Source organism: Myxine glutinosa, chromosome 1 (genome assembly GCF_964187855.1).
Source record: "Myxine glutinosa chromosome 1, kmMyxGlut1.1, whole genome shotgun sequence".
Classification (NCBI taxonomy): domain Eukaryota; kingdom Metazoa; phylum Chordata; class Myxini; order Myxiniformes; family Myxinidae; genus Myxine; species Myxine glutinosa.
In genome coordinates this window covers 111,295,201-111,367,289 of record NC_136261.1, presented here as the reverse complement: position 1 = coordinate 111,367,289, position 72,089 = coordinate 111,295,201, and the positions used below count along the sequence as shown (strand labels likewise).

At 45.9% G+C, this 72,089-nt stretch overlaps 1 long non-coding RNA gene across 1 annotated transcript; it reads left to right on the top strand.

The window, feature by feature from the left end:
* The first annotated feature begins 20,445 nt into the window (after positions 1-20,445).
* Positions 20,446-64,222, top strand: LOC137423472 (uncharacterized). Its single transcript, XR_010983718.2, has 3 exons — positions 20,446-20,502; positions 61,129-61,272; positions 63,367-64,222. It is a non-coding gene; the product is annotated as an uncharacterized LOC137423472 (long non-coding RNA).
* The last annotated feature ends 7,867 nt before the right edge of the window (positions 64,223-72,089 follow it).

Below are 72,089 nucleotides of genomic sequence, written 5' to 3'. Positions count from 1 at the left end.
CAATATATCTCAAAGTTGTGGACGGATTCGGACAACATTTGGCAGAGAGGTGGCAGATGTGACAAGGACGAAATGATTAGATTTTGATGAAGATCTGAATATGGATTCGGATATGAGAATTATTTAAATTTTTAAAGTGATTCTTCACCATTGAGAGATCGGGCCAAAACCAACATATAGCAGGATATCTCAAAAGGTTATGGACGGATTTGGACGAAACTTGTTGGACAGGTCGTGTGTGTGACAAGGAAGAATCGATTCAATTTTGGTGAAGATCCGGATCCGGATAGTATAATTTATTTTAAAAGTGATTATTCACCATTGGGAGATAGGGCAAAAAAACTATATTTATCACGATATCTCAAAAGTTGTGGACGGATGATTTTGATTAAATGTGATTCTGTATTGTGACTTTCTGATCTAATCTAGGATACAAAACGTAAACTGTTCACCTGGCGGAGGTAAACTCTCTACTGAGTGCTGTTCTAGTTTATCTCTCTTTTACTCTCAATTTCTCTCTTTCTTTCTCGATGTGTCAACAGAGAAGTGAACTCTTGCAAATGGATTTTGTAAGGCTCACTTGGTTGTGCCAGGATGGGTTTGAGGGTCGAGGAATAAATAGAAGCCGAAACCAAAATCCTTTCCAGGTTCCTCTTGTTTCGAGGAACGAGAGATGTTTGAAAGAGAGAGAAACAAACAAATTGTTTGGAGATCTTTTTAAATCCCTTCCCAGACTCGTAGGCATCTATAACCTTCTTTCTGAAGGCCGCAGACAGCTCTTTTGATCTTGGCATGGTGACGCCGCACACTTCAACAACAAAGAGCAAACCAAACGAAATGTCTGAGATTTAAATAAGACAGGTTCCTCCAAGATCCTCTCCAACGATGTTCTAATCATTTTCACCTCAACTGGTGCACCTGATTCTAATTTTAGGTATTTGAAGTAGTGATAAATGTAGGGGTGTACTTACTTTTTCCACATGCGAAATTTGCATTTATGTTTATTTAAAATATACAATGGACTACAAAATGTAAATGTTTCATGATATTTGTTATATTATATCATCTTTAAATATCAATATTGTTGAAATGAAGATCAAATAGCTGTATCTAAACTCTCTGGTCATGCACAGTCAGTCATGGCTGTTGTCTACCGCCCTCCCAAACCACACCCATCATTCCTGTCTGACTTCTCCTACTTTCTGACCCAGCTATGTTCCCTCTCCCCCTCAATCGTCGTCGTCCTTGGTGATTTCAATATCCACATGGACTCCACTGACTTCACTGATTTACTCACCTGCTTTAACCTCACTCAACATGTCAACTTTCCTACCCATAACCGTGGTCACATTTTGGACCTTGTCTGCTCTACTGGATTGATTTTGCACCATCTCTCTGGCTCCGACCTCACCCTCTCTGACCACTTAGCCATCACTATGACCGTCAACATTCCCACCCCAGCACCAAGGCATTATCGCACGACCAACTTCCGTAAGCTAAACGCTCTTTCACCTACCTCATTGTCATCCACCCTCTCTGAAAAAATGTCCACTTCTCCCTTCGTTGACCTCCACACCCCTTCTGACCTCACTGACTACCACAACCGCACTCTCTCCTCCTGCCTTGACCAACTTGCGCCTATAAAAAATTTTATTGGTTTTTATTGGTGTTCATTTGTCGTCGTGTGCTTAATTGTTTCTTAACTTCTCAAATTTTTATATATTTTTAATATACATTGTTTTCAAATAAAGTAAGAGATTTGTGGTTAATTCATTTGTCCATCTCCATTGCGTGCGTGCGTGTGTGTGTGTGTGCATTCAGTTATGAGCAGTGTGTGATTTGGTGGTTGCGCTGGGAGTGTTTTGGGGTCACCAACAAAATCTGGTTTAGGGCCGGCCCTGATCTGAGGTCAAGGTCATAGGCTCAAGGTCACCACAGGGTCATAAATGGCTCCAAAAGGTAAAATTCGCCAAAATAACTGAATTATATCGTATAGTACCACTTTATATAGGTTTTATTGGGTGAGGAATTCAGTCGTGGCATCCTTTTCGACATTCGCGGTGAACCCCTAATTTTTCTGTTCATTTACCCCCCAAAGTTGACAAAAGTGCACAAAAATCGAGCGTCATGACTCATGACATATCATAATGCACTATATCCTGCCTCCAAAGGTACAGGCTTGGCGACAGCCTGCGGGCGACGGGGCGGGGTGCTGGCCGTAACGATGCGTCAGGTGTGTCATAAAGCCCTCCCTGGAGCGGGCAATACGTCCGGGCTTCTCCGTGGTGAAGGGGGGTCCCACGGAAGGTTACTTCCAAATGTGCCCTTGGCCCAAACAATCGGCCCTCCAACATGGCCGTCTCATTACTTCCGGCTGTTTCAAAAGAGAGGCTTCATCGGCTCTCCAGATTGTATTTTTCACTCCGTGGGCAGCTGCGACCGGGCATAAATTTGACGAACTGACTTGTTGCAAAGGTGGCATCCTTTGACGGTGCCACGATGAAAGTCACCGGGGATGGGGGGGTTCGGGTCCGGGTTCAGGCTGAAGGCTAGCCCAATAGGAGTGGTCGGCTTTTGCCCAATGATTATGGTTCAAAAATATCGTAAACGTATCGATTGCATACGTTTCATTTGACAATAATTGATTGTCCTTTCTACAGGGGATGAAGAGGTGAACAATCCAACCCATCCCGACTTTGTCCCGTCACCGTTTCTGCAGCCAGCTGACACAAGTGGACGTGCCGACCAATCTGCCGAGAAGATGCAACGCTGCGGGGGAGCATCCAGGCGGTCAAGTGCTTGTGGTGAGTGTTCTTTGTCACAATTTTAAGGAATGCAGACACGGCACTATGGCTCAGATTAGGCAGTGGCTCAGATTAGCTACAATAATTATGGTAAATTAAAGTGACCTGAAAAAATAACTCTTAGATGCCATTTCCTGGCACTTCGAGGCACACTCTGCAATACAATATTATTATTGGGTTTGTTGGCATGTAGGTATATTAATAGTGCTTTGAATGTCACGAAACAAATGTCAGTGATTGTGACCTTGGCAATGTGGGTGTCGGTGGATTATAGTCAGATTATAATATTGCTTGGGTTTCAGGCCAATACGCAGCTACGTTGTCCCGAGGGCCGAACGGCCGAGGTCAATATTCCGCCCTCGGGACAGCATAACGCGCATTGGCCAAAAACTCGAACAATATTTCCATTCTTATTATGATGGATGAAGGCAATGATAATGGCTCCAATAATCGCAGACAAGCCCAAACTGCGCCACTCCCTTGTGGGAGTAGGCCTACATGACATGTATGTGGTCGTGCACAGGCCACGCCCATGCGTGGCCAATATTTAGGGTGAATGTTGTTCGTATGGCGGCCATAGGCCATATTTTAAAACTTCGTTGCACCCACCCCCACCTTGTGTAAACCGACATCCCCAATAATTTCATTAAGTGCACCCATTTGGACCACATTAGGAGGGTTGTCAAGTTGTCGCGGTGTGCGGGGGTTTACGACAATGCGATTAATGTCTGCCGGTGTCAGGGTCCAAACGCGTTTTCTTGAATTCTTAAAATCACACATCACTCTGCCAATAATGGACATAGAGGGTCGTGTGAGGTGTCAACATGATCAGAGTACTTCCATACAATATGGAAGCTGCAACCCAGCTGTCGGTGACATCTGCGGTTACATCTGGGTCAAGAAATCTGTAAAAATGGTGAAATGTATATTTTGTCTTACATTTTGATACATCATAAATTGTCTTCATAACACAGAGAATAACGAAGGTATTGGTTTAATGTGTACTCTAAAAGTTTCCCAGTACACTGTGCAAAATAATGATACCACACAAATATATCTGATATTAATATTTCTGAGTTTAATACCGCAAAACCGAAGTGTACCCCCTTATTTTCTTCATGGTATATGCAATATGCATACAACATAAGTTTGGATACAGTCGATGTGATATTGGCAATTACTTCAGGTATAACATCGAGATAAATATCATGATTTTCGCGACTGCATTGCACATTTATCAAGACTAAAGAGACCTGAATTAAAGATGCCTTAGATTATTTTGGCCACCTGTGGAATAATACACACAAACACAAAAATACACCATAAATGTTTCATTTGGAGATACAAATGTGTTTCATAATACTAAATGTTTGTCCAACAAAATCAGAATTCACTTGAATGTCCATCTTGGTAACTATCCATTTTAATGTCTATCATGTTCACAATTCACTTAAATGTCCACCATACGGTAATTACAATGCATCTGAAAGTCCATCGGTTAGTCGAATCATCTGCTTCTGAATCAGATGTCTCATCACCAGCCAGAGAGTTTGCCGGCTTTGTGCATCTTGGTCCGCATTTACATGCACCAATGCATGGAGACGGACATGCTTTTACACGAGCATCTTGACGATGCACAACTTCTCTGGCATCCACAGCTTATTAACTCGCGGCAGGCATCTGGTACAGGTACGAGGCTCATTAGCTTTGGTACTAACTTCGCGCCATCGATGTGCCATCCACATTCCTCTGGTGGAGGAAGGTCAGGATATACCTGTCCTGCATGTGTCCAGATCAGGGCTCGATAGGTAGCTCGCATGATGTCAAATGTCAGGGCATCTTTTGTTGGCGGTCGGTAGTCATCTATCTATAATTCCAGTAATCTCTGTCTGTACGTTTGTACGTTTGTACGTTTGTCTGTGACCGCTGTTTCTCGACAACCACGGGTCCGATATACTTTTAACTTGCCAGGTATATTGCTGGGGACCCGAGGATGTGCCTTTTCAAGGTTTCATATTAATCGGACAATTACTTACCGAGCTATGTCCAAAAAACGATTCAACCAATCAGAGAGCAGCGAACGATCGCGTGTGCCGGCGTTGCGAATGGACCAAACCATTCCATGTAAATAGAGGGGGGGGGTTCTGTGGTCGTTGCGAATGGACGAAACCATTTCATGTAAATAGAGGGGGGGGATTGTCACTGTACTCGCAAGCCGTTCGCCGTTCGCTTTGGCGTTGCGAATGGACCAAACCATTTCATGTAAATAGAGGGGGGGGATATAATTTTAGATAGATATATAGTACGGGCATATATATAGTACGGGCATGCCCTAGTCTATCTATAATTCCAGTAATCTCTGTGTGTTTGTTTGTTTGTACGTTTGTACGTTTGTTTGTCTGTGACCGCTGTTTCTCGACAACCACGGGTCCGATATACTTGCAACTTGCCAGGTATATTGCTGGGGACCCGAGGATGTGCCTTTTCAAGGTTTGAAATTAATCGGACAAGTACTTACCGAGCTATGGCGATTTAGCCGTTCGCCGTTCGCTTTGGCGTTGCGAATGGACCAAACCATTGCATGTAAATAGAGGGGGGGGGGTTCTGTGGTCGTTGCGAATGGACCAAACCATTCATGTAAATAGAGGGGGGGGGGGTTCTGTGGTCGTTACTGCCACGTGGTTTCAAAGTTTTTTTTTGTTGTTGTTGTTTGCACGCATGTTTTTTTGCACCCACGTACGGGCACGCCCTAGGATGTTTACACACACACACCCCTACACAAATTTTTTTTTTTTTTTTTTTTTGGCAAGGAACGGGCACCCACGTACGGGCACGTCCAGCTTATATATAGTACGGGCATGCCCTAGTTTTCTGAATGTTGCCAAATGATATTTCAGGATAAATGATGCAACATTCCCTGAAATATTGTTGTCGTCCTTGTCTTCCTTTCAGGTTGGGCAAGAACAGTGCTGTGGTGAAGTAGCTTGAATGGAGGCCTGATCTCGATTACCTTCGGGGTGATTGATTCGTTTTGGCAGTGCCAGGACCGGTGATGTCCTGGCACCACCTTGCCTGGTGTTCATGCTCATCCACCGATGGAAATGGAAAAATGAAATCCACCTCATTCAGCGGTTTTATACATCATGAATACGTCGAACGTCGATGTTATGATTGTTGCTTGACGTGTGATTCTTGAACAGCGGTTGTTCAAAACATTTTCGTCTTCAAGAAGAATCGAGGAAAAAAGGCATTAACCGAACTGTTACCTTTTCGCTCCGTTACCTTCAAAGTTATAAATGCTTGGGCAATGGGCATTCCGCCCGCCCGCCCGTGTCCATTTTTCTTGTGCTCCCCCCATAGTGTTCCGTCTTCCCCAATATGGTCGCTCCATTGACGAAGGGTCATTTGTTACAACCTTGTGAAATAGTTTTAAAGCTGCAGTCATTGCAAACAAAATAATTGTACCTTTAACATTTCCCAATGAGAGAGAGCAAAGATTATATTATTCATGAAAAAAGAAATCATTTGTGCAGAGAATGATCAGTTTTTGTTCTTACTCGTATAATAACGTTCTCAGTGACGCAATGAATGTGACATGTGACATGTGACATGGATATGGATATCACCCCAGGTACTTTCTATATGTGGTGTTTGCATTTTGTGAAGAGCTTTACATGAATGATCGAATGATCAATAAATTAGAATTTATTCGAGAATACCTCCACATATAAAATGGCAAAAGGAAAAGTAGTGTTTCAGGTTATTGGATGAATGTGCAATTGAACGTGAAATAAATCAAAGAATGTAAAAATACTTTTGAGTTTTTTTTAAATTTAATGTTGTACTCAAAAGTGTGGATATATTGGCGAAGGAAGGGTGCTTGATTTATTTATATATACCAGCGTCCAGCGTGCGTGACTCGGCGCGCCCCGCGCGCTTCACCGCACGTCGTATCGGAGGGGTCGGCATCTTTGACCATTTCGGGGTGCTTTGGGTCTTCGGGATGTTTTGGGCCTTCGGGGTCTTTTGGGATTTTGGGGTATTGGTGGCCTGAAGGGTCTTGGCGGAATTAACGCAATTAAGAGGGTTAATGTAGAGTGTGGTCATTTTATTTGAAGAAGAAGAAGAAGACGTTTTTTTTTTGTTTTGTTTTTTTTGTATACAGAATCGAGGCTCGTGAAAGAGCTAACATTTATCAAACAAAGTATATAAAAAGGGGACCGGTACACAAGATGGGGAGAGAAGGGGAGGAAGCACACAAACACAACATTTGAGAGCAGGGACATCGGGAGATGTGTGGGAGGGAGAGGGCTTGGGGGGAGGCAGGATCGGTATAAAATGCAAGGACACCAAGGACTTTCAGCAAAGAAGTTGGTATTTCAAAAAAGTGGATTTGGGGTGAAATTAGCGGGGGTAGAAAAGATCAAGGTTTTGGATTGGGGAAGATAAGAGATGGTGGCGAACAGCTGTTTTAAAGACCTGGAGGGAGGAGTGCGATTGAAGAGAGTGAGGGAGTTTGTTCCAGAGGCGGGACAAAAGAAGAATGAAGAATGAAGGAGTGAAGGTGAGCGGAGAGTCTTGATTTTGGCAGTTTAACCACAAGAGGGTTGCAGGCAGATCTTGTGCGACCTGTTGGAATATTTGGGGGACAGAGCACAGACAGGGCTGGGGGGGGGGGCTAGGCCGGAGATGAGTCGGTAGAAGACGGAAAGACCACCAACCTGCCTGCGGTGAGTAAGTGAAAGGCCCTCGGAGATGGCGTCATCGCGGGAGATTCCAATGATTCTGAACGCTTTGGTTTCAACAGCGTGAAGACGAGCTAGGTGTGAGGCAGGAGCACCGGCCCAGAGGGGAGAGCAATACTCCATTGAGCTGCGGACGAAAGCCTCGTATGTGGCGAGGAGCTCAGGTGTGCCAAGGAAGGACTTCGCACGACGGAGGATGCCCAGTCGGCGACTGGCTTTGGAGTCCGGCTTGGAAACGTGCTTTTTTTTCCAGGAAAGATCATGGCATATAGTGAGACCCAACCCAAAAGCTTGAGTGACAGAACTTCTTGGAGAGGAATATTCAGAAAGTGGATGGGAGGGTTGTCCAGTCGGTCTTTTCGGAGAGACATCGTAAGAGTGTGAGATTTGTTTCGGATTGAAAGACACGTTCCACTTGTTTGTCCAGTTCTGCAGAGAGCGAGGAGGCTGCAGACTGCCGATCTGAGGGATGAGCAATGGAGCGGCACAACAGAGTGCAGTCGTCAGCAAAGAGTCAGAGAGATCATTGATGAAGACCAGAAAAAGCATAGGGCCCAGAACACTGCCTTGGGGAACTCCAGCCTGAACAGGAAGAGGAGGTGAGAGAAAGCCATTCAGGGCCACACGCTCACTATGACTAGAGAGGAAGTCCATGCGCCAGCCATGCGCGGATATTTCCATGGATACCAAAGGAGGAGAGTTTGGTGAGCGGGGCGGCGTGCCAGACTGTATCGAAGGCACGTCGTATGTCGAGGGAGACGCCTCTGATTTCCCGTTTGGCATTGAGGACCCCTCCCTCCCTCCATCCATTGCTGAGACAGCAGAAGCAGCATGTCCAGAGTGGAGTGACCTGGTCTGGAAGCAAATTGATGACCAGAGATCAAGCCATTGGAGAAGAGGAAACATTTCATATCCGAAGCAATGATGCATTCCAGGACTTTGCTGATAATAATTGGGAGAAGGCTGATTGGTCTGTAGTCGCTAGGATCTGTTTTTGTGCAAAGCGGTGATGTTGGCTGATTTCCAAGCAGATGGCAGTTGACCTTGAGCAAAAGAGAGGGTGAAGAGAACAGAGAGAGGGAGTGAAGGAGCGGAAGAACAGCATTTTCGGACCCGTGGGCTGATGCCGTCAGGTCCAGTTGCAGAATCGGAGTAGAGGGTTGACAGAAACTTTTCCACCTCGTCGGGCGGAAAGGACACGGAGCACCTGGGTACGACTGGGTACAGAGAGGGATGGGTGTGGCGCACAAGATTTAGAGGCAAACACAGAGTTGAGGCATTCAGCTTTTTCACGTGCGGAGGCAGCCGTGTAGCCGTGTAGCCGTTTGAGCTGAGGGAGGGGATGGAGGGGGAACAAACACCAGAAACAGATTTGACCAGATGCCACCAGGATTCGGAAGAGGGAGACAGACAAGACAGTTCGGTCTTGAGAACGGAGAGATATTGTTTCCTGGCTCTCCTGAGGGTGGACACACACTTGTTTCGGGCTTTGTGAAAGGAAATGACATTTCCTTCCATTGGATTTGCTTTCCAGGAGACGAAGGCAAGTTGTTTCTGGGCAACAGCCTCACCGCAACATTCCGTTCTGCACCATGGACGGGAGGAAGCGTACGACAACTGAAGACGACATGGCATAAATCTGTGCATGAGAGAGAGAGAGAGAAAGAGAGAGAGAGAGAGAGAGAGAGAGAGAGAGAGAGAGAGAGAGAGAGAGAGAGAGAGAGAGAGAGAGGGAGAGAGAGAGAGAGAGCAAGAGCAAGAGCAAGAGCAAGAGAGAGCAATTTACTTTGGAAGAATTCCCAGGATGATGTCAGTTGATGTCAGAGGTGGTAGAGATGGGAGACCAGTCCAGATGATTGATGGCTGCTTGAAGACCGTGCCAGTTGGCCTGAGTGAAATGCCAGACTCGTCGACGCTGAGCAGAGCTCCCTGAGAATGGTCAGAGAGATGTCCACTTTAACAAGCACATGATCAGAAGAGCCGATTGGAGCAGAAGAAGAGCAGCAGACATTTTCAGGTAAGTTAGTCATAACCAAGTCCAGAAGAGAAGATGCTCCGTTGACTGAGATCCGGGTGGGGAAATTGACAGATTGTGTCAGTCCCAGTGAGTCGCAGAAGTCCTTTGCTGAGGAGCCATGGCTGTTGAGAGAGGTACCCACACCCAGCCAACTGGCATGGTGACAATTTAAATCACCACATATGAGGAAGAGAGACTTGGGATGAGTGCATAGAAGTGGGTCCATATTATCAGACAGCGACATGTAGATGGAGTCATCACCGTTTGGTGGACGGTACAACACACATATGAACAAGAGGTGGGAGCGAAGGGGAAGCCGTAGCCACAGGTATTCCAGGGGGTGAGGTGGAGAGAGTGCAGTGCAGTGCAGTGCAGTGCAGTGCAGTGCAGGGCGACTGAGGAAGAGAGTTTTTGATAAAGACAGCAACCCCGCCTCCAGGACGAGGCTCAGGTCTATCATACCGGAGGAGGGAGTAACCTGGGAGAGATACCAAGGAATCAGAGACATCATGAAGGAGGAAAGTTTCTGTTAAGCAGATCACGTCTGCTTTGTCAGAAGCAACCTGTATGGAGAGATAGGTCAAGTTTGAACGAAGGCCCCAGATGTTTGAGGTCCATACTGTTCGTTAATGAAGAGGAAGGGGGACCATCGGATACAGAACAGGGGGGACGAGGGGTCGGGTAAGATGTGCAAGAGGTGCAAGAGGTATGGAGAGCCGTTGAAGGTGTGTCAGAGATTTCAGAATAGCTTGGAGAAAGGGAAGGATGGGGCGGACAGTCTAACTCTAACGACTGACTCTTTCTAGTGGTGGACTCGTGCACTTTGACATCGACGGTGACGAGAGCTACCTGTAGGTCCCGTGATGACATTCTGGGGTGCTCGGAAGCTTATTTCAGCATCTTGCGGTCTGCTCTCGGGCTGAACCTGCCGGGGCGGCATGGCCCGAACAAGTTGGCAGTTGTTTGGAATCTTCTCCACCTGTAGATGATCTTCCGGACAGTCGAATTATTCATTTCAAATTGTTTGGAGATCTTTTTAAATCCCTTCCCAGACTCGTAGGCATCTATAACCTTCTTTCTGAAGGCCGCAGACAGCTCTTTTGATCTTGGCATGGTGACGCCGCACACTTCAACAACAAAGAGCAAACCAAACGAAATGTCAGATTTAAATAAGACAGGTTCCTCCAAGATCCTCTCCAACGATGTTCTAATCATTTGCACCTCAGCTGGTGCACCTGATTCTAATTTTAGGTATTTGAAGTAGTGATAAATGTAGGGGTGTACTTACTTTTTCCACATGCGAAATTTGCATTTATGTTTATTTAAAATATACAATGGACTACAAAATGTAAATATTTCATGATATTTGTTATATTATATCATCTTTAAATATCAATATTGTTGAAATGAAGATCAAATAGCTGTATCTAAACTCTCTGGTCACGCACAGTCAGTCATGGCTGTTGTCTACCGCCCTCCCAAACCACACCCATCATTCCTGTCTGACTTCTCCTACTTTCTGACCCAGCTATGTTCCCTCTCCCCCTCAATCGTCGTCGTCCTTGGTGATTTCAATATCCACATGGACTCCACTGACTTCACTGATTTACTCACCTGCTTTAACCTCACTCAACATGTCAACTTTCCTACCCATAACCATGGTCACATTTTGGACCTTGTCTGCTCTACTGGATTGATTTTGCACCATCTCTCTGGCTCCGACCTCACCCTCTCTGACCACTTAGCCATCACTATGACCGTCAACGTTCCCACCCCAGCACCAAGGCATTATCGCACGATCAACTTCCGTAAGCTAAACGCTCTTTCACCTACCTCATTGTCATCCACCCTCTCTGAAAAAATGTCCACTTCTCCCTTCGTTGACCTCCACACCCCTTCTGACCTCACTGACTACTACAACCGCACTCTCTCTTGCCTTGACCAACTTGCGCCTATAAAAACCAAAACCGTTTATTTCACCCATTCTGCTCCCTGGTTTACCCCTGAACTCCGCCTGATGAAAACTCGTGCTCGCCAACTTGAAAGACTCCGCAATAAAACAGGTCTCACAGTTCACTCCCAAACCTACAAGGACCACCTACAACACTATAAAGATGCCCTCTCCCGCACCCGCTCCGCCTACTACTCTCAACTTATCCACTCTGGCTTCGGAAAGCCAAAAGCACTCTTCTCTACAATAAATAAACTCCTCAGCCCCCTGAACACCGCCACCCAGTCATTCACAGTAGACAACTGCATCTCCTTCCTTTCATTCTTCCAACGCAAAATTGAAATCATCTACAACAGCTTGACCACCGCCGGACCTGCCCCCCCTTATCCTGCCATCCCCTGTCTCAATTCTCCCCAGTCTCCCCTACTGACCTCTCTGAACTCCTCATAGGAATGAAAACTGCCACCTGCACTCTTGACCCCATCCCCTCCAGCTTCGTCAAGGCCTCCCTTTGTGCTCTCTCTCTCTCCACTTATCATTGCAACAATAAACTCCTCCCTGTCTACAGGCATCGTCCCACCGTCCCTCAAAATTGCTGCTGTTACCCCCATTCTGAAAAAACCTGGACTAAACCCTGACACCCTAAACAACTTCAGACCCATCTCCAACCTACCCTTTGTGTCGAAAGTTTTGGAACGCGCTGTAGCCACTGAACTCAAACATCACCTCTCTGCCAATGACCTGTCTGAAACTTTCCAATCCGGATTCCGCTCCAACCACAGAACTGGAAACTGCTATCCTCAAAATCACCAACGACCTTCTCCTCTCCTCTGACGCTGGCAACCTCAACATTCTCATCCTCCTCGACCTGAGCGCCACGCCGCCTTTGACACCATCGATCACACCATCCTCCTCACCCGACTTGAAACCACCTTTAACGTTACCGGCACTGCCCTGTCTTGGATTAAATCATACCTCTCTGACAGACGCCAGTTCATCTCCATCAATAACTGCAAATCCCCCACTGCTCCCCTCCCCCAAGGTGTCCCCCAAGGTTCAGTCCTTGGCCCCCTCCTCTTCATCCTTTACCTGTCCCTCCTCGGTCACTTAATCCGCCGTCATGGTCTCCAATTCCACTGCTACGCCGATGACATCCAGCTTTTCATCTCCACCAAGTCCATCTGCACTGCCACCCACTCTATCCTGACAAACTGCATCACTGAAATAAAATCCTGGCTTCAAATCAACTTCCTCAAACTTAACTATGATAAATCTGAAATAATCATCATTGGCCCAAAAACGCTCATAAAATCCACCCATAACTTTGCCCTCAACATCGACGGTATCCCAGTATCCACGTCCCCTCACATCCGGAATCTTGGCATCATCTTTGACCAATCCCTCTCCTTCGACAAATACACTAAACAGATCACAAAGACAGCCTTCTTTCACCTGAAAAACATCGCCCGTCTCCGTCCATCCCCCTCCTCCACGGCTGCAGAAACCCTCATCCACGCCTTCATCACCTCCCGTCTGGACTACTGCAATAGCCTCCTCTATGGTTCACCCTCAACAATCACCAATAAACTCCAATACATTCAGAACTCCGCTGCCCGTCTACTCACCCATTCCCGGACCCGTGACCACATCACCCCCCCCGATGGCTCCCCATCTCCCAGAAAATCCAGTACAAAATCCTCCTCTTGACCTACAAAGCCCTCCATGACCTGGCCCCATCCCCATCCTACCTGGCTGACCTCCTCTCCAGACACACTCCCACCCCCATCCGGACCAAATTCAGATCCTGGGGGGACAGGGCCTTCTCCATCGCTGCTCCCATCCTCTGGAACTCACTACCTCACACCATCAGAGACTCGTCCTCCTCCTCCTCACTCACCACATTCAAAACATCACTCAAGACCCACCTGTTCAACACTGCATTCAACATTTAACCCACAGCATTTAACCCCTGACTATCTGTTGTCCTTCTCCCTCCTTCTTGCTTTGAATATTTCACTATTGATTCTTGTCTTTTTTGCAATTGTTTTTATGTTTTGCACTCTGTCAAAGCGTCTTTGGGCTTCCTGAAAAGCGCTATATAAAATAAATGCATTATTATTATTATTATTATTATTATTATTATTATTATTATTATTAAAGGTGGGCGCGATTCGGAAAATTTTAAGTCCGCTTACCGCTTATCCGCTCCGCCAGCCCGTGTAGTCCGATTCGCTTATCCGCTTCAGCGGCCGAAAATCTTAGTCCGCTTACCGGTTATCCGCTTATCCGCTTCGATTCGATTTTTTAAAAGCGCTTCGACGTTTTTAAAGCGATTTTTGACGTTTCTAAAGGGAATTTAATGCTTTTTAAGCCTAAATAGCCATTTCTAACTACTACAAAGACAAACAAAGCTTTTAAGATAAAAAATATACATTTTTATTTAAATAAAATTTATTCAAAATTTATTGAAATAAAGTTTTCCACTCGACTCTACTCTACTCTACAGTTAATTTAAATATAATTTTAATATATGCAAGTTACATTAAAGAAAAATCAATTTGCCCGTCCTTTCTTTGACAAGAGAGTCTACTAGTCAACAGACTAGCAGTCTGTTGACTAGTCCTCGTCTTCCTCCTCCACCTCGTGGGCCTTCTTGAGGATTTGGAGGTTGCCCTTCATGAAGACGAGGGCCTCGACGTTCGGTGCAGCCAGGGCCGACCTCATAGGCCTGAGGATGTCCGACCCGTAGCTGAACACGCGCTCGACCGAGGCAGAGCTCGGGAGCGGCGTGTTATGCCTGAGAAATAGAGTTACCCAAGCATCACGGAACTCGAGCGGGAAGAGATTGGGTGAGAGCCCCGGGTTCCCCCTCAGCGGCTTCCTCGACCAGTTGTTGACCTCTTCCCTGATCTTCTCCTCGAGGTTCTCCGCCTCCTAACCCTCCTCCATGGCGAACAGGTAGTCCGTACTGCTCGAGCCGGGCTGGGGTCCCTGCTGGGGGGCAGGGTCCAGGTGCTCGTCAGGCAGGACGAGGGCGAGCAGGTCCCTGATGAGTTTGTCCCTCACCAGGTCGCAGATGGCGTCGTTGTTCTGCCTCCTGCAGATGGCCCTGACCGTGGCGAGCTTGTGCTGGGGGTGCAGCGCCATGGCCATCAAAAGGTCCATGTCCACGAAGAGGTGGCTGAACCTGAAGTAAAAGAAAAGTTATAAAACAAATGTCAAATAATTTCAGATTTGTATCTGAAAATACGCGTCTGCTGCCGCCGTCGAGGGCCGCCTTGAGGTCGTTGTGCTGGGCATCGTGGTACCTCTGGTAGTGCACCTTCAAGTTTGAACTTGATCCGGGCTGGGCTTTGAGTGTCTTTGAGCACTTGGTGCACGTGGCCTTGCTGTCCACGACCTTGAAGAAGGGGGCGATGTGCCTCCACTTCTGGCTGAGGCTGGAATTGTCTGTGTCCATTGTCACGTTGATCTCAGCCGACTCGATTGAGTCCAGCGACATCCTGCTCTCGCTGCGCGTGAGCTGAGGGGTCAGGGTGCAGGTCTCCTGACTGTCCTTCAGGTCCCCCATCATGTTGACCGCCGGGTTGTGGATGTCGCTGTGCTGGGACTGCTGGTTTGCGTCGCTCGTGTGCCTGTCCCTGGCACTGCCGCTGGGCTGGAGAGTCACAAATCTCTCCATCTTGACGTTATTGCCGCTCTAGCGTCCAATAAAATATTCAGTTTTCACTTATTATTCACTTAAATAAATATTCACAATTCTAGAGTAACGGCTCAGGCTAACAGCTGATTTGGCGAATCGCGATGCGCTTTAATTTTTCGGTAGTCCGCTTACGCTTATCCGCTTCGGCTTCCGGGGGTTGTTCCGATTCGCTTATCCGCTTCGAAAACGTTAGTCCGCTGCAGCGGATAAGCGGATAAGCGGACTTTCGAAGCGGACCGCCCACCTTTGATTATTATCTATATAATAATACCGTAAGGACTCGACTTTGTTATCCCTTTTACGCCGCAGCCAGTGACCCAATGCCCCGGCACTAATGGATTTACGATCTACGAACCGCGCTCTTTGTTTATCACCTACAGCCATACTCGAAAAATCTGAATTAGCCGACGTTGGGGCCCAAAAGCATCCGATTAACGGCCGATACGACGCCATCTTACGACTCCATCGTATTGGCGTCTGCTGGGTGAAGGCGCAACAAGCCGTCCGCTGATTGGACAGTCGAAGGCGACAGCAAGCCCTCCACTGAGTGGACAATCCTGAGCATGCATTCCGCCATTTGTGCCGGTGTCGTCGATCGCGCTGTACGCTAACCTCATCAGGTGGGTTTACCATAATGTCTTCCATATACTGTGATTACAACGAAGTGAAACTGATCAGCAGCCCATCAGTATCATATAAAGCAATAAATACCAAGGCTTCAGCTTCTGAAAGCTTAAAACAAAGTGTACTTCGCCGAGTGACGAAACGTAGGCGTAGGCCTCGGCCCTACCTATCCAGTTGTTGTTTCCGTTGTGTAAGGGGGGGAAAAAAACAAACATTTTGGCCTCAGACCTTTGAGAGTACGTCGTTCCGTGAACGTTTTGAACGGGCCTCGTATGCCATGCTTCGTCAACGTTGGGTTGTTTTTAAATGATTTGAAGGATTAACTTAAGCACCTTGAATAGAGCAGTTTATTGTTCCTCAAAGACCAGTGTGTAAGTTGACTCAATATGATGGTAACTTTGCAATTCCTGCGTTGTCTCTGAATCAGCTGGCTGAGTCGTATTGGCGTAGGGTAGGTCATGATCAGCCCCCCCCCCCCCCCCTTTCGTTTCACCAACTCCTGCATCTGCCACCGTTCATGATTATCAAAGTAGGCTTTACCCTGTTCACGATAAGGAAGAAATCAGAGTTGTATACGAAGAGATAAAAGGATGCCATTGACTTCGAGACGGTACGTGATAATTTCAAAAGTATATCGTAGCGTTGTCATTTAATTAGCTTGCAATAAATACGTTGTTCATATACGCACTCTTCATTCTCATCTTTCTTCCTAACTCTTACTCGGACAAGCAAATCCCCTATGCCATCCATAATGGTACACTCTATCCATACACCACATCCTCCCTTCCGTGGATGTTCCACGGGTTTCGGCTAGTTATTATTATTATTATTATTATTATTATTATTATTATTACGTTGAAATACGTTGAAAAAGTCAAAACTTCACATGGGGTGTAGGGGAAGGCGGGGCAAGTTGAGCCAGTTTTTGTTCTTGGAATGTTAGGACTGAACTTACTGATGATCTTGCACAAATGAGTATCTTGCCTTCTAATTTAATCCTTGGGAAACATTTTGTAGCTGGTTCTTACTTTCTATCCCCACACTGAAAGTCACTGTGACCTTTTGAAAAAACGGAGGCAAAATGGCTCAACTTGCCCGCCTGAGGGGTAAGTTGATCCAACCTCTGGGGTAAGTTGTACCGCATAGGGGTAAGTTGATCATTGCCCCCAAATAAAGATAACTAAAGTAGAAAAGCATTGTTTTGCCAGAAAAAAATATTTAATGTTGTAAAGTTCTACAACACTGAACGAAATGAATACCTTGTGTTCATGGTTATAGTAATCAGTTACGAACAAATTGAGTCACTCTCATAGAAAAACAAGATTGTCAACTGTGGTAAGAAAAGTCAACTCGATCCACCTGTCACAGTTTCAAGTCACAATAAAAGAAAAGTGTCCCAAATACACCCAGAAAGGCCAACAGTCAGACTGTGGCAATTAAGGCACAATATCTTGCTCATCAATGCCAGCTTCATCATTTGGATCTGCATCTGCCATGATCTTTCTTGGGAAAAGCACATTTCCAAGCTGGCCTCCAAAGCCAGTCGCCGACTGGGCATCCTCCATCGTGCGAAGTCCTTCCTTGGCACACCTGAGCTCCTCACCACATACAAGGCTTTCATCCGCAGCTCAATGGAATACTGTTCCCCCCTCTGGGCTGGTGCTCCTGCCTCACACCTTGCTCGGCTTCACGCTGTTGAGGCCAAAGCTTTCAGAATCATTGGAATCTCCTGCGATGTAGTCAACACCGAGGGCCTTTCACTCACTCACCGCAGGCAGGTTGGTGGTCTTTCTGTCTTCTACCGACTCCTCTCCGGCCTTGCTCCCCCAGCTCTCTCTGTGCTCTGTCCCCCCAATATTCCTTCAGGTCGCACAAGATCTGCCTGCAACCCTCTTATGGTTAAACTGCCAAAGTCTAGGCTCTCTGCTCACCTTCACTCTTTCATTCCCCTTTTCTCCCGCCTCTGGAACAAACTCCCCCACTCCCTTCAATCCCACTCCTCCCTCCAGGTCTTTAAAACAGCTGTTCACCACCATCTCTTATCTTCCCCCATCGAAAACCTTGATCTTTTCTACCCCCGGTAATTCACCCCAGAGTCCTTGCAGTGTTCATATGTTTTATTCCTCTCCCACCTCCCCCCAAGTCCTCCCGATGTCCCTGCTCTCAAATGTTGTGTTTGTGTCCTTCCCCCTCTTCCCCCTCTCTTTTGTCTGCCGCTCCCCTTGTTTTTTGTGTTTTGTGTGTCGGTTTGTCTTTTTGTGTGATTAATGTTAGCTCTTTCACGAGCCTCGATCTTGTATACAAAAAAAAAAAAAAAAAACTAAAAGTAAAACATGTCAGAAATCAAGTCAATTAAGCTGCCAAACTGACAAGTCACAATAATTGAACACAAGCTGTCCAGAACAACGGGCAGAACTGCCAACGCACTTAGGCTGTGGCAGCTTACGCACGATGTCTTGCAGTTCAAATCCTGCTTCATCCTTTGGGTTTGGAACAAACACTGGGTTGTCAGATCCAACTTTTCCAGCAACTTTCTGCAGGAAGACACCTTCAAACTGAAATTCCTCTCCATTCAATACATCAACCCGAGCAATGTAATGCACAAATCTTGATTTGCCAGCACATTTGACAACTACAAAGTCACCTTCAATGATATCCTATTCACTGTCCACATCTGATTCGTCATCATACTCAACTTCTGAATCACCATCTGTCTCACTGGAACTAGGGGTTTTTGATCTTGGGGGACATGTCTTTTTCCCATTAGCTTTGAACAAGCATCTCTTTGATTTCTTGGCTGATGGCTTCCGTTTGCGATTTTCAGATAGGGCTGCAAGCTCCTGGCATACTGGGGTGTGGAGATGGTACACCCAATGTGGTGCAGGCTCGCAATGTATCCAATGACCGGGGTACGGTAATAATATGGTATTCTGTAAGCGCTTTGAGCCTTTGGGGAAAAGCGCATTATAAATGCTAATTATTATTATCTCCACCAACATGAGTTGGCAAGTTGAGCCATGGCTCGATTTGCCCCGTAGGGTCTGGCTCAACTTACCCCAGTCTGAACTTTCTGAGATGTCTCCACATACACACATCTTCTATGCATCCATCGTATTAAAGTCTACGACAAGAATGGAGACACATACCTGGACTAACAATAATTGTCATCTGATATCCATATTATCTCCATGCTGCATATGGAAGAAACGTGAACTTACCTGTTTTACACCTTTTTACTTTTATGGCTGAAAATTGGATTTTTCCCTCTGCAACACTGGTTTCCGTTTCAATTTCAATTTAGAAAACAATATGGCACAACGTGGACTTATGCAATAGGGCATCTATACTATAGATGGCGCCACCACAAAGTCTGACTAATTCATAACTGGCTGGGAGGTGGTGCCTCACTTCAACTTACCCCGATGCTCAACTTGCCCCGCCTTCCCCTACTTACTCTTTCACGTGACTGTACAATGCATTTAGGATCGGAGGCAAGAAATAAATATACCGTACAGTGTTTTTCACCTTTTTATTGGACAAAAACCAATTTTGTATATATTTCAACAAGGAGGCTCACTTTCATTTCATCACATGCAGTGTTATTTGTAAAAGTTTATGCATGCCTGCCTGCATAATAAATCTTACGCTTCCATGTAATAAGAATAATAATAATTCGTAATATAATACCGAGTGTTTAGACAATACTCAATAGTCAATACAAATGTGTTCTACTTGTGACTCGGCGCACCTCTCATATATCTAACAGTAACATGTACGCAACTACAAGGATGTAATATTGTAATGACAATATACCATCAGAACAGACAACATGTTGTTGTTGTTCAAGGAATATTATTAATATTATTGTCCAGCAATTTATGTATTTACGATTTTAGTCCAACTCCAATAGCTGATAATTTATTGGCATAAATGTGTTGCTCGATATTAATATTAATATTGTAGCGACCCATTGGTCCCCCAAGCGAGACCAGCAGCAGAATCGCCTTGCTCCAGCCGGTGACGTAACCTTGCTCCAGCCGGTGACGTAACTAGATCAATCACATGGGGGTTAAATGCATGTTCCAAGTGAGCTCCAATCGGTGGAGGCGTCGTGGTGCACCGGGCTAAGGCGGGCCACGATGACGTATGAACGATGAGATTCGAGAGCTGCAAACTGCAAAGGTTCGAACCCCCGATCCTGGGCCCCCGCAGGTGTTGCGCCGCGGAAAATGAGCCTCAAGCTAAAGACGTCCGGACGGACGCCTCGGGCACCCGGGCCTCCACCCTTTTGAATCTAAACCAATTAATCAATAATTAATCACTGAAAAGCTAATTAATGCATTTGAAATCGTCCACCGTTCCTTGTCGTGACGTCACATTCAACCGACCGTAAAATGAAATGTTGTTGTTTTTTTGAAAGATATTTAAATAATCTCGTTGACCCTTAAGGACTTATATATATATAAAACCCTTCGGTTTATAATTATATATAAAATCGATGGACCATCCACAGGGTAAAGGAAAGAATAAAAGAAAAAAATATCACTTCCCGTTCCAGATCCAGGAAGTTGACCGCCAGAGGAAGAAGAAGAAGAACAACGACCCTCCGGCTCGTCACTCGTCACTCGTCACTCGTCGTCCTCGGGCACACTGCAACTGTAAGTTGTAGGTGCAGGTAGTTGCACAGTCTCTGTGGTACGCTGCTTGTAGGTGCAGGTAGTTGGACAGTCTCTGTGGTACGCTGCTTGTTGGTGTAGGTAGTTGCACAGTCTCTGTGGTGCGCTGCTTGTTGGTTTCGGCAGTTGCACAGTCTCTGTGGTACGCTGCTTGTAGGTGTAGGTAGTTGCACAGTCTCTGTGCTACGCTGCTTGTAGGTGTAGGTAGTTGCACAGTCTCTGTGGTACGCTGCTTGTTGTTGTATCTAGTTGGACAGTCTCTGTGGTTTGCTGCTTGTTGGTTTCGGCAGTTGCACAGTCTCTGTGGTATGCTGCTTGTAGGTGTAGGTAGTTGCACAGTCTGTCGTATGCTGCTTGTTGGTGTAGGTAGTTGGACATTCTTTGTGGTATGCTGCTTGTATGTGTAGGTAGTTGCACAGTCTCTGTGGAATGCTGCATGTAGGTGTAGGTAGTTGCACAGTCGCTGTGTTATGCTGATTGTAGGTGTAGGTCGTTGCACCGTCTCTGTGGTAATCTGCTTGTAGATGTAGGTCGTTGCACAGTCGCTGTGGTATGCTGTTTGTTGGTTTCGGTAGTTGCACAGTCTCTGTGGGATGCTGCTTGTCGGTGTAGGTCGTTGCACAGTCTCTGCGGTATGCTGCTTGTAGGTGGAGGTAGTTGTACAGTCTTTGTCGTATGCTGCTTGTAGGTGTAGGTAGTTGCACAGTCTCTGTGGGACGCTGCTTGTACTTGTAGGTGTAGGTAGTTGCACAGTCTCTGTGGTATGCTGCTTGTAGGTGTACATAGTTGCACAGTCGCTGTGGTATACTGCTTGTAGGTGTAGGTAGTTGCACAGTCTCTGTAGTATGCTGCTTGTAGGTGTAGGTAGTTGCACAGTCTCTGTGGGATGCTGCTTGTAGGTGCAGGTAGTTGCACAGTCTCTGTGGTATGCTGCTTGAAGGTGTAGGTAGTTGCACAGTCTCTGTGGTATGCTGCTTGTAGGTGTACATAGTTGCACAGTCGCTGTGGTATACTGCTTGTAGGTGTAGGTAGTTGCACAGTCTCTGTGGTATGCTGCTTGTAGGTGTAGGTAGTTGCACAGTCTCTGTTGGATGCTGCTTGTCGGTGAACATAGTTGCACAGTCGCTGTGGTGTGCTGCTTGTAGGTGTAGGTCATTGCACAGTCGCTGTGGTATGCTGCTTGTAGGTGAAGGTAGTTGCACAGTCCTGTGGTATGCTGCTTGTAGGTGTACATAGTTGCACAGTCGCTGTGGTATGCTGCTTGTAGGTGTAGGTAGTTGCACAGTCGCTGTGGTATGCTGCTTGTAGGTGTAGGTAGTTGCACAGTCTCTGTGGTATGCTGCTTGTAGGTGGAGGTAGTTGCACAGTCTCTGTGGTATACTGCTTGTAGGTGTAGGTAGTTGCATAGTCTCTGTGGGATGCTGCTTGTAGGTGCAGGTAGTTGCACAGTCTCTGTGGTACGCTGCTTGTAGGTGCAGGTAGTTGCACAGTCTCTGTGGTCCGCTGCTTGTAGGTGTAGGTAGTTGCACAGTCTCTGTGGTGCGCTGCTTGTTGGTTTCGGCAGTTGCACAGTCTCTGTGGTACGCTGCTTGGAGGTGCAGGTAGTTGCACAGTCTCTGTGGTACGCTGCTTGTAGGTGCAGGTAGTTGGACAGTCTCTGTGGTGCGCTGCTTGTAGGTGCAGGTATTTGCACAGTCTCTGTGGTACGCTGCTTGTAGGTGCAGGTAGTTGCACAGTCTCTGTGGTGCGCTGCTTGTTGGTTTTGGCAGTTGCACAGTCTCTGTGGTACGCTGCTTGTAGGTGCAGGTAGTTGGACAGTCTCTGTGGTACGCTGCTTGTTGGTTTCGGCAGTTGCACAGTCTCTGTGGTACGTTGCTTGTTGGTGTAGGTAGTTGCACAGTCTCTGTGGTGCGCTGCTTGTTGGTTTCGGCAGTTGCACAGTCGCTGTGGTATGCTGCTTGTAGGTGTAGGTAGTTGCACAGTCTCTGTGGTACGCTGCTTGTTGGTTTCGGCAGTTGCACAATCTCTGTGGTATGCTGCTTGTAGGTGCAGGTAGTTGCACAGTCGCTGTGGTATGCTGCTTGTAGGTGCAGGTAGTTGCACAGTCTCTGTGGTGTTCTGCTTGTTGGTTTCGGCAGTTGCACAGTCTCTGTGGTACACTGCTTGTAGGTGCAGGTAGTTGCACAGTCTCTGTGGTACGCTGCTTGTAGGTGCAGGTAGTTGCACAGTCTCTGTGGTGCGCTGCTTGTTGGTTTCGGCAGTTGCACAGTCTCTGTGGTACGCTGCTTGTTGTTGTATCTAGTTGGACAGTCTCTGTGGTATGCTGCTTGGAGGTGGAGGTAGTTGGACAGTCTCTGTGGTATGCTGCTTGTCGGTGTACATAGTTGCACAGTCACTGTGGTATGCTGCTTGTAGGTGTAGGTAGTTGCACAGTCTCTGTGGTATGCTGCTTGTAGGTGTAGGTAGTTGCACAGTCTCTGTGGGATGCTGCTTGTAGGTGTAGGTAGTTGCACAGTCGCTGTGGTATGCTGTGTCAGGGATTAAATATTCATATTGACAATATTGCTAGAATATATATCAATGTAATCTTGTTTAAAGTGGAATTATGTTTTACTTTACGAATGAGCAAAAGAGCATAGAACTAGCATTAACATGTGGTCAGGAGAGTTAATTTCAGACAAGAATGTGTAACGCTCTTGGACCGCCACCTGTCGATCATTAATAGCCTCTGTTCAGGGCACTGCGCACACGCTGCAAATTCTCCTTCAGCAGGTCAGAGTATTTGACCTCTTGAAACAGAAATAAGTATTTGCTGGCCGAGAGAGCCAAATAAGGTTTTGGATAAGGAACACCCTGCATGCTCTGCAACATCAAAGGAGTTTGGGGCTTTAAAACCAGGAGAAAGTTGCGAGCAAGGAGAGTGGACTAAGAGAGTGGACTAAGAGAGTGGACTAAGAGAGTGGACGAGAAGAGTGGACTGGGACAGTGAACTGAAGAGGAGTGAAAACTGAAGACCAGTTGAAACTGATCAACCAACTGGAGATTGTCAACAACTGAACGAGCTTCAGAAAGACCTACTGAACGAGCTTCAAAAGACCGACCAAACGAGCTTCAACAAACTCTGGAACAAAGACTCATTAAAGATCTCGGCTTAGTATACAACAAATTCTCAAAAGTGAATAAAACATTGATTTTGCTAAAACGAGTTTCTGAAGTTTCTGAAGTAGAACAGTAGTTAAAAATTATTATTCTACAAGTGGTGGCCCGTAGGGACTCAACTGCCCAGGTAAGCTTTTGTTTGTTATCTGTGTAGTCTGATGTTAATCTGTGAAAATAGTTCAGTGTTTGAGTTTTGTGTACGTTTGTTGATGTGTGGAAGGAAAAAACACGAGGCCTTTAACAGGTTTCAGAAATCATGCCAATTTTTTCTTCTTCCAAAATTTATGTATACGCATTTTTGAGGGATGGTGCCATGAACTGTCACAAATATCCACTAAAGCTTGGTGTCTTTAGAAAAGGTGCTGTGCTTTCATGAAGGATTTGTTTTAAAATTTCAGAAGTCATGACGATAAAAAAATTTTAAAAATTAATAATCAATTATTTTTTTGTTTTTTCTGTAATTTGAATTTTTTTTCGGTACATTTTACGAGTTTAATGAGACGATTGCAAAGAGCCACTAACGAACCCCGGGCGTTAGCCAACAGGTGCTGCATTCGTCTTGTCATGTACAACTGAAATATGGATTTTGTATATTTCTTGCTCATTTCATGAATGTCATGAATTCATGAAATAGAACGTCAATTTTGTAAATATCTTTAAAATGATTTCCAGCAATGGTCTGCATTCTAATCTCTGCTCGTTTTCGTGATTAAATGACTTATAAGTGTGTCGATTTTCCCGTTAAAATAATGGTTGAGATCCTGCTTGGGTTGTGACCACAGACGAGCAGATTGCAGAATGGACACTATTTGATTTATAATCATATTCGCGGTTTTTGTAAAAAGCGATTTTTCAAGCGATTTTTTAAAAGCGATTAAAGCGATGATAACAGCGTCTGTACAGTAAGCCAAATAATGGTAAAATCGGCTGGATTCGATTTTCAAACATGCATTTCCAGTGTGGTAACAAAAAGTGAGTTTAGTATTTAGCATTGTTTAGCATTTAGCCAATTTGTCTGCACGAGTCGACAGACAGTCCAAAAATAGGCATTCTTTTCCACACTGACCCTGCCACTGGAATGCGTGCAGGCAGGTTGCCCATGGTAACCGTTTGGTGTTGTGTCCTGGGTCCCGTAAGATGTGCACACACTGACCCTGCCACTGGAATGCGTGCAGGCAGGTTGCCCATGGTAACCGTTTGGTGTTGTGTCCACTTATCTATGGAATCAGAAGCGATTTTTTAAATGTAACCTCTTTACATCCTGATTAGAAAAAAATATATATATATTTTTAGGATTTTATGGCGGCGGCCATCTTGGACCACAGCTAAAAATCCTTCAATCAAGATGAAATTTAATGTGAGCCAATCCCATGTTACTGTGATCCGTAATCTCTAAAAAATAGAACCATCCAATGTACCTTTGATCATTTTATATTTCATCTGTCTTTTAAGATTTTAAAAAGGGAATTTATTGATATAAGATCCTATGACATTTGCCAAGGCAATTAAATGGAGGGAAACCAATGATGAAATATATTGTGATCTGTTTATACATGAATGAATTTACATGTACATGAATTTGTTGACCCCAACCCAATCTTAACCCTAACTTCATTCTACCATTATCCATCCCCTCCAAATCATGTTATATTACTGATTGTATGAGGCATGTAAAGGATTGTTGATCCCATATCCCATTGGATCCCATGTTGATTTAGCATATCACCTCATTATGTGGCTTTATGTGTTTTTGTGTGTATGGGTATGTGCCCTTTATCCTCACCTCTCTTCCTCCCCCCCCCCCCCCCCCCCCCTCAAACCATGGCCCCATAGTGTTAAAATACAATGAGTGCCATGGTACGACATCGTTAAAATAATACACAGATGAGTGTATGATTTGCACCAAGGTTGAGAGGGACAATAGTATCCATCATATAACTTTTCACAGCCTTGTAAGGGAGAATAAGTGCAGCCAATCATACACAGTTATTTTTAGAAAAATACAATGAGTGTCGTATTTCGCATAGTATTAATTCCTCATTCCTCCCTTGGCATTCTGCCACTTCTCCTCCTCCCTTCCCCACCCTTTTCCTCCCCCCTTTCCTTCTCCTTTCCTCCTCTTTTGCTTCTTCTTTTACCTGTTTTCACCTTTCATAGTTCTCATTGTTTTCTCATTTCTCTCATTGTTTCTCATTCTCATTGTTTTCTCTCATTGTTGATGAGCTTCATCATTGTCATCATGATTGTCATATGCTGATTATTATTGATGTTCATTCTCAAATTTTGTACAATTATGGTAAATTTATATTTACAATTTATAATTACAATGATTTACAATGGTCATGATTTTACAATCATGAAAATTGCTATGATTATCAGGCATGTCATCATTGGGTTTTGATGTAAATCGATTGCATGGACTTTATGGATAGCTTTATAGCCCTGCAGGATTAATGATGTATTACAAGTTACAAAGTTTATTGGAGTGTCGAAATTTCGGTATGATTGGATTCCCTTGATAAATATTATAAATTGATTGCCATTCATTGGTACACATTTCAGGAATATTACACCATTTTAATTGTCAAGAACTTTGAGTCTCTTTCAAAGTGCGACATGGTGGGTGACACATCACATGATGTGTGACATGTGACACGTGTGACATGTGGCACGTGACATGTGCGACATTGCCCAATGGACTGGCTCATATCTGTTGGATCAATTTTCGCTGATTGTCTCACAAATGAAGGGTTGAGTTGCCTTCAGTGGTTGGTCAGCTTTAATTTGTGATATAATGACCACACAGGATTGAACAAATATGTCAGATATGATCCAGAGGCAGAACGGTTATTTGTCAATTGACGGAAGGTATGGGTCGAAAGTGACGTCCATGATCAAATACCTCCGCCAGCGGACGGAACTGTTTTGCCTACATTGCGAACAGGCATAGATATAGAGTTATCAGACTGATAAATGTGAATTTTGCTATTTTGATATTTGATATTTTGATATTTTCAATGATAAATTCAATGATGATTTGATATTTGAATTTTGATATTATCATTTATGATATTTTATTATGTATTATTATTAGGATTTTATTGATTAATGTTGGTGAATTGATTGAGATTGCATATTTGAATTGATTCTGATTCTGATCCGATTGATCTGATTGATTTTGATCTGATTAATTTAATCTGATCTGATTTTAATTTAAATTTAATTTAATCAAGTCAATTGATGGATGAATAAAAAGTGCGGTCTCAAGAAAGAAGCTTTGAGACATTTGCGAACGCTACTTTGTATAAGGTGGAACAAACTTCTGAGATTTTTGCAGTACACACAGTTGTTAGTGGGTACAGGTGTAGTCCGAGGTGTAGTCTTGGTAGTTATCTGTTACATTGAGTAAATACTGAGTGTTATTCATATACAGGCAGAATGGGGAATGCAGCTTGTAAGAATACACAAGGACAACCAGATATTCCAAAAAAAGGTACTTGTGCATATTATATGTACGACCGATATGGTGAAGAGGCTATTAGTGAGGTTGAAAATTGGTATTTGTGGACAAAGAGACATGATAAGGAGTTTCCAAGAGATGGTACATTTGAGCGAAGTCGATTGGAGAGATTAGGACAAGAATTGAAAGCCAGGAAGCGACATAATTTAACAGTAGACTGGCTTGCATTCCATTATTGGGATATGGAATCCAGGAATAGGGCACAGCAAGGACGTATATTGGACCTAGAACTTAAAATAAAAACGATGCAGGATACATTGGAGGACATAAATGCACAACTGCCCTCGAACATAGGAATAAAAGTGACAGTTGTCCCATCTGATTCCCATTTGTCTCCCCAAAAAGGACGGTACAGAGAATTTTTTCGTGTTTCAGGAGAGAACCAGAGATTGCAGTGGCAACTCAGGGATCTGGAGATACAGCCTAGAAATACAAGTGAACAGGTGGACAAACCAGCCAATGACAGACATCGATGTTACAAGTGTGGAAATATGGGACACTGGAAACGACGTTGTCCATATTCAAATAGGAAGACTAGTTCATAGAAAAAACCAGGATCAAGGGTACCAGTGCTTACTGGTACCTCAGATAACGTTTAGGCTTTCATTGCTGCAGATCCCAAATGACGACAGGCCTCAACAGATCAAATGCCAACAGACCAACATGAATAATTGTTCCTGCTTCTTGTCTCAAAATTTTTTTCGGAGCAAGAATGAATTTTACTTTTGCTTATTAGCGAATTAATAATTAATTGATTAAATGCCAAAATTGGATTTTTTTGGAACATGAATTAAAAGATCCAGAATTAGAGTTCATTCTGGAAGCCTCATATTTGCCAATTATAGATGGCGTTTTAGGGAGTATTTTGGGTGAAACAATTTTTTACAACAAAACAATTACCAAAGTGTGGAACATTGCTTTGCAAAATTTTTTGGGAACCAAGTGACGAGCATCACATGCTCAGCAGGTGGGCATTTTGGACTATTTTTTTGCATGCTGATAGGTCAGTGGTTGACTGACATGTAAATAGATGTATTGTCAAATTGGGATAAATTATTGTGGGACCAAAAAAAGGGTAATTTCAATGTGACATTATAGGGGTTTTCTAAAACAAATAAACTTTTTGTCTATTTGTGTATTAGCGTTTCTAAAATTAAAGGATAAATTTTACGAAATTGAAATGCAATTGACACCCATCTTGATCTGTTAATGATGGTTCAAATGCAAACAAATATACATAATGCTTGGGTTTGTGTATGTTTGTGCGTCAATGTTTGTGTTTTTTTTGGTTTTGTGTGTCAATCTTACTAGAATATCCAGAAAATTCGTAAAATAAAATAGGAATATAATTTGATTATGAACATTATCTCTTTTGTCAAGGGCGATGAAATATACAGATTTGATGTGCTAGGTTATGAGCAGCCATTAATTAATGGTAAAATTGTGAGTAATTTTGGGATTCCATTTTTGATAGAATTTATATGAGAATAACAGCTATTTATGGATAGGAGCTTCATAAACAAAATGAGTACAAAATTAGCCAAATTTGGAAGTGGTCTTACATTGACTTTCCAGAGTACTCTGCTCATGGATTTTTACATATATAAACTTGACCTTTATCAGCATATAAATTGTGCTGTATGTATGGATGTGTCTTAGGCATAGACGATATGGGCAGATAGTAAAGACAATTTTGTTGAATTGAACTATTGTGAGTTTTACAACGAAATGCATTGTGAATCTTAAAACCAAGGGGCAGACGTGAACGCGCTGTTATGTTTTTTTACACTCAGATGTTTTTTGTTTGTTATGTTTTTTTTTACACTCAGAACACGATGTTACGTGTACCTGCAACATATTTTGTTAATCTGCCACACCTATATTGGCATACTGGTGTCAGTAGTCTTCACTAAGTTGCATAGAAAAATGGAGGAACAACTTTTAAGGGAGTATACAACCACGTATTTGGATATTTTCTACAAAAGTAGGGGTTTCAATAAGTGGTAGCTGTACACATGGGATTTATCCAATTAAGTTATGGAGTTTAAACAAAGTTACTGGTAAACAGAAGGGAAATGGATAGTAAATAAATTCTTCAATGCTGGGTAAATTTAATGAGATATTACAAAGACTTATAAGAGCTATTGTTCTTCCTTATAGCAGTGGGAAAAGAGTGAATTAGAACCAAATGAATCTATAAATGAATGTGATAGGGATAATATCCTCAATTTGTGTTACTTATTTGATTGTGGGTAAAGAAATTATTTTATCGTAATGGATTGATAACAGCAGCCTGCAATGTCCTGAGAGTGTGCATCCATGTAATTAGAAATCCCAGATTTGTTTTTACAAACAACATTTGGTGGAGATCTTATGTCGATGAGCACTTACTTGGTCGATAAAAATGGTACTGCATGTTGGCAGCCACTTTTGCGGCCATTTAGGCCAAACACATTGAGAGAAAAATTGTCGTTCAATACGTAATTTACACATGGCTATTTGTAAAAGGGAAGTTGTTGCGATGGGCAACATTTCTGAAGGTTTATTAAAATGTTATAATATGACATGTGTCAAGGCAAACTAGTGGATGGGAAAATTAGATCTGGTTATAGAATGAATGTGCTGACCCTTTGAAGTTAATTCTTTGAATTGATTGTTTTACTAGTATTTTGAGTTCAACTTGGAAATAGTATGGTAGAGCTTTGTTAAAACCTATGGTTGTGGTATTTTGGAACGAATTCACAGATCATAGAAAGTTGATAACAATAGAAATAAATATGGACCCCGGGAGATAGGGGCATCAGAATAAGGAAAATAATCAGATTTATGTTACATATTAAGGGATTTTTCTTTAGTCACATTTTAAGAAGTTTGTTAGTTTGGTATATAATGTTGAATGTCATTGACATAAATGAGGGCATAACAACTTGTTGTGCACTATGTCCGTTTTACACGATCGATGAACTCATATCACCACAAGTAACACTGTTAAAGAAAAAAAGCGGGGAGGACTATGCTAATAACACATTAGGCATAGTTTGCTTGTTTGCAAGAATTGTTGGGAATTAGATATTCCTGTTTGTGATTTAAATCGTATAATCATTATTAATGCATTTATTTTCTTTGAGTTGAGTTACAACACCTGCATGTGTTTAATTTTTTGAATTATATGAACCTGAAAGCAATTGTGGATGCTATTCTTAGTTTTAGTAGTGTAAAACACATGTCTGAGTTGAATATTATTCGTGTGAAGTTGTTCTAAAATATAGTGATTTCATGTTACAATGTACCCCATCTGATTCAATCTGTGTGGAGAGCAGATATAAATGTGGCTAAGTAAAGGAAAGACAAGACCACATCCCAAATGGAGTGATAACGACATCTGGGAAGAAGTTTGAAAAAGGAAAATTTGTGAAAATGAAGTTAATCTTGGCATACACCCTCTTTCTCAAAGAATGATGAAGAAATGCTCCTTTGGAGGATGGATGTTTACCTTCACCAAGGGAAAATTATGTGACCATTTGTCTGGGTCACACTGCAACATATGGAAAAAGGACGATCACTTACTTGTGTTCAAATACCTCGAACAGTCATCACATCAGCAATTGCAGGACGACGAGATTTTACCTGCAACGTTTACGGGATACGGTGACGTGTGTCATTACTTCACCAACTTCCGGGGAGCCAGCATGGAGCTGCAAGCGAACGACTGCCTTTTCCTTCACAACAGCTGTGCACGATTCTGCTGTGTGCTCCTGGTATGGACCATGGACAACTGAGTACCATGGTCCCAACATCATCATTGCGGATGCATCCGGCATCCCTGCTCCACATCTTGTTGACAAATCAACATCACATCAATACTTGCTCCATGCTCACAATTAGTGAGGAGGCAAGTCGACTACAACTGGATGGAGGCCTTGTTCAAATCTACTATGGCTCACAGCAAGAGTGGCAAGGATGCTGCATGGAGAGCAGGGTCAGTCTTTGACTCTGCCCAGCTATCACAACAGCAGAAAATCCTATGCAAATAGTGAAGGTGTGATGAAGACAACAGGAGAAAATGTTTTATGCTGAAATTCCAAACACAAGTGATCCGCCCCTTTTTTCAAACAAAGAAAGTCAATATTTGATTAAAGGCAAATATTTTGCCAAATGTTGCAGATGCTTTATTATTTTGATGAACTGAAATTATTGCGTTTTGGTGAAGGTGAAATGTTTTGTGATCTTTATGCAAATGAGTTGAATTGAATTATCAACATAGAAAGAGTCAATGAACAAGGAAATGCATTGTGATCAAAATTCTTCCAGAATGACGGTGTATGCCTTAGGAAATTGAATTACCAGATTAGTGGTATGAATATTTAATGTGGTAATGTTTAGATTAATGGTTAATATAAACATAAAAGAAAAACTGGGGATTGTCAGGGATTAAATATTCATATTGACAATATTGCTAGAATATATATCAATGTAATCTTGTTTAAAGTGGAATTATGTTTTACTTTACGAATGAGCAAAAGAGCATAGAACTAGCATTAACATGTGGTCAGGAGAGTTAATTTCAGACAAGAATGTGTAACGCTCTTGGACCGCCACCTGTCGATCATTAATAGCCTCTGTTCAGGGCACTGCGCACACGCTGCAAATTCTCCTTCAGCAGGTCAGAGTATTTGACCTCTTGAAACAGAAATAAGTATTTGCTGGCCGAGAGAGCCAAATAAGGTTTTGGATAAGGAACACCCTGCATGCTCTGCAACATCAAAGGAGTTTGGGGCTTTAAAACCAGGAGAAAGTTGCGAGCAAGGAGAGTGGACTAAGAGAGTGGACTAAGAGAGTGGACTAAGAGAGTGGACGAGAAGAGTGGACTGGGACAGTGAACTGAAGAGGAGTGAAAACTGAAGACCAGTTGAAACTGATCAACCAACTGGAGATTGTCAACAACTGAACGAGCTTCAGAAAGACCTACTGAACGAGCTTCAAAAGACCGACCAAACGAGCTTCAACAAACTCTGGAACAAAGACTCATTAAAGATCTCGGCTTAGTATACAACAAATTCTCAAAAGTGAATAAAACATTGATTTTGCTAAAACGAGTTTCTGAAGTTTCTGAAGTAGAACAGTAGTTAAAAATTATTATTCTACAGCTGCTTGTTGGTGTAGGTAGTTGCACAGTCGCTGTGGTATGCTGCTTGTATGTGTACGTAGTTGCAGTCGCTGTGGTATGCTGCTTGTATGTGTATGTAGTTGGACAGTCGCTGTGGCATGCTGCTTGTTGGTGTAGGTAGTTGCACATTCGCTGTGGTATGCTGCTTGTATGTGTAGGTAGTTGCACAGTCGCTGTGGTATGCTGCTTGTATGTGTAAGTAGTTGCACATTCGCAGTGGTATGCTGCTTGTATGTGTAGGTAGTTGCACTGTCGCTGTGGTATGCTGCTTGTTGGTGTAGGTAGTTGCACAGTCGCTGTGGTATGCTCCTTGTATGTGTAGGTTGTTGCACAGTCGCTGTGGTATGCTGCTTGTAGGTGTACGTAGTTGCACAGTCTCTGTGGGATGCTGCTTGTAGGTGTAGGTCGTGGCACAGTCTCTGTGGTATGCTGCTTGATGGTGTAGGTAGTTGCACAGTCTCTGTGGTATGCTGCTTGTAGGTGTACATAGTTGCACAGTCGCTGTGGTATACTGCTTGTAGGTGTAGGTAGTTGCACAGTCTCTGTGGTATGCTGCTTGTAGGTGTAGGTAGTTGCACAGTCTCTGTGGGATGCTGCTTGTCGGTGAACATAGTTGCACAGTCGCTGTGGTATGCTGCTTGTAGGTGTAGGTCGTTGCACAGTCTCTGTGGTATGCTGCTTGTAGGTGAAGGTAGTTGCACAGTCTCTGTGGTATTCTGCTTGGAGGTGTACATAGTTGCACAGTCGCTGTGGTATGCTGCTTGTAGGTGTAGGTAGTTGCACAGTCGCTGTGGTATGCTGCTTGTAGGTGTAGGTAGTTGCACTGTCGCTGTGGTATGCTGCTTGTAGGTGTACATAGTTGCACAGTCCCTGTGGTATGCTGCTTGTAGGTGTAGGTAGTTGCACAGTCTCTGTGGTATACTGCTTGTAGGTGTAGGTAGTTGCACAGTCTCTGTGGTATGCTGCTTGTAGGTGTAGGTAGTTGCAGTCTCTGTGGGGTGCTGCTTGTAGGTGTATGTAGTTGGACAGTCGCTGTGGTATGCTGCTTCTTGGTGTAGGTAGTTGCACATTCGCTTTGGTATGCTGCTTGTATGTGTAGGTAGTTGCTCAGTCGCTGTGGTATGCTGCTTGTATGTGTAGGTAGTTTCACAGTGTCTGTGGTACGCTGCTTGGAGGTGTGTGTAGTTGCACAGTCTCTGTGGGATGCTGCTTGTTGGTGTAGGTAGTTTCACAGTGTCTGTGGGATGCTGCTTGGAGGTGTGTGTAGTTGTACAGTCTCTGTGTTATGCTGCTTGTATGTGTAGGTAGTTGTACAGTCGCTGTGGTATGCTGCTTGTATGTGTAGGTAGTTTCACAGTGTCTGTGGTACGCTGCTTGGAGGTGTGTGTAGTTGCACAGTCTCTGTGGGATGCTGCTTGTTGGTGTAGGTAGTTGCACAGTCTCTGTGGGATGCTGCTTGTCGGTGTAGGTCATTGCACAGTCTCTGCGGTATGCTGCTTGTAGGTGGAGGTAGTTGGACAGTCTTTGTCGTATGCTGCTTGTAGGTGTAGGTAGTTGCACAGTCTCTGTGGGATGCTGCTTGTACTTGTAGGTGTAGGTAGTTGCACAGTCTCTGTGGGATGCTGCTTGTAGGTGTAGGTAGTTGTACAGTCTCTGTGGTATGCTGCTTGAAGGTGTAGGTAGTTGCACAGTCTCTGTGGTATGCTGCTTGTAGGTGTACATAGTTGCACAGTCGCTGTGGTATACTGCTTGTAGGTGTAGGTAGTTGCACAGTCTCTGTGGTATGCTGCTTGTAGGTGGAGGTAGTTGCACAGTCTCTGTGGTATACTGCTTGTAGGTGTAGGTAGTTGCATAGTCTCTGTGGGATGCTGCTTGTAGGTGCAGGTAGTTGCACAGTCTCTGTGGTACGCTGCTTGTAGGTGCAGGTAGTTGCACAGTCTCTGTGGTACGCTGCTTGTAGGTGTAGGTAGTTGCACAGTCTCTGTGGTGCGCTGCTTGTTGGTTTCGGCAGTTGCACAGTCTCTGTGGTACGCTGCTTGTAGGTGCAGGTAGTTGCACAGTCTCTGTGGTACGCTGCTTGTAGGTGCAGGTAGTTGGACAGTCTCTGTGGTGCGCTGCTTGTCGGTGCAGGTAGTTGCACAGTCTCTGTGGTACGCTGCTTGTAGGTGCAGGTAGTTGCACAGTCTCTGTGGTGCGCTGCTTGTTGGTTTCGGCAATTGCACAGTGTCTGTGGTACGCTGCTTGTAGGTGCATGTAGTTGGACAGTCTCTGTGGTACGCTGCTTGTTGGTTTCGGCAGTTGCACAGTCCCTGTGGTACGTTGCTTGTTGGTGTAGGTAGTTGCACAGTCTCTGTGGTGCGCTGCTTGTTGGTTTCGGCAGTTGCACAGTCACTGTCGTACGCTGCTTGTTGTTGTATCTAGTTGGACAGTCTCTGTGGTATGCTGCTTGGAGGTGGAGGTAGTTGGACAGTCTCTGTGGTATGCTGCTTGTCGGTGTACATAGTTGCACAGTCGCTGTGGTATGCTGCTTGTAGGTGTAGGTAGTTGCACAGTCGCTGTGGTATGCTGCTTGTAGGTGCAGGTAGTTGCACAGTCTCTGTGGTGCGCTGCTTGTAGGTGCAGGTAGTTGCACAGTCTCTGTGGTGCGCTGCTTGTTGGTTTCGGCAGTTGCATAGTCTCTGTGGTACGCTGCTTGTAGGTGCAGGTAGTTGGACAGTCTCTGTGGTACGCTGCTTGTTGGTTTTGGCAGTTGCACAGTCTCTGTGGTACGTTGCTTGTTGGTGTAGGTAGTTGCACAGTCTCTGTGGTGTGCTGCTTGTTGGTTTCGGCAGTTGCACAGTCTCTGTCGTACGCTGCTTGTTGTTGTATCTAGTTGGACAGTCTCTGTGGTATGCTGCTTGGAGGTGGAGGTAGTTGGACAGTCTCTGTGGTATGCTGCTTGTCAGTGTACATAGTTGCACAGTCGCTGTGGTATGCTGCTTGTAGGTGTAGGTAGTTGCACAGTCGCTGTGGTATGCTGCTTGTAGGTGCAGGTAGTTGCACAGTCTCTGTGGTGCGCTGCTTGTTGGTTTCGGCAGTTGCACAGTCTCTGTGGTACACTGCTTGTAGGTGCAGGTAGTTGCACAGTCTCTGTGGTACGCTGCTTGAAGGTGCAGGTAGTTGCACAGTCTCTGTGGTGCGCTGCTTGTTGGTTTCGGCAGTTGCACAGTCTCTGTGGTACGCTGCTTGTAGGTGCAGGTAGTTGGACAGTCTCTGTGGTACGCTGCTTGTTGGTTTCGGCAGTTGCACAGTCTCTGTCGTACGCTGCTTGTTGTTGTATCTAGTTGGACAGTCTCTGTGGTATGCTGCTTGGAGGTGGAGGTAGTTGGACAGTCTCTGTGGTATGCTGCTTGTCGGTGTACACAGTTGCACAGTCGCTGTGTTATGCTGATTGTAGGTGTAGGTAGTTGCACAGTCGCTGTGGTATGCTGCTTGTAGGTGCAGGTAGTTGCACAGTCTCTGTGGTGCGCTGCTTGTTGGTTTCGGCAGTTGCACAGTCTCTGTGGTACACTGCTTGTAGGTGCAGGTAGTTGCACAGTCGCTGTGGTACGCTGCTTGTAGGTGCAGGTAGTTGCACAGTCTCTGTGGTGCGCTGCTTGTTGGTTTCGGCAGTTGCACAGTCTCTGTGGTACGCTGCTTGTTGTTGTATCTAGTTGGACAGTCTCTGTGGTATGCTGCTTGGAGGTGGAGGTAGTTGGACAGTCTCTGTGGTATGCTGCTTGTCAGTGTACATAGTTGCACAGTCGCTGTGGTATGCTGCTTGTAGGTGTAGGTAGTTGCACAGTCTCTGTGGGATGCTGCTTGTAGGTGTAGGTAGTTGCACAGTCGCTGTGGTATGCTGCTTGTTGGTGTAGGTAGTTGCACAGTCGCTGTGGTATGCTGCTCGTATGTGTACGTAGTTGCACAGTCGCTGTGGTATGCTGCTTGTATGTGTATGTCGTTGGACAGTCGCTGTGGCATGCTGCTTGTTGGTGTAGGTAGTTGCACATTCGCTGTGGTATGCTGCTTGTATGTGTAGGTAGTTGCACAGTCGCTGTGGTATGCTGCTTGTATGTGTAGGTAGTTGCACATTCGCTGTGGTATGCTGCTTGTATGTGTAGGTAGTTGCAGTGTTGCTGTGGTATGCTGCTTGTTGGTGTAGGTAGTTGCACAGTCGCTGTGGTATGCTCCTTGTATGTGTAGGTTGTTGCACAGTCGCTGTGGTATGCTGCTTGTAGGTGTACGTAGTTGCACAGTCTCTGTGGGATGCTGCTTGTAGGTGTAGGTAGTTGCACAGTCTCTGTGGTATGCTGCTTGAAGGTGTAGGTAGTTGCACAGTCTCTGTGGTATGCTGCTTGTCGGTGAACATAGTTGCACAGTCGCTGTGGTATGCTGCTTGTAGGTGTAGGTCGTTGCACAGTCTCTGTGGTATGCTGCTTGTAGGTGAAGGTAGTTGCACAGTCTCTGTGGTATTCTGCTTGGAGGTGTACATAGTTGCACAGTCGCTGTGGTATGCTGCTTGTAGGTGTAGGTAGTTGCACAGTCGCTGTGGTATGCTGCTTGTAGGTGTAGGTAGTTGCACTGTCGCTGTGGTATGCTGCTTGTAGGTGTACATAGTTGCACAGTCCCTGTGGTATGCTGCTTGTAGGTGTAGGTAGTTGCACAGTCTCTGTGGTATACTGCTTGTAGGTGTAGGTAGTTGCACAGTCTCTGTGGTATGCTGCTTGTAGGTGTAGGTAGTTGCAGTCTCTGTGGGATGCTGCTTGTAGGTGTATGTAGTTGGACAGTCGCTGTGGTATGCTGCTTGTTGGTGTAGGTAGTTGCACATTCGCTTTGGTATGCTGCTTGTATGTGTAGGTAGTTGCTCAGTCGCTGTGGTATGCTGCTTGTATGTGTAGGTAGTTTCACAGTGTCTGTGGGATGCTGCTTGGAGGTGTGTGTAGTTGTACAGTCTCTGTGTTATGCTGCTTGGAGTGCAGGTAGTTGGACAGTTTTTGTGATTTGGTGTTTGGAGATGTAGGTAGTTGGACAGTTTTTGGTGTTTGGAGATGTAGGTAGTTGGACTGTCGCTGGTATTGTAAAGTCATATCTGGATTTTGATCAAGTTTTATTTCTCAGGTGATATGATTGTTGCCTGCCCTTGCCTTCTCTCAGCTACAACACCTTTTATTATCTCTGGGCATGCATGGTGAGGGCTTTGGTCAGTTTGCTGTTTGGAAATGTTCACCCAGATTCGAACATGGCAGCAGGTCGCATGTAAAACTAGACCGGCACTCGGTAGAGCGCATACCCCTGCCAGGCTGAACAGTTTACGTTTTGTATCCACTGACAGGTCGGATCTAGACCTGGACCTGAACTCAAAGCTAATCGGCTTGTTCTTGTCACTTACCAAACTCATCCACCAAGTTTTGTCATAAATCATCCACACCTTTTTGAAATATGATGCTGCATATCTTTTGGTCCAATCACTCAATGGTGAAGAATCACTTTAAATTTTCAAAAATTCTCTTATCCGGATTCGTATCTTCACCAAAATCGAATCGATTCGACTTCATCACACACTCAACCTGTCCACAATTTTTTGTCCGGATCTGGCCACAAACTTTTGAGATATCCTGTTCACAAACAGATACAGACCTCCATCCACCTTCGAAGGCAGAGGTAGAAAGTCCAAGCGAGGGTGTGCAACCAAGAAACACATTTTGCAATAAATGTTCGTTTCCCATTAATCGTACACTTTCTAAAATCAAATCTCACCCCTCTCCTCCAAATCTTCCCCATAACCCCTCCCCTCCTAATCCTCCCCATCACCCATCCCTTTCAATTCTCCCCCCTTGCCCCCTCCCTCCTAAACTACCCCCTCACCCCTCCCCTCCAAGACTCCTCCCTCACCCCTCCCCTCCAAATCTCCCCCATATCCCATCCCTTTCAAATCCCTCCCCTTGTCCCTTCCCTCCCAAACTCCCCCCTCGCCCCTCCCCTTCAAATCTCCCCACCCTCATTTCTTCTCAATTTCCGCCCTCTCACTCCCCCTCCTCAAAGCGTCCTCCCCGATTCTTCCCCCTTCCAACTCTCACCTCCATCTCCCCCAACCTTCTGCCTCGCTCTTCCCCCTCCTCAAATAACACCTCATTGTGCCTCACCCAATCACCATCAAACCTTTTGTCCGCCCCATCCTTCCCTTTCTCCGAGCTATTCTGAAATCTCTGACACACCTTCAACAGCTCTCCCTACCTCTTCCACCTCTTCCACATCTTACCCTGCCCCTCCTCCCCCCTGTTCTGTATCCGATGCTCCCCCTTCCTCTTCATTAACGGTATGGACCTCAAACATCCAGGGTCTTCGTTCAAACTTAACTGATCTCTCCATACAGGTTGCTTCTGTCAAACCAGACATGATCTGCTTAACAGAAACTTTCCTCCTTCATGATGTCTCTGATTCCTTAGTATCTCTCCCGGGTTACTCCCTCCTCCGGTATGATAGACCTGAGCCTCGTCCTGGAGGTGGGGTTGCTATCTTTATCAAAAACTCTCTTCCTCACTCGTCCTGCACTGTACTCTCTCCACCTCACCCCCAGGAATACCTCTGGCTACGGCTTCCCGTTTGCTCCCACCTCTTGTTCATATGTGTGTTGTACCGTCCACCAAACAGTGATGACTCCATCTACATCTCGCTGTCTGATAATATGGACCAACTTCTATCTACTCATCCCAACTCTCTCTTCCTCATATGCGGTGATTTCAACTGTCATCATGCCAGTTGGCTGGGTGTGGGTACCTCCCTCACCAGCCATGGCTCCTCAGCAAAGGACGTCTGCGACTCACTGGGACTGACACAATCTGTCAATTTCCCGACCCGGATCTCAGTCAACGGAGCATCTTCTCTTCTCGACTTGGTTATGACTAACTTCCCTGAAAATGTCTGCTGCTCTTCTTCTGCACCAATCGGATCATCTGATCATGTCCTTGTTAAAGTGGACATCTCTCTGACCATTCTCAGGGAGCCTGCTCAGCGTCGACGAGTCTGGCATTTCACTCAGGCCAACTGGCATGGTCTTCAAGCAGCCATCAATCATCTGGACTGGTCTCCCATCTCTACCACCTCTGACATCAACTCATCCTGGGAATTCTTCCAAAGTAAATTGCTCTCCCTCATGCACAGATTTATCCCATCTCGTCTTCAGTTGTCATACCCTTCCTCCCGTCCATGGTACACGGAATCTTGTGGTGAGGCTGTTTTCCAGAAACAACTTGCCTTCGTCTCCTGGAAAGCAAATCCAACGGAAGGAAAGCTCATTTCCTTTCACAAAGCCCGAAACAAGTGTGTGTCCACCCTCATGAGAGCCAGGAAACAATATCTCTCCGTTCTCAAGACCGAACTCTCTTATCTGTCTCCCTCTTCCAAAACCTGGTGGTGTCTGGTCAAATCCGTTTCTGGTGTTTGTTCCCCCTCCATCCCCTCCCTTACCTCAAACGGCTACACAGCTGACTCCGCACGTGAAAAAGCTGAATGCCTCAACTCTGTGTTTGCCTCTACATCTTGTGTCCCAAACCCATCCCTCTCTGTACCCACCATACCCAGTCGTACCCAGCTGCTCCTGGACTCCGTGTCCTTTCCTCCTGACAAGGTGGAAAAGTTTATGTCAACCCTCGACTCTGATTCTGCAACTGGACCCGACGGCATCAGCCCACGGGTCCTAAAATCCTGCTCTGCCGCTCTATCTCACCCTCTCTCTGTTCTCTTCACCCTCTCTTTTGCTCAAGGTCAACTGCCATCTGCTTGGAAATCGGCCAACATCACTGCTTTGCACAAAAAAGGTGCAAAAACAGATCCTAGCAACGACAGACCAATCAGCCTTCTCCCAATTATCAGCAAAGTCATGGAATCCATCATTGCTTCGGATATGAAATCTTTCCTCTTCTCCAATGGCTTGATCTCTGAGCATCAATTTGGTTTCAGACCAGGTCACTCTACTCTGGACATGCTGCTTCTGCTGTCTCAACAATGGATGGAGGTCCTCAATGCCAAACAGGAAATTAGAGCTGTCTCCCTCGACATATCACGTGCCTTCGATACGGTCTGACACCCCGCTCTGCTCACCAAACTCTCCTCCTTTGGTATCCATGGAAATCTCCACGCATGGCTGGCTGACTTCCTCTCTAGTCGTCGTCAACGTGTGGCCCTCAATGGGGTTCTCTCATCTCTTCTTCCTGTTCAGGCTGGAGTGCCCCAAGGCAGTGTTCTCGGCCCTGTGCTTTTTCTGGTCTTCATCAATGATCTCTCTGACTCTCTTGAAAATCCTCTCTATCTTTTTGCTGATGACTCCACTCTCTGCCGCTCCATACCTCTTCCCTCAGATCGGCAGTCTGCAGCCTCCTCACTCTCTGAAGACTTGGACAAAATCACAGACTGGTCAAACAAGTGGAACATGTCTTTCAATCCTGACAAATCCCACACTCTTACTATGTCTCTCCGAAAAGATCGACTGGACAACCCTCCCATCTACTTTCTCAACAATCCTCTCCAAGAAGTTCTGTCGCTCAAGCTTTTGGGTCTCACTATCTGCCATGATCTTTCTTGGGAAAACCACATTTCCAAGCTGGCCTCCAAAGCCAGTCGCCGACTGGGCATCCTCCGTCATGCGAAGTCCTTCCTCGGCACACCTGAGCTCCTCACCACATACAAGGCTTTCATCCACAGCTCAATGGAATACTGTTCTCCCCTATGGGCCGGTGCTCTTGCCTCACACCTAGCTCGGCTTCACGCTGTTGAAACCAAAGCTTTCAGAATTATTGGAATCTCCCGCGATGAAGCTATCTCTGAGGGCCTTTCACTCACTCACCGCAGGCAGGTAGGTGGTCTTTCTGTCTTCTACCGACTCCTCTCCGGCCTTGCACCCCCAGCTCTCTCTGTGCTCTGTCCTCCAAATATTCCTACAGGTCGCACAAGATCTGCCAGCAACCCTCTGATGGTTAAACTGCCGAAATCTCGGCTCTCTGCTCACCTTCACTCTTTCATTCCTCTTTTCTCCCGCCTCTGGAACAAACTCCCTCACTCCCTTCAATCCCACTCCTCCCTCCAGGTCTTTAAAACAGCTGTTCACCACCATCTCTTATCTTCCCCCATCCAAAACCTTGATCTTTTCTACCCCCGCTAATTCACCCCAGATCCACCTTGTTTGAAATTCCAACTTCTTTCCTGGAAGTCCTGGCCGTGTCAATATGTTTTATACCTCTCCCACCCCCCCCCCCCCTTCCCATGCCCTCCCCCAAAGCCCTCGCCCTCTCTCAGATCTCTCGATGTCTCCATGTCTCTCGGTCCCTGCTCTCAAATGTTGTGATTGTGTCCTTCCCCCTCTCTCCCCATCTTGTCTACCGCTCCCGATGTTATATGTTTTTGTGTCGGTTTGTCTTTCTGTGTGATTAATGTTCGCTCTTTCACGAGCCTCGATCTTGTATACAAACAAACCAAAAAAATAAAAAATAAAAAAAATACAGACCTCCATCCACCTTCGATGGCAGAGGTAGAAAGTCCAAGCGAGGGTGTGCAACCATTGATTGCGCTTTCTCGTTCTGTATGTTTTTGAACGGATAGAAATGTGTTTATCCAAAATGGTTGATGAAAAGTATACGATGGACCACACGACCCTGGATCACAGCTCAACGTTGGTGGGTGGGCATCGCAAAAATGCACCCTTCCCTTACCTGGCTCACCCGAGAAGGTTCAGTGAGGCTGCCTCTGCTCAACCCCTACCCCATCTCACAGGATGTAAGGAGGAGTATGACCCGGAGGGAACTCTGCAGACGTGTGAAGTCACATGAGATCACCAGCCAAGGGAAGGGAAGAGATGGCCCCCAGTGCCACGATCCACCACCATGAGAACAATACCCCTTGCCCTCAACATATCCACTGACCTTGGACGTTGTGCTCACCCCAACCACTGACGGGAACCTCAAGAACCCATAAAATTAATGCTGGACCAAAGAGTAAAACTTCAAGAAAGGAATCCAGCAATTTAGAGAACACGACCCTGCACGTGATCCACTCTCACCCTCATGGATCTTTCGGTGCTACAATCGCCGGTCGAGACCTACCAAATCGCCCAAACGTCCAAACTCTATTCAAACATGACGGTCGGATCCACTAAAGGAACCCGCTTCGCTTTCCGTCTTGTGCGCAAGTGGTCAGGAGTACGCTGGCCCATCAAATGCAGACTGAATTCACGAGAACGGCACTCAGTATAGAGCATACCTCTGCCAGGTGGATAGTTTAAGTTTTGTATCCCAGAGTAGACCAGAAAATCACAATACAGAATCACATTTAATCAAAATCATCCGTCCACAACTTTTGGAGATTTCCTGCTGTATCGTTTTTCCCATTAATCGTTTTTGTCGTTTTTGGCAAATCGTTTGTGAAACAAAATCGTTTTTGGCGCAATCTCCCATTGGTGACGAATCACTTTTAAAAATGCGACTCTTCAGCAAAATTGAATCGATTCTTCCTTGTCACACACACAACCTGTGCAATCTGTTTCGTCAAAATCCGTCCATAACTTTTTGAGATATCCTGCTATGTACCGTTTCTGACCCTATCTCTCAATGGTGAAGGATCACGTAAAACATTCTCGTAGCCGAATCCGGATCTTTACCAAAATCTAATCATTTCGTCTTTGTCACATACACTACCTCACTGCCAAATTTTGTCCGAATCCGTCCACAACTTTTTGAGATATCGTGTTCACAAACAAACAAACAGGGGTAAAAACATAACCCCCATCCACCTTTGGTGGCGGAGGTAACAAAGAAAGAAAATTATTCACGATTTGACCGAATCATTTACAAGTGCAATCATAGACGAAAGTACTTTCACCGAGGATGGAGCGGGTCAAGACCCAATGCATGTAAAATATTTCATTGATAAGTTACATTGATTTGTTTTGCAATATTTGTCAACACATGTATTTAACTTTCATTGAAATCAATGGGAAATTCCCATAACAGGTGTATAACCACAATTGACGTTATTTACTTAGTTATTGACAATAATTTGCACCCCATGTCCACTCTTGATCCAATATTCCCCAATAACATCTCACAAGAACTGAATTGATTATCTTCCTCGTACGTTCAATAACAAGCAGGGCTCCACAAGAATTAATTTGAGCGTCCTTAAATAGGACAAGTTGATCGATTTGTGGGATAAATGTTACAAACCTGTATTTGTTCAAAGAACAATAATCAAAATACATTTATCGGAGTAAAAATAGTTATTCTCTTACATCAACAGCAACTTGATCAGGATTCCTTTCTTTTCAATGTGGAATATTTTGGGGGTTTTCCCACATCTCAGAATGAGGCATTCCTGGAAATCTCCTCTGAGGTTTCTCAGAAAGGTGAGTGTCCAGGTGTACCATTTGGTAGATGGAGGGGTACGGGGTAATGTTATTGTCGTGTCTGCCCTGTCGTGAACACCGCAGGGCGACACAGATGACCAAACGAGCTTTAACTCCAAGGCGTTCAATCCTATGGCGCACCTTCATTATACGCACGGGGGAAGAGTGGGTGGTGGGGCTGGGGGGGAGGAGGGGGGGGAAGTCGGGGTCCACCGGCAGTCTTTGAACCTGCAACAATTAACTCAAACCGACACACAATTAAAATGTTCAAAATATACAGGTTTATTGAAAATAAATGCCAGCAACAAAAAAATTCACGTTAAACTAATATCCTAAATGGGACGTCCCCAGACAGACTCAAATACACGCAAAGGGAAATATAAAAGAACGAAAGTAAAAAATGTGTGTTTGTTTAGTGGGCACATAGCTCCGATCTGCTCTTAAACCGCGTTAGGAATCGTCCAAACCCCCGCGTCCTTGGCGGGAACAGCACGCTTTGTCGTGCAGCACGCGAGCAGGAACCAGGCCTCCGTGCACAGTTCGCCCCTCTAGCTGTCGAGTGCGCAGCGAGCAGGCCGCGCCCGTTCACTCGTCTCTGCTCCACACAGCACCGCCGCCTCTCCGGTTCACTCGGCATGGCCCTCAGCCATCACAAAGCCACGGCCAAGCGTGCCAGAGTCCACGAGCCACGACCGCCTTTACTCACGATCGTCAAAACCCAAAGTTACGGATATGAAATGCTGACTGCACAGCACCAATGCCCAACGCAAGAGAGCAAAAATGCCACCGTTCGCTATGATCTCCCGGGTGTAAGGGGCAGAAAATGTCGGAACAACGTCTTTTGTCTTCTAGAGGGACAGCAAAGAGGAAAAAATGTCGGGGAGAGCGTTATTTTAAACTCATTGCTCTGACTTCATCCGTGCCTACTCCACCAATCACTAATCCCATCTTAGCAGTCCTTGCGCCAATCAATCCCGGACCAATCACTGCTCTTCGGGGCGTCGCCTCCCGGACCTCCTGTGCCTGTGTGCTCACCAGGTCGGTGGTATCAGCGGTAGTTTTCAATGTCCTGCTTCCAGTTGGTTTTTATTTAGTGTTATAAATGCGTGATTGCCTGGCTATCTGTGTATGTTGCTGGTGTCATAAGAAACAGAGGAAAATAACAGAGGCCATTACATACAAGGGATTAATTACCCATAATCCTTCACCAATTAACATAACCCCACCCCTCGTGATGGGAACGAAAATACGCTTTTGCACGACATACGGTCTACCGGATCCCTACTTATGATACATGGGGCTTCTTCTTCTTCATGACAATCAGAGCACACTATCTATGCAAATCTACCTGGGCTAAGGTATTGCCTACTGCCCACCCTCCCCCCACAAACGTAACATTATTTTCAAAATAAAAACTTTTCAAGAATTTTACCAAAACAAAATTTTTTTAACACAATGTTGGGCTTCTGCCAATTTCGATGACCTTTTGACCTCTGTCGACAGAAATTAAATTTATTGCGAAGCTATTATTTTTCTACTTTGTGCTTATACAACTTATTTCACACGAAGATTGTTAATAAAGGAGTATAAGTTGTGGGTGGAATGGTGCCAAACTTCATTTCCTCTACTCCTGAAAAAGGAGACGTCTTAAGACTCGATCCCGGTATTTTTAAAATATCTATATATATATATATATATATAAAACATGTTTCATGATGACAGAGTATTGTGATGCAGTTTCTGATTCAGGAGACCTTAAATCACCAGAAACCATTTAAAAACATTTTATGTGCACAACTTCATGTTGTTGGACTTAAATTATCTAACTTAAATTATATTATCTTAAATAACTTAAATTATCTAAAATATATGCATCTGGCAACTGGACTATGAAATGTTTTTCCCAGAATGCTTTGCCTTCATTCCCTTTGGATTTCCTCTCATCAAAACACAGTTAAATAGTTTATTCAGGACCTGAACCCCATGTTCACCGAGGCAGGTCCATACTTCACTCATATCTCCTCAGGTCCTCCTGATTTGCTAATTTTTATCACTCTTAAATCGGCTGTCTTGTCTTGCAGTACTTTTTTGTATAAATCAAAGATTCCAGGAGCAGCGTTTGAAAAGGAGTAGGTCAGTGAGTGTTGGTACACAGTTGAAATCCCACATCCAATCTTCCTTGTCTGACATTTAAATCGTTGCGATCCATCTTTGCCATGAGGATGTGATGAGGAATATAAAGAGATTTATCTTCAGTTGGAAACTTCAGGTTAACTTTCCCCACCAAGTGAAGTTGGAATTTGTCCTATCAAGGCAAAATCTTCTTCATGGTCGTGTCAACAACATGCATTTTAAAGGCCATTTTCCCTGCTAGAGCGGGGGTTAGCCTTGCGGTCCCCATGACAATCTTCTCCATTTTGCCCTATTTTCTGCATCTCTCCTTGTTAACCCCATTGCCCGCATTTCTTCTTCCACCATCTTTAGCCAAGTCTTTCTCGGTCTTCCCCGTCCTCTGCTTCCTTCTACATTCATTTCCATCACTCTTCTCAACCAGTCACTTTCATCCTTCCTCAACACATGACCAAACCATCTCAACCTGTTCCTCTTCACAGCATCAATCACAGGCTCTATTCCCATCATCTTTCGCAATTCATCATTTGTCTTCCTCTCTCTCAACGATACTCCGCACATCCGTCGAACCATTCGCATTTCCACCCTTTCCAACCTTCATTGCTGCTCGACGTTCATTACCCATGTCTCGCTCCCATAAATCATAACACTTCTCACACATGCAGCATACACCTTTCCCTTCAGCTTCAACGACACTCCCCTCATCATCAGCACGCCACTCAGTTCCCGAAACTTCTTCTATGCACATCTCACTCGAGCAACCGTTGCCGAGTCTGATCCACCTTCTCCATTCAGCATGTCTCCGAGGTAGCAAAATGTTTTCACACCTTCCAGCTTCACGCCGTCTCCAAGATCCAACTCAACATTTCCTCCATCTGCAGCTCCCTCTGTGCACACCTTACATTTGAATGTAGCTGCCACACTGGTTAATGACCCTCTCAGACCACTACATTTTTGATGAACCCACTCAGCGCACATTGTACATTGAATGGAGTTCACTCCGACACCCTTCCTACACACAGCACAGGGCCACTGCCCAGTTCTTTCCACCTCACCACATGCTTTACCACTTGCCATCACCTTCGTCTTTCCGATATTCACCTTCAGACCTTTTGTCTCCATACATTCCTTCCACGTGTTCATCTTTTCCTTCAGTCCATCCATACTTTCCGCAATCAACACCAGATCATCTGCATACAACAACTCCCACGGTAAACCCTCCTTTACGTTCTGAGCCAGCACCTCCATCACAGCTACAAATAGTAGTGGACTTAGTACCGACCCCTGATGCACTCCCACCTTCACCTCAAACTCACCACTGTTCCTGTCCTTCGTCCTTACAGCTGTGCGCGCTCTTTTGTACATTGCCATCACTACTCTGATCAACCATTCCTCTACTCCTAACCTCCTCAATGCCCATGTCAATACTTTGCGTGGAACCCGATCGAATGCTTTCTCCAGATCAACAAACCCAAGAAACAACTTCTTCCTCTTCTCCATGTACTTCTCCTGCAACTGCCTCACAATGAAAAGCGCGTCTGTCGTTCCTCATCCTGGCATGAATCCAAACTGCATTTCGTCGATCTTCACTTTCTTCCTTATCCTCCTCTACAACACCCTTTCCAATACCTTCATTCCATGCTCCAATAACTTTTTCGCTCGGTACGAGCCACACTCCAGAGGGTCACCTTTCCCCTTGTATAGAGGGACGAGGGTACTCAGTTCCCAAACCACTGGAATGCGGCCTTCTTTCACCACCAGATTACAGATCTCTGTCATTCTCTTCACACCCCAACTTCCTGCTGCCTTCAACATATCTCCCACAACTCCCGTCGGCCCTCCCGCTTTTGTACCCTTCATTGCTTTTATCGCTTCCTCAACTTCCTTCTCAGTTATCTTCTCTGCCGGTCCTAAAACTGGGTTACTCTCTATGTTGCCATCCCATTCATTCTCTGTATTCAACAGTATGTCCATATATCTTTTCCATCTTCCTTTAATTCCATCTGGGTCGACAACGATTTGTCCCACTTCATCCTTCAAGCAACTCACCCCCATCACATCACACCTCTCTTTCGCTGTCTGCTTTGTAATCCTGAATACTGCTTTCTGACCCTCTTCCGAATCCAGGCGTTCTCCGAACATTTTCCTACATGCCTCCTGCGCCTTTGCTACCTCTTTCTTTGCAGCCTTCCTGGCTGCCTTATAACTTTCATGCTCTGCTGTTTCTGCTCCCGTACCCTTTGCCTTCTGCCACTCCTTGAACTTCTTCCTCTTCTCGTCAATCCTCTTTCCAACTTCATCATCCCACCACCATGTTTCCGAGTGCCTCGGTGGTCCTTTTGTCCATCCACATACCTCACCAACGGCTCCCAACAGACTAGCTTTCATTGACATCCAACCACTTTCAAGCTCAACCACATCATCCTCGACCCTACTCGGCCTCTCTTTTAATGCCTCCCTTACTGTCACCTCTTTCAACCTCCACACCTTCATTCTTGGTTGGAACTTCACCCGCCGAGCTCTCCTCACACCTTTCACCCTTACGTCGCAGACAACCAAGTGGTGCTGTGAAAGAGCCTCCTCCCCCGGGATCACCTTTGTGTCCCGGAGGTGCCCCCTATCTCGCCTACGCACCATCAGGTAGTCAACGGTTGTCGTCGACCCACCTGACGTGTATGTAACAAGCTTATTATCCTCTTTCTGGAACTGAGTATAACAAATCAACAAATCAGCTCCATCAGCAAACTCCAAAATCCTTTCACCTTCTCCATTTCTCACACCATATCCGTAACCCCCATGAACTCCGTCAAAACCATCCATACTCCTTCCCACATGTCCATTTAGGTCTCCTCCTACCACCACAACTTCCTCATCTTTCACGTTTTCCATCAGCTTCTCTATCGCACACCAGAACTTGTCCTTCTCTTCATCGCTTCGACCAACCTGCGGAGCATATCCCGAGATGACGTTCACCAAGAGCTTTCCAATCATCATTTTCACCATCATCAACCTATCACTCACTCTCGTCACACTCACCACATTGTCTACAAACTCCTCAGAAAACAGGACACCAACACCATTCACGCCCTCCAGGCACCCTTGCCACACAAACTTGTATTTCTGTCCCTGCCTACCCTTCACAATTCTCACGCCACTTCCCTTCCATCTCGTCTCTTGCACACAACATATGTCTACTCTTCTTCTGACCAATACTTCCACCACTTCTCCTGATCTCCCTGTCATTGTCCCTACATTCCATGTCCCAAACCTCAGAAACCGATCTCCACTTCGGGCTGTACCCTGCCCATATGTAGTTGTAATTGTCATGGTTCTCTTTTTTTGTTGGAGTACAATGCCCTCAATTAATTTAATAGCAATACATTTGTGTTTAATAGTTAATTTAACAGAATTTAATAGCCAAATTTAACAATATATTTAATAGAACAGAACGGACCATGTTGAGGGGACGGCTTCATCCCGCTGTAGACTAAATACGCCGGACAAGTCGTCAAAGCTTTCAGCAGTTGTGGTGCGTCACTTCTCTGCACCTGTAATCAAGCAGCAACAACTCGGACAGCATTAACTTGGCAATGAAACGAGATTCCAATAGTCGTTTTATTGCAATAATAAAAGGTCTGCATTCTTTACAGACATAGCGACTGTACACGTTGCTTGCCACAGCTGTCGTAGGGTCGAGCCGGGCAGGTGAGCCGAGCTGGCTGGTTGTCCTCACCTCAGAGTAGGGGAGATGTCTATGGAGTTAATCCTCAGCACTGTCTGAGGGGTTGTTATCACTGCATGGGCACAACACACACAATTAAATGGAAAACAGCAACTCATTCATAACTTCATCACTGAAAGCAGGTTAGTTTATCAGGTCGCAACTCGTGCCTTGTCACGTGCGTCCAACATTTAAAATGCATCTCTGCTATAAGTGCCGAGACCACTTCAAAATCAGACTATCATTCAGACATAAAACCAGTTGACAAATACTAAAACAGCCCTCGGTAGAGCGCATGCCCCCGGTATTGGGGCCAATATTGGGACCGCTATGGGTACCAGTACGGAACCCGGAACTAGTGTAGGAACCGGAGCAGCTCTCCTTCATACGCTCCCGACCGATATTGCTGAAGTGCGAGAGATGGAGCAGGGACCTCTCAGCCTTCTTGACGATTTCCATTCCGGTAAGCTGTAGGCCTTTGGCGAGGCCATAATGCCAGCTCTCCTGGCCCTTTCTTTGTTTTCCGACGTGTTGTGCATGTGCATGAACACACGCACAGTACACACGATTGAATAATTCATAATACCGTACTTGCATTTATCTTAATGTCTACTCCTTGTTTGATTCATGTGCTTATTACTTGTGCTAGATTTAAAAGTCAATCAAGCAATGGGTTTTTGAGAGAAAATTGAAAACCCTTTTGTTGAGAAACGAATGGTGAGCAGAGCTGATGTCTTTGGGATGGTATTCCGACATGCTTTCCACAACACCGGATCATCTCACATGTTTCAGTGAGTAATATGAATGTGATCCATTTTTATTACATAATAAAGTACAAATATATTGTTGCAGACGCGGTTTTAGATGTTATTTTACCGAGCGGTTGGTATAACCGCGTCCGAACAGTTACTCCCCGATTAGAACCCGATTCCACCCGACGTTGACCAGATCGCACCACAGATATTCAATCGGGAAACCTCTAAAGCGACCGAAAGAGAATGAAAAGAGAAGAAGACCAGATTTATTATACACACACAAGCAATGGATGGAAGAAGCAGTCACACAGCGAATCCTTAACTTACACTATTCATTTTACTTAACCCCAAGACAACGAGTAGGAGAGACGACGTTCACACTTACTCGGGGGATATTGCAGGCAGGTAGGGCTTGAGGTGGATTGCTGGAGAGGGAGGCAAGGTCGGAGGCAGCAGCTCTCAATTCCTCGCGGTTTTTGGCGGGAAAACCCTCCGTCGCATATCCGCTGCTGTAGACGTCACGCACTGGCTCGGCACACCTGCTCCTCTTCTTCTGGTGGAGCCGTCTCCCTCCTTTCAGCGCGTCTCTCCAAAGCTGGTTTCCTTTCCGAGTACATCTCCTCTTTGGCTTGGAGCGTTTCGCATCTCACCGCTCCTCCTGGTGTCGTCTCTTCGCTCATCTCCCAGGTCATCTCGTAAAGCAGTCCCTTACAGTCGCTTTTATAACTCGGGGCGGAATCAAGCCGCCGGCTGCGAGGGCACGCCTACCGGGTCGCTCACCGCGGTGCTGATTGGCCATGCGACCCTCTGGCTCACTCCTCCCCTCTATGACGAGGTGGAGACACGCCTTTCTTCTCCGAGATTAGCACATGGGCAATGGCGGCTTGCGGGATTGAACACAACGCGCACCCTTTTGAAAGGAACTTTGGAGAGCGGAGATGTTTGGGGAAATTGCAAGGGCCTACTCTTATTTTGTTTGATACAATGCAAAGTCAATCTAGTGGGAAACACATATTTAGCCTACATGGAATAAGGAAATACACTATTTAAAAAGATATATCGTGACCTGCGTGTAAGTTTCATGGAATTAACTAGGAGGACGGCTGCGACCATTATTTACATTACCAGGGTGTTTACCATACTTTTGTAACGTTCACATTGTAACGTTTTCACATTCGTTACACTTCCTCCAAAATTGTTACACTTCTCAAAAAACCGTTACACTTCTCAAAACCGTTACACTGCACCCTCCTTTCTTCAGGCCCGTGCTCGGGCCTACTAAACTTTAACTTAGTGTGACACGTAGGTGTAATTCCCTCTACAATTAACCTGACCCTGAGTGTGACAATCTTAAAACACAAATAAGTATGTCCCCCTATTGCATTGCACCCTGTCTAACAGACTCAAGCGCACAGCTAACCGCATTACGGAATTATTCTCAAACTATACATTTACGGTGGGGAGCATTATTTACAGTGACGTGATTTCTTATTTACAACGCAACCCAGGACCTGTGTTTTTTTTCTTTTTCTTAGGGAACAAGAAAAAGAAATTCCTGTTGGGAGGGAGGAGACAGCACGCATTGTATCGATGCACCAGTACCAATACCACCAAAGCACCCAAAAGCACCAAAAGCACCACAAGCACCACAAAGCACAACTCGGTGCGCAGTCACCATGGTTCTTAATAAACACAACAAAACAACTGGTGGTGGTCTTCACTTTCTCTGCTGGGCCGATGTTCTTCCCGACGTCTTCTGGCTTCATGCGGCCTATTTGGACATAATAAAAAGCACAACTTGTGTTCGTTTTTATTTAGGGCCTCAGGGGCCAACTAAGGGTGGTCCACCTGTTTGGCATAGGTGCCACCTTACCGAGGTCCGCAAGCAAGATTCCCTGGCCACTATGGCCGGTCTCCAACAGAGGTGCCCTGCCCCAGAACCTGGGGTCCATCAAGTGGTACTTGGCCGCAGAACAGTGGTCCATAAAGTGGTACATCAACGCAATGCATGCTGGTTCTGGGAATCTCGGGCGCACAATGGCCACCTCACGCACGCTCCCCTCGGCACCCAATGGCGCACAGGTCATGTGGGAGACAAAAGAAAGACAATTGAGCGAGGGGTAAGGTCACAAGGGTACACGTCAATAAGGCAATGCAAGGCGAAATGCGTACGGAGGGCGAAGTGAGAAAGCTCGTCCCTACCGTACGTCACCCCCCTGTCACCTACACTACCCTTGCCCTTACCCCATATTTACAAAATCTACCCATTTACAAATTCGTCACTACTGTCACGTCTTCCCCATATTTCCTCTATACCAAATTCGTCTCCACAATCCCTCGACTTCAAAATTTGCCATCACCAATTCATCATCAATCCTCATAAGGAGGGAGAGATGGAATTACGCACAATTTCACACCCACGTCATGATGCGTCTCACAATCCAAACATTTGCACAGTAAAAATAATTAAACATGGCATGGTGCGGAGTACCTGTCACCTCAGGTGAGTGGATGCAGATGGTGCGAGGAGATCCTTCATCCTAACTATCCTCTAAATGATTTTAACACACTTTACACTACCCGGGGTCTCTCCCTGCCAATCCATTGGCCAACTTACACTATGGGTTCTAAAAACCAATTCCCATTGACCAAACTGTGGTGCTTCTCAATTTGGGGTCTCACTCCCCCGATTCCTCTCCCGGTGCCTTCGCACAATTTCTGGGCCGCGACGTGTAGCTCTCCCAGCAGGTCTACCCACCTGCACACCTCCACCACTGCAGTTGCCACCCGAGCTTACCTAGCTCCTCACCCTAACCTAACTAACTGGGGAAGGCCCTCTCCTGGCTCTGTCACCCCTTGGTGCCCTCTGGCACTGGGCTACCCGGGTCCGTCCTCCGGATCCGCGGGCCCCATCCACAACTACCGGCTCCCAGAGCCCACCTGCGGCCTCACCTGGCCGACATCCTCACAGTGGTGGAGTGCCCAAACCAACTACACACACTAACAGGCTACACGCCCAGCCATTTCCACAACACTAATGCACCCATCCAAAGACCATTCTTTCACCCGCACCACAGATGCCAATATCCAACCACAATTTACCTGTACCCTCTACCTAACACTTACTCTACCCGCCCCGGGTATCCGTGATGGGGGTCCACTCTTCCCCCATTCACACCTTCGCACCATCCACTCCACTCCACAATTTCCACCATACTCACTCCACGACCATCCATTCCAATACTCCATACCATTTATTCCATACACCTGTCCTCCATTCACCTGTCGTTGCACACCTGTGCAATCATACCTGGTGCCACCTGCACCCTCCTCCTCTTCCTGGACCAGTTGGTCAACACAACACACATCACCATCACTCACTCATACACTGCTCCATTCACCTGTTCAGTTGCACACCTGTGCAATCACACCTGTTCGATCACACCTGTTCAATCCTCACACACACGGCATCATCTCAGCTAACTACTCCCCTCTGAAACTTGCGCTTCCCAGTCGTCCCTTTAAACTATTGCGCTCCCACGTCATTATCATCCACACTAAACTACCTGCGTCCCCACTACAGGTATCAGTCACTAACTAAACTTAACGTTACCTAATGTCATCTTCTAGGTCCCTACACACAATATAACCTAACCCACCCGGGCTAGTTTTCACTGCCATACACCCCATAAGCTAGTGCGCATTTGCCCCATCTGTCTGTGAGGGATGGTGGATTTGCCATCCCACCACATCGGGGGTCTCTCCACTATCAATTTTGCTCGTCCAAATTCCAACCAATTCAAAAATTTGCCATTTCCCGCTAATCACCGTACCCGTCATCAAATTTTGCTTTTTTTTTCTAATTTCGGGGCCAAAACACTATCCTCATCACCCGTCTACTTATTAGATCCTCTCGGTGCGCCAATTCACGTCTACAGCCCGGCTTCGTACAGCCGAGCAATGAACGCGGGTCGTTTTGTGCCAGCGGCTGGATACGTCCCGCATTCGTGGCAGGGACGGGGGCTTACCCGGGCCGAGATCCCACGCACCACCTCGGCGTGGAGCCATCCAATGTCCCGATCTCGACCTGCCGGCACGTCTCAATAGAAAGTGGTCGCCATGACGACCCTTCCTATCGGGCTGCCCGCTCCGCCTAGTGGAGCCCGGATGCGGCCGTTCCACGCGAGGCCCAGCGTGGATCGCGCACGGCGGTCCTTTCGAACCCGCCGTGGCTCGGATCCCCGCTGGTCCTCGCGGCACGCGAAGCTGCCCGACGCGCACCGAGGCCCCGATTCGGCTACAAGTCGTTCTAACCTCTAACCCGGTTACCGTCGATGCTTCACCTGCATGCTTACATGCATACGCTACCCCTTTCTTGCTCATACCTCCAGCTGTTCCCATGCTCCTCGTACCTTTCCTTACACACCTCGGTACACTCATTCCGCTCACCGACTTGGTCACACACCTGACCACCGAACACCTTGGCACACATTCGTTGCTCGCACACCTCACCAACACACCTCTTCGCGCCCCTTTCTCGGTCACCTCCTTTGTGACAATCACAGGTGTGCTATCACCCGCACACCCAACCACGTGCCTCACGACCAACTCAAGTGTGCATTCCCACACACGCTCTACCATTCCAGGTGTGCATCCTTCCATTCCAGGTGTACATCCTCGCTCACCTGTCATAACCAACTCACGCTCCGTGTCACTCTCACTACTCTCACCTCCACTCTCGGTCGCGCACTCACCCTTACTCTCGACAGCACACTCTTTCCTCATGCACCCGTCCGTTACACACCTTTCTCGCGCCCACTCTCCCGTTACACCCTCTGTAACACTCACCACAGGTGTACACTCTTCTTTACTTTTGACAGCGCACTCTTTCCCCATGCACCTGTCCGTCACACATCTTTCTCGCACACCCTCTTGCGCACACTTTTTCGTTACTTCCTCCGTAACACTCGCCACACCGCGCTTCCATGTGCTCCCTCGCACACGCGCTACGACCGACTCACTCTTGACAACACACTCACTCCTTGGCGTGCACTTTTTCCTCACACACCCCATGGTCGGACATTCTCGCACACCTCTTTTTTTGCACACCAGACCTGTCGCACACTTCACCAACGGCCTTTCACGAACACCCGGATCCAAACCAATCCCCAAGCCGACTGAAGCTTTCCTCACATCATGTACATTTCCACTCACCTCCGTACCTCGTCTCCGCACCTCCTTTGCCACCTGCAAACTCTTTATTTGGTTAGTGAGCATCACATTATGAGTTGAGCACCGACCTTGCACATATTCCATCACCTCCTCCTTTATCTCCCTCTTAGTTTCCCTCCGTCTCTTCTTAATTTCACTCACCTCTTCTTCCACTTCCTCTAATTTTTGTTTAACCTATTTTATTTCTCGGTGCGTCTCCTCAAGTTCATCCTCTAAGGCTACCGTGACCGTCTCTATGTGCATCCTCACCTGCCGGTCCTTTGTCTCCATTAACTCTGTCACCTCGTCCACCCTCATTGTCAGTTCCTCACGTACCATCTGACATTGCCTCTGTGTCGCTATTAATTCGTTTTTAATTTCTTTTTGTGTCGCCTTTAACCCTCCTAGTACCGCATTGTTCCTTTGAACCTGCTCCACTAACTCCGTCTGTCCCTCTGTCAGCTGTTCCACCTCCTCAGTCAGACCCTCTATTCCCCCCTGTAACCTAGCCGTATTATTCCTCACCTCTTTCTCCATACGCTTCTCACCTCGCTTTACCTCCTCGCGTAGCCCCGAGACCTCCTCACCCACACCTCGTCATATCTCCTCCTTCATCTCCTCCATCTCCTTTGTAGATGCCACCCTCATCTGTCCCAATTCATCCCTCTGAGCATCCAATTTGGTTTCTACCCCGATTCTTACCTCCTCTATCTGCTCTCCCATTTGTTTAATTTCTCGGGCGGATTGCTCCCCTATCTCCCGCAATTTGCCTTCCATCCTGTTTTCTAACCCCTCTAACCCCTTTTTCATCCCTTCCATTTGATTCTCTTGAGCGGCCATTCTGTTTTCTACCCCCGTTAACCCATTCTTTACCTCTTTTATCCCATTGTCTAACCCCTCACCGGTACCCCTCGCTTCGTCCCTCATTACCCCCATTTGGTTTCCCATTACCCCCATTTGGCCCTCCAATCGCTCCCCCTGAGCATCCATCCGGTTCCCCATTACCCCCATTTGCCCCATAATGGCCCCCATCATTCTGCTTTCCATTCGTTCCATAATGTCGTTTTCTTTCTGCATTTCCACCATGAATTGGACCATGAAGGCTTGCATTTGGGCCACCGTTGGTAGTACCAAGGGTGCGGCCGCAGCTGCCCCAACCTCGTGCGCAAGAGCGCCATTTTGTGCGCCTGATACCCCCGCAACCACATTGCCATTTTTCTCCTCCTCCCTTTCCTCCACATACATTTCCCCGAGGTCCTGGGTCGATTCCACCCTGTCTATCTCTCCCACCGACATCCGATCGCCTTGATTGTCCATGGCGCGATCTCAAAATTCGGGTTTTGCTTTAAAACAAAACAAATTTCGTCAGCTCGTAATTTTGACCAAAAATTTTTTTCTACACGTTTTAAAAATTTGGTTCGGGCCTCGAATCTCACTCCCCGACACCAATTGTTACAGATAACACAATTGATGTTCCAAAATTTGGGCCTAACAAATTTAGTCCCAGGTCCGAATCCAACTCCTGACAACCAATTGTTGCAGACGCAGTTTTAGATGTTATTTTACCGAGCGGTTGGTATAACCGCGTCCGAACAGTTACTCCCCGATTAGAACCCGATTCCACCCGACGTTGACCAGATCGCACCACAGATATTCAATCGGGAAACCTCTAAAGCGACCGAAAGAGAATGAAAAGAGAAGAAGACCAGATTTATTATACACACACAAGCAATGGATGGAAGAAGCAGTCACACAGCGAATCGTTAACTTACACTATTCATTTTACTTAACCCCAAGACAACGAGTAGGACAGACGACGTTCACACTTACTCGGGGGATATTGCAGGCAGGTAGGGCTTGAGGTGGATTGCTGGAGAGGGAGGCAAGGTCGGAGGCAGCAGCTCTCAATTCCTCGCGGTTTTTGGCGGGAAAACCCTCCGTCGCGTATCCGCTGCTGTAGACGTCACGCGCTGGCTCGGCACACCTGCTCCTCTTCTTCTGGTGGAGCCGTCTCCCTCCTTTCAGCGCGTCTCTCCAAAGCTGGTTTCCTTTCCGAGTACCTCTCCTCTTTGGCTTGGAGCGTTTCGCATCTCACCGCTCCTCCTGGTGTCGCCTCTTCGCTCATCTCCCAGGTCATCTCGTAAAGCAGTCCCTTACAGTCGCTTTTATAACTCGGGGCGGAATCAAGCCGCCGGCTGCGAGGGCACGCCTACCGGGTCGCTCACCGCGGTGCTGATTGGCCATGCGACCCTCTGGCTCACTCCTCCCCTCTATGACGAGGTGGAGACACGCCTTTCTTCTCCGAGATTAGCACATGGGCAATGGCGGCTTGCGGGATTGAACACAACTCGCACCCTTTTGAAAGGAACTTTGGAGAGCGGAGATGTTTGGGGAAATTGCAAGGGCCTACTCTTATTTTGTTTGATACAATGCAAAGTCAATCTAGTGGGAAACACATATTTAGCCAACATGGAATAAGGAAATACACTATTTAAAAAGATATATCGTGACCTGCGTGTAAGTTTCATGGAATTAACTAGGAGGACGGCTGCGACCATTATTTACATTACCAGGGTGTTTACCATACTTTTGTAACGTTCACATTGTAACGTTTTCACATTCGTTACACTTCCTCCAAAATTGTTACACTTCTCAAAAAACCGTTACACTTCTCAAAACCGTTACAATATTTTGTAATGTATATGCACGACTTTTTCAGCAAAAATTAATTATTTTTAGTTCACTGTAACTTGTGGTGAATTGTATTAGTTTATATTGTGTGCTTAATTACCTCCGCCACCAAAGATGGATGGAGGTTATGTTTTCACCCCTGTCTGTCCGTTTGTCTGTCCGTTTGTCTGTGAACAATATATCTCAAAGTTGTTGACGGATTCGGACAACATTTGGCAGAGAGGTGGCAGATGTGACAAGGACGAAATGATTAGATTTTGGTGAAGATCTGAATATGGATTCGGATAGGAGAATTATTTAAATTTTTTAAGTGATTCTTCACCATTGAGAGATCGGGCCAAAACCAACATATAGCAGGATATCTCAAAAGGTTATGGACGGATTTGGACGAAACTTGTTGGACAGGTCGTGTGTGTGACAAGGAAGAATCGATTCAATTTTGGTGAAGATCCGGATCCGGATAGTATAATTTATTTTAAAAGTGATTATTCACCATTGGGAGATAGGGCAAAAAAACTATATTTATCACGATATCTCAAAAAGTTGTGGACGGATGATTTTGATTAAATGTGATTCTGTATTGTGACTTTCTGATCTAATCTAGGATACAAAACGTAAACTGTTCACCTGGCGGAGGTAAACTCTCTACTGAGTGCTGTTCTAGTTTATCTCTCTTTTACTCTCAATTTCTCTCTTTCTTTCTCTATGTGTCAACAGAGAAGTGAACTCTTGCAAATGGATTTTGTAAGGCTCACTTGGTTGTGCCAGGATGGGTTTGAGGGTCGAGGAATAAATAGAAGCCGAAACCAAAATCCTTTCCAGGTTCCTCTTGTTTCGAGGAACGAGAGATGTTTGAAAGAGAGAGAAACAAACAAATTGTTTGGAGATCTTTTTAAATCCCTTCCCAGACTCGTAGGCATCTATAACCTTCTTTCTGAAGGCCGCAGACAGCTCTTTTGATCTTGGCATGGTGACGCCGCACACTTCAACAACAAAGAGCAAACCAAACGAAATGTCTGAGATTTAAATAAGACAGGTTCCTCCAAGATCCTCTCCAACGATGTTCTAATCATTTTCACCTCAGCTGGTGCACCTGATTCTAATTTTAGGTATTTGAAGTAGTGATAAATGTAGGGGTGTACTTACTTTTTCCACATGCGAAATTTGCATTTATGTTTATTTAAAATATACAATGGACTACAAAATGTAAATATTTCATGATATTTGTTATATTATATCATCTTTAAATATCAATATTGTTGAAATGAAGATCAAATAGCTGTATCTAAACTTTCTGGTCACGCACAGTCAGTCATGGCTGTTGTCTACCGCCCTCCCAAACCACACCCATCATTCCTGTCTGACTTCTCCTACTTTCTGACCCAGCTATGTTCCCTCTCCCCCTCAATCGTCGTCGTCCTTGGTGATTTCAATATCCACATGGACTCCACTGACTTCACTGATTTACTCACCTGCTTTAACCTCACTCAACATGTCAACTTTCCTACCCATAACCGTGGTCACATTTTGGACCTTGTCTGCTCTACTGGATTGATTTTGCACCATCTCTCTGGCTCCGACCTCACCCTCTGTGACCACTTAGCCATCACTATGACCGTCAACATTCCCACCCCAGCACCAAGGCATTATCGCACGATCAACTTCCGTAAGCTAAACGCTCTTTCACCTACCTCATTGTCATCCACCCTCTCTGAAAAAATGTCCACTTCTCCCTTCGTTGACCTCCACACCCCTTCTGACCTCACTGACTACTACAACCGCACTCTCTCCTCCTGCGTTGACCAACTTGCGCCTATAAAAAATTTTTTTTGTTTTTATTGGTGTTCATTTGTCGTCGTGTGCTTAATTGTTTCTTAACTTCTCAAATTTTTATATATTTTTAATATACATTGTTTTCAAATAAAGTAAGAGATTTGTTGTTAATTCATTTGTCCATCTCCATTGCGTGCGTGCGTGCGTGTGTGTGTGTGTGTGTGTGCATTCAGTTATGAGCAGTGTGTGATTTGGTGGTTGCGCTGGGAGTGTTTTGGGGTCACCAACAAAATCTGGTTTAGGGCCGGCCCTGATCTGAGGTCAAGGTCATAGGCTCAAGGTCACCACAGGGTCATAAATGGCTCCAAAAGGTAAAATTCGCCAAAATAACTGAATTATATCGTATAGTACCACTTTATATAGGTTTTATTGGGTGAGGAATTCAGTCGTGGCATCCTTTTCGACATTCGCGGTGAACCCCTAATTTTTCTGTTCATTTACCCCCCAAAGTTGACAAAAGTGCACAAAAATCGAGCGTCATGACTCATGACATATCATAATGCACTATATCCTGCCTCCAAAGGTACAGGCTTGGCGACAGCCTGCGGGCGACGGGGCGGGATGCTGGCCGTAACGATGCGTCAGGTGTGTCATAAAGCCCTCCCTGGAGCGGGCAATACGGCCGGGCTTCTCCGTGGTGAAGGGGGGTCCCACGGAAGGTTACTTCCAAATGTGCCCTTGGCCCAAACAATCGGCCCTCCAACATGGCCGTCTCATTACTTCCGGCTGTTTCAAAAGAGAGGCTTCATCGGCTCTCCAGATTGTATTTTTCACTCTGTGGGCAGCTGCGACCGGGCATAAATTTGACGAACTGACTTGTTGCAAAGGTGGCATCCTTTGACGGTGCCACGTTGAAAGTCACCGGGGATGGGGGGTTCGGGTCTGGGTTCAGGCTGAAGGCTAGCCCAATAGGAGTGGTCGGCGTTTGCCCAACGATTATGGTTCAAAAATATCGTAAACGTATCGATTGCATACGTTTGATTTGACAATAATTGATTGTCCTTTCTACAGGGGAAGAAGAGGTGAACAATCCAACCCATCCCGACTTTGTCCCGTCACCGTTTCTGCAGCCAGCTGACACAAGTGGACGTGCCGACCAATCTGCCGAGAAGATGCAACGCTGCGGGGGAGCATCCAGGCGGTCAAGTGCTTGTGGTGAGTGTTCTTTGTCACAATTTTAAGGAATGCAGACACGGCACTATGGCTCAGATTAGCTACAATAATTATGGTAAATTAAAGTGACCTGAAAAAATAACTCTTAGATGCCATTTCCTGGCACTTCGAGGCACACTCTGCAATACAATATTATTATTGGGTTTGTTGGCATGTAGGTATATTAATAGTGCTTTGAATGTCACGAAACAAATGTCAGTGATTGTGACCTTGGCAATGTGGGTGTCGGTGGATTATAGTCAGATTATAATATTGCTTGGGTTTCAGGCCAATACGCAGCTACGTTGTCCCGAGGGCCGAACGGCCAAGGTCAATAATCCGCCCTCGGGACAGCATAACGCGCATTGGCCAAAAACTCGAACAATATTTCCATTCTTATTATGATGGATGAAGGCAATGGTAATGGCTCCAATAATCGCAGACAAGCCTAAACTGCGCCACTCCCTTGTGGGAGTAGGCCTACATGACATGTATGTGGTCGTGCACAGGCCACGCCCACGCGTGGCCAATATTTAGGGTGAATGTTGTTCGTATGGCGGCCATAGGCCATATTTTAAAACTTCGTTGCACCCACCCCCACCTTGTGTAAACCGACATCCCCAATAATTTCATTAAGTGCACCCATTTGGACCACATTAGGAGGGTTGTCAAGTTGTCGCGGTGTGCGGGGGTTTACGACAATGCGATTAATGTCTGCCGGTGTCAGGGTCCAAACGCGTTTTCTTGAATTCTTAAAATCACACACCACTCTGCCAATAATGGACATAGAGGGAAAGGTGTATGCTGCATGTGTGAGAAGTGTTACGATTTATGGGAGCGAGACATGGGTAATGAACGTAGAGCAGCAACGAAGGTTGGAAAGGGTGGAAATGCGAATGGTTCGACGGATGTGTGGAGTATCGTTGAGAGAGAGGAAGAAAAATGATGAATTGTGAGGTCGTGTGAGGTGTCAAAATGATCAGAGTACTTCCATACAATATGGAAGCTGCAACCCAGCTGTCGGTGACATCTGCGGTTACCTCTGGGTCAAGAAATCTGTAAAAATGGTGAAATGTATATTTTGTCTTACATTTTGATACATCATAAATTGTCTTCATAACACAGAGAATAACGAAGGTATTGGTTTAATGTGTACTCTAAAAGTTTCCCAGTCCACTGTGAAAAATAATGATACCACACAAATATATCTGATATTAATATTTCTGAGTTTAATACCGCAAAACCGAAGTGTACCCCCTTATTTTCTTCATGGTATATGCAATATGCATACAACATAAGTTTGGATACAGTCGATGTGATATTGGCAATTACTTCAGGTATAACATCGAGATAAATATCATGATTTTCGCGACTGCATTGCACATTATCAAGACTAAAGAGACCTGAATTAAAGATGCCTTAGATTATTTTGGCCACCTGTGGAATAATACACACAAACACAAAAATACACCATAAATGTTTCATTTGGAGATACAAATGTGTTTCATAATACTAAATGTTTGTCCAACAAAATCAGAATTCACTTGAATGTCCATCTTGGTAACTATCCATTTTAATGTCTATCATGTTCACAATTCACTTAAATGTCCACCATACGGTAATTACAATGCATCTGAAAGTCCATCGGTTAGTCGAATCATCTGCTTCTGAATCAGATGTCTCATCACCAGCCAGAGAGTTTGCCGGCTTTGTGCATCTTGGTCCGCATTTACATGCACCAATGCATGGAGACGGACATGCTTTTACACGAGCATCTTGACGATGCACAACTTCTCTGGCATCCACAGCTTATTAACTCGCGGCAGGCATCTGGTACAGGTACGAGGCTCATTAGCTTTGGTACTAACTTCGCGCCATCGATGTGCCATCCACATTCGTCTGGTGGAGGAAGGTCAGGATATGCCTGTCCTGCATGTGTCCAGATCAGGGCTCGATAGGTAGCTCGCATGATGTCAAATGTCAGGGCATCTTTTGTTGGCGGTCGGTAGTCATTTTCTGAATGTTGCCAAATGATATTTCAGGATAAATGATGCAACATTCCCTGAAATATTGTTGTCGTCCTTGTCTTCCTTTCAGGTTGGGCAAGAACAGTGCTGTGGTGAAGTAGCTTGAATGGAGGCCTGATCTCGATTACCTTCGGGGTGATTGATTCGTTTTGGCAGTGCCAGGACCGGTGATGTCCTGGCACCACCTTGCCTGGTGTTCATGCTCATCCACCGATGGAAATGGAAAAATGAAATCCACCTCATTCAGCGGTTTTATACATCATGAATACGTCGAACGTCGATGTTATGATTGTTGCTTGACTTGTGATTCTTGAACAGCGGTTGTTCAAAACATTTTCGTCTTCAAGAAGAATCGAGGAAAAAAGGCATTAACCGAACTGTTACCTTTTCGCTCCGTTACCTTCAAAGTTATAAATGCTTGGGCAATGGGCATTCCGCCCGCCCGCCCGTGTCCATTTTTCTTGTGCTCCCCCCATAGTGTTCCGTCTTCCCCAATATGGTCGCTCCATTGACGAAGGGTCATTTGTTACAGCCTTGTGAAATAGTTTTAAAGCTGCAGTCATTGCAAACAAAATAATTGTACCTTTAACATTTCCCAATGAGAGAGAGCAAAGATTATTCATGAAAAAAGAAATCATTTGTGCAGAGAATGATCAGTTTTTGTTTTTACTCGTATAATAACGTTCTCAGTGACGCAATGAATGTGACATGTGACATGTGACATGGATATGGATATCACCCCAGGTATTTTCTATATGTGGTGTTTGCATTTTGTGAAGAGCTTTACATGAATGATCGAATGATCAATAAATTAGAATTTATTCGAGAATGCCTCCACATATAAAATGGCAAAAGGAAAAGTAGTGTTTCAGGTTATTGGATGAATGTGCAATTGAACGTGAAATAAATCAAAAAATGTAAAAATACTTTTGAGTTTTTTTAAAATTTAATGTTGTACTCAAAAGTGTGGATATATTGGCGAAGGAAGGGTGCTTGATTTATTTATATATACTAGCGTCCAGCGTGCGTGACTCGGCGCGCCCCGCGCGCTTCACCGCACGTCGTATCGGAGGGGTCGGCATCTTTGACCATTTCGGGGTGCTTTGGGTCTTCGGGATGTTTTGGGCCTTCGGGGTCTTTTGGGGTATTGGTGGCCTGAAGGGTCTTGGCGGAATTAACGCAATTAAGAGGGTTAATGTAGAGTGTGGTCATTTTATTTGAAGAAGAAGAAGAAGACTTTTTTTTGTTTGTTTTGTTTTTTTATATACAGAATCGAGGCTCGTGAAAGAGCTAACATTTATCAAACAAAGTATATAAAAAGGGGACCGGTACACAAGATGGGGAGAGAAGGGGAGGAAGCACACAAACACAACATTTGAGAGCAGGGACATCGGGAGATGTGTGGGAGGGAGAGGGCTTGGGGGGAGGCAGGATCGGTATAAAATGCAAGGACACCAAGGACTTTCAGCAAAGAAGTTGGTATTTCAAAAAAGTGGATTTGGGGTGAAATTAGCGGGGGTAGAAAAGATCAAGGTTTTGGATTGGGGAAGATAAGAGATGGTGGCGAACAGCTGTTTTAAAGACCTGGAGGGAGGAGTGCGATTGAAGAGAGTGAGGGAGTTTGTTCCAGAGGCGGGACAAAAGAAGAATGAAGGAGTGAAGGTGAGCGGAGAGTCTTGATTTTGGCAGTTTAACCACAAGAGGGTTGCAGGCAGATCTTGTGCGACCTGTAGGAATATTTGGGGGACAGAGCACAGACAGGGCTGGGGGGTGAGGGGGCGGGCTACGCCAGAGATGAGTCGGTAGAAGACGGAAAGACCACCAACCTGCCTGCGGTGAGTAAGTGAAAGGCCCTCGGAGATGGCGTCATCGCGGGAGATTCCAATGATTCTGAACGCTTTGGTTTCAACAGCGTGAAGATGAGCTAGGTGTGAGGCAGGAGCACCGGCCCAGAGGGGAGAGCAATACTCCATTGAGCTGCGGACGAAAGCCTCGTATGTGGCGAGGAGCTCAGGTGTGCCAAGGAAGGACTTCGCACGACGGAGGATGCCCAGTCGGCGACTGGCTTTGGAGGCCGGCTTGGAAATGTGCTTTTTTTCCAGGAAAGATCATGGCACATAGTGAGACCCAACCCAAAAGCTTGAGTGACAGAACTTCTTGGAGAGGAATATTCAGAAAGTGGATGGGAGGGTTGTCCAGTCGGTCTTTTCGGAGAGACATCGTAAGAGTGTGAGATTTGTTTCGGATTGAAAGACACGTTCCACTTGTTTGCCCAGTCTGTGATTTTGTCCAGGTCTGCAGAGAGCGAGGAGGCTGCAGACTGCCGATCTGAGGGATGAGCAATGGAGCGGCACAACAGAGTGCAGTCGTCAGCAAAGAGTCAGAGAGATCATTGATGAAGACCAGAAAAAGCACAGGGCCCAGAACACTGCCTTGGGGAACTCCAGCCTGAACAGGAAGAGGAGGTGAGAGAAAGCCATTCAGGGCCACACGCTCACTACGACTAGAGAGGAAGTCCATGCGCCAGCCATGCGCGGATATTTCTATGGATACCAAAGGAGGAGAGTTTGGTGAGCGGAGCGGCGTGCCAGACCGTATCGAAGGCACGTCGTATGTCGAGGGAGACGCCTCTGATTTCCCGTTTGGCATTGAGGACCCCTCCCTCCCTCCATCCATTGTTGAGACAGCAGAAGCAGCATGTCCAGAGTGGAGTGACCTGGTCTGGAAGCAAATTGATGACCAGAGATCAAGCCATTGGAGAAGAGGAAACATTTCATATCCGAAGCAATGATGCATTCCAGGACTTTGCTGATAATAATTGGGAGAAGGCTGATTGGTCTGTAGTCGCTAGGATCTGTTTTTGTGCAAAGCGGTGATGTTGGCTGATTTCCAAGCAGATGGCAGTTGACCTTGAGCAAAAGAGAGGGTGAAGAGAACAGAGAGAGGGAGTGAAGGAGCGGAAGAACAGCATTTTCGGACCCGTGGGCTGATGCCGTCAGGTCCAGTTGCAGAATCGGAGTCGAGGGTTGACAGAAACTTTTCCACCTCGTCGGGCGGAAAGGACACGGAGCACCTGGGTACGACTGGGTACAGAGAGGGATGGGTGTGGCGCACAAGATTTAGAGGCAAACACAGAGTTGAGGCATTCAGCTTTTTCACGTGCGGAGGCAGCCGTGTAGCCGTTTGAGCTGAGGGGGGGGATGGAGGGGGAACAAACACCAGAAACAGATTTGACCAGACGCCACCAGGATTCGGAAGAGGGAGACAGACAAGACAGTTCGGTATTGAGAACGGAGAGATATTGTTTCCTGGCTCTCCTGAGGGTGGACACACACTTGTTTCGGGCTTTGTGAAAGGAAATGACATTTCCTTCCGTTGGATTTGCTTTCCAGGAGACGAAGGCAAGTTGTTTCTGGGCAACAGCCTCACCGCAACATTCCGTGCTGCACCATGGACGGGAGGAAGCGTACGACAACTGAAGACGACATGGCATAAATCTGTGCATGAGAGAGAGAGAGCAATTTACTTTGGAAGAATTCCCAGGATGATGTCAGTTGCTGTCAGAGGTGGTAGAGATGGGAGACCAGTCCAGATGATTGATGGCTGCTTGAAGACCGTGCCAGTTGGCCTGAGTGAAATGCCAGACTCGTCGACGCTGAGCAGAGCTCCCTGAGAATGGTCAGAGAGATGTCCACTTTAACAAGCACATGATCAGAAGAGCCGATTGGAGCAGAAGAAGAGCAGCAGACATTTTCAGGTAAGTTAGTCATAACCAAGTCCAGAAGAGAAGATGCTCCGTTGACTGAGATCCGGGTGGGGAAATTGACAGATTGTGTCAGTCCCAGTGAGTCGCAGAAGTCCTTTGCTGAGGAGCCATGGCTGGTGAGAGAGGTACCCACACCCAGCCAACTGGCATGGTGACAATTTAAATCACCACATATGAGGAAGAGAGACTTGGGATGAGTGCATAGAAGTGGGTCCATATTATCAGACAGCGACATGTAGATGGAGTCATCACCGTTTGGTGGACGGTACAACACACATATGAACAAGAGGTGGGAGCGAAGGGGAAGCCGTAGCCACAGGTATTCCAGGGGGTGAGGTGGAGAGAGTGCAGTGCAGTGCATTGCAGTGCAGGGCGACTGAGGAAGAGAGTTTTTGATAAAGACAGCAACCCCGCCTCCAGGACGAGGCTCAGGTCTATCATACCGGAGGAGGGAGTAACCTGGGAGAGATACCAAGGAATCAGAGACATCATGAAGGAGGAAAGTTTCTGTTAAGCAGATCACGTCTGCTTTGTCAGAAGCAACCTGTATGGAGAGATCGGTCAAGTTTGAACGAAGGCCCCAGATGTTTGAGGTCCATACCGTTCGTTAATGAAGAGGAAGGGGGACCATCGGATACAGAACAGGGGGGACGAGGGGTCGGGTAAGATGTGCAAGAGGTAGGGAGAGCCGTTGAAGGTGTGTCAGAGATTTCAGAATAGCTTGGAGAAAGGGAAGGATGGGGCGGACAGTCTAACTCTAACGACTGACTCTTTCTAGTGGTGGACTCGTGCACTTTGACATCGACGGTGACGAGAGCTACCTGTAGGTCCCGTGATGACATTCTGGGGTGCTCGGAAGCTTATTTCAGCATCTTGCGGTCTGCTCTCGGGCTGAACTTGCCGGGGCGGCATGGCCCGAACAAGTTGGCAGTTGTTTGGAATCTTCTCCACCTGTAGATGATCTTCCGGACAGTCGAATGATTCGTTTCAAATTGTTTGGAGATCTTTTTAAATCCCTTCCCAGACTCGTAGGCATCTATAACCTTCTTTCTGAAGGCCGCAGACAGCTCTTTTGATCTTGGCATGGTGACGCCGCACACTTCAACAACAAAGAGCAAACCAAACGAAATGTCAGATTTAAATAAGACAGGTTCCTCCAAGATCCTCTCCAACGATGTTCTAATCATTTGCACCTCAGCTGGTGCACCTGATTCTAATTTTAGGTATTTGAAGTGGTAATAAATGTAGGGGTGTACTTACTTTTTCCACATGCGAAATTTGCATTTATGTTTATTTAAAATATACAATGGACTACAAAATGTAAATATTTCATGATATTTGTTTTATTATATCATCTTTAAATATCAATATTGTTGAAATGAAGATCAAATAGCTGTATCTAAACTCTCTGGTCACGCACAGTCAGTCATGGCTGTTGTCTACCGCCCTCCCAAACCACACCCATCATTCCTGTCTGACTTCTCCTACTTTCTGACCCAGCTATGTTCCCTCTCCCCCTCAATCGTCGTCGTCCTTGGTGATTTCAATATCCACATGGACTCCACTGACTTCACTGATTTACTCACCTGCTTTAACCTCACTCAACATGTCAACTTTCCTACCCATAACCGTGGTCACATTTCGGACCTTGTCTGCTCTACTGGATTGATTTTGCACCATCTCTCTGGCTCCGACCTCACCCTCTCTGACCACTTAGCCATCACTATGACCGTCAACGTTCCCACCCCAGCACCAAGGCATTATCGCACGATCAACTTCCGTAAGCTAAACGCTCTTTCACCTACCTCATTGTCATCCACCCTCTCTGAAAAAATGTCCACTTCTCCCTTCGTTGACCTCCACACCCCTTCTGACCTCACTGACTACTACAACCGCACTCTCTCCTGCCTTGACCAACTTGCGCCTATAAAAACCAAAACCGTTTATTTCACCCATTCTGTTCCCTGGTTTACCCCTGAACTCCGCCTGATGAAAACTCGTGCTCGCCAACTTGAAAGACTCAGCAATAAAACAGGTCTCACAGTTCACTCCCAAGCCTACAAGGACCACCTACAACACTATAAAGATGCCCTCTCCCGCGCCCGCTCCGCCTACTACTCTCAACTTATCCACTCTGGCTCCGGAAAGCCAAAAGCACTCTTCTCTACAATAAATAAACTCCTCAGCCCCCTGAACACCGCCACCCAGTCATTCACAGTAGACAACTGCATCTCCTTCCTTTCATTCTTCCAACGCAAAATTGAAAACATCTACAACAGCTTGACCACCGCCGCACCTGCCCCCCCTTATCCTGCCATCCCCTGTCTCAATTCTCCCCAGTCTCCCCTACTGACCTCTCTGAACTCCTCATAGGAATGAAAACTGCCACCTGCACTCTTGACCCCATCCCCTCCAGCTTTGTCAAGGCCTCCCTTTGTGCTCTCTCTCTCTCCACTTATCATTGCAACAATAAACTCCTCCCTGTCTACAGGCATCGTCCCACCATCCCTCAAAATTGCTGCTGTTACCCCCATTCTGAAAAAACCTGGACTAAACCCTGACACCCTAAACAACTTCAGACCCATCTCCAACCTACCCTTTGTGTCGAAAGTTTTGGAACGCGCTGTAGCCACTCAACTCAAACATCACCTCTCTGCCAATGACCTGTATGAAACATTCCAATCCAGATTCCGCTCCAACCACAGTACTGGAAACTGCTCTCCTCAAAATCACCAACGACCTTCTCCTCTCCTCTGACGCTGGCAACCTCAACATTCTCATCCTCCTCGACCTGAGCGCCGCGCCGCCTTTGACACTATCGATCACACCATCCTCCTCACCCGACTTGAAACCACCTTTAACGTTACCGGCACTGCCGTCTCTTGGATTAAATCATACCTCTCTGACAGACGCCAGTTCATCTCCATCAATAACTGCAAATCCCCCACTGCTCCCCTCCCCCAAGGTGTCCCCCAAGGTTCAGTCCTTGGCCCCCTCCTCTTCATCCTTTACCTGTCTCCCCTCGGTCACTTAATCCGCCGTCATGGTCTCCAATTCCACTGCTACGCCGATGACATCCAGCTTTTCATCTCCACCAAGTCCATCTGCACCGCCACCCACTCTATCCTGACAAACTGCATCACTGAAATAAAATCCTGGCTTCAAATCAACTTCCTCAAACTTAACTATGATAAATCTGAAATAATCATCATTGGCCCAAAAACGCTCATAAAATCCACCCATAACTTTGCCCTCAACATCGACGGTATCCCAGTATCCACGTCCCCTCACATCCGGAATCTTGGCATAATCTTTGACCAATCCCTCTCTTTCGACAAATACACTAAACAGATCACAAAGACAGCCTTCTTTCACCTGAAAAACATCGCCCGTCTCCGTCCATCCCTCTCCTCCACGGCTGCAGAAACCCTCATCCACGCCTTCATCACCTCCCGTCTGGACTACTGCAATAGCCTCCTCTATGGTTCACCCTCAACAATCACCAATAAACTCCAATACATTCAGAACTCCGCTGCCCGTCTACTCACCCATTCCCGGACCCGTGACCACATCACCCCCCCGATGGCTCCCCATCTCCCAGAGAATCCAGTACAAAATCTTCCTCTTGACCTACAAAGCCCTCCATGACCTGGCCCCATCCCCATCCTACCTGGCTGACCTCCTCTCCAGACACACTCCCACCCCCATCCGGACCAAATTCAGATCCTGGGGGGACAGGGCCTTCTCCATCGCTGCTCCCACCCTCTGGAACTCACTACCTCACACCATCAGAGACTCGTCCTCCTCCTCCTCACTCACCACATTCAAAACATCACTCAAGACCCACCTGTTCAACACTGCATTCAACATTTAACCCACAGCATTTAACCCCTGACTATCTGTTGTCCTTCTCCCTCCTTTTTGCTTTGAATATTTCCCTGTTGATTCTTGTCTTTTTTGCAATTGTTTTTATGTTTTGCACTCTGTCAAAGCGTCTTTGGGCTTCCTGAAAAGCGCTATATAAAATAAATGCATTATTATTATTATTATTATTATTATTATTATTATTATCTATATAATAATACCGTAAGGACTCGACTTTGTTATCCCTTTTACGCCGCACCCAGTGACCCAATGCCCCGGCACTAATGGATTTACGATCTACGAACCGCGCTCTTTGTTTATCACCTACAGCCATACTCGAAAAATCTGAATTAGCCGACGTTGGGGCCCAAAAGCATCCGATTAACGGCCGATACGACGCCATCTTACGACTCCATCGTATTGGCGTCTGCTGGGTGAAGGCGCAACAAGCCGTCCGCTGATTGGACAGTCGAAGGCGACAGCAAGCCGTCCACTGAGTGGACAATCCTGATCATGCATTCCGCCATTTGTGCCGGTGTCGTCGATCGCGCTGTACGCTAACCTCATCAGGTGGGTTTACCATAATGTCTTCCATATACTGTGATTTCAACGAAGTGAAACTGATCAGCAGCCCATCAGTATCATATAAAGCAATAAATACCAAGGCTTCAGCTTCTGAAAGCTTAAAACAAAGTGTACTTCGCCGAGTGACGAAACGTAGGCGTAGGCCTCGGCCCTACCTATCCAGTTGTTGTTTCCGTTGTGTAAGGGGGGGAAAAAACAAACATTTTAGCCTCAGACCTTTGAGAGTACGTCGTTCCGTGAACTTTTTGAACGGGCCTCGTATGCCATGCTTCGTCAACGTTGGGTTGTTTTTAAATGATTTGAAGGATTAACTTAAGCACCTTGAATAGAGCAGTTTATTGTTCCTCAAAGACCAGTGTGTAAGTTGACTCAATATGATGGTAACTTTGCAATTCCTGCGTTGTCTCTGAATCAGCTGGCTGAGTCATATTGGCGTAGGGTAGGTCATGATCAGCCCCCCCCCTCCCCCTCCCTTTCGTTTCACCAACTCCTGCATCTGCCACCGTTCATGATTATCAAAGTAGGCTTTACCCTGTTCACGATAAGGTAGAAATCAGAGTTGTATACGAAGAGATAAA